We start from the raw sequence: 72,089 nt of genomic DNA, 5'->3' as shown, positions 1-72,089 counted from the left end.
GTGAAGGTGGTCCAGGTGGGCCCCTTAGAATTTCTAAAGGTTCATCTTCTTTTGATATTTTAGGTATTGGCCCCTTGTTTGGAAGCGTAATGGGAGACTTTGGGGTGTTGACCCCTTGTTTGGAAGATGATCCCTTCTCGTTGATCTGGATCACATCAAATTCTGAAACGTCGTCCGCATCATATTGAACCCACTTAGGTGGATCATTAAGGTTTTGGGGTGAAGGGCTTCTTTTTAGCACTTGTTCATTTGCCCCCTCATGAATTATTGTCCGAGAATTAAGGTTTCTCTTGTCGTCATGGGCTTGGGAGTTCATAGCTTCAAAACCTTGGTTGATCTTATGCTCAAGTTCATATTCTTCTTACGAGTTTGATTTGTTGTTGCATACATATGAACCATTTATTGTGTTAACTTGGAAGTACGGGTTGAAGGATTCATATGCCCTAGTGTGACTCTTGATGACGGGGGTTTCTTGTGTCACGTTTTGGAGTGTATCTTGGAGTGGAATTTCATATACGATACCCCTTTCTTTTCCCCTTTCTTCAGTTGTGGGCTTGGAGCAAAGACCATCCTCACGGCTTTGATCTTGAGTATCACTAATCATGAACTCCTGGGTGAGGTTATGCTCTCTTTGTTCTTGATCTACTGGACCTTTCAGTTGATTTCTTCTTATGCTCCAAGGCCTTGTAGATGTTCTTTGGGTTTGGGCACAGCTTGTGATTCTCCTGAGTTAATCAGGTTAACATCAGTATTCTTTGTCGAGACATCTAGAGATTCTAATTCCTCTTTACCGTCAACATCTTCCTTTTAGACACTTATCATGCCGTTATCGATGAGATCTTGAACTCTATATCTGAAAACTAGACATTCCTTCGTGTTATAGGCATAATTTTGATGCCAATCGCACCATTGAGACGTATCACCTCCATGGAAAGGAGGAATCTTGACTGCTATCGGCAATTCTATGAGCCTTGCCTTAAGCAACTTCTTCATGACATCGGTCATAGGCTTATCAATGGGAGTGAACTCCCTTGGAGTAGAAGTCTGCATTCTCCACATGGAGGAATGAATTCTAGTCTTTCCTTGTGAATGGTTTGCAGAAGGGATGCTTTTCTTGATCATGTTCACCTCTCCTTCTTGAGAGGGTTTTTTGTCTGCAGCTTTATCTTCATATCGTGATATTCTTTCAAGCATAACATCAAATGAGTAAGGGACTACCCCTGCACTAAAGAACGTGACATATTCTGGAGTCATGTTCTCTAATGCTATGCTTACCTTCGCGGATTTAGAGAGTGGAGTTTCAATGACTCGCATAGCGGCCTCTCTGAATCTAGTCATAAACAGGGAAGAAGACTCACCCGACTTCTGTTTAGTGGAAGTTAACTCACCAAGGGAGACGGGTCTTCGCCTTCCTCCACTATAGCGAGAGGAAAATTGCCTGAACATTTCATCAGGAGTTTCTTGAGGGTCCCCCTTCATGAATCTTCAGTGCCACATCAAGGGTGCTTCTTTTAAGTTATGCGAGAACATGACTATAAGTTGGTTGGGTCGGTCTCGCAGTATGTGGACCATCAATAAGTAGGCGTTGATGTGTGGATCCTCTTTCCCTGAAAATCTATTTCTAATTGTGGCATCACAAACCCCACTGGTAGATATTCTAGGTTTCCTAGAATTTCTTGTAAATAAGCCTCAAGAGTTGAGAAATTTCATTTCTCATTTTCTCTATAGAGTCTTGGAGGTGTTTCATACGAGCTAATTGAGTCGTCGTTATAGCTGTGATCTGGCTCGATTGTATGGTCTGTTGAACCTGATTTTGGGGTATGTGACTCGTATGAACTGGATGTTGGGCCCATGTAGCGGGTTGCCCCAATGACTGAGCCTGAGGAATGTGTTGAACTTGGTGTGCCGGTGTTGATTTGTAGACTTACCCAAGTTGAATTGGGTCAAAGCATACCCATCACTCAGAGGTTGCACAACTTGGCCATGCAAGGAGGCCTGCAAGATAGGATCACCACTTAATTGGGATGGGCGACTCAAGCTGCTATGACAGCTAGACCTCTGACCTTGGGCAGTTAGGTCTACCTGGACCTTGGTTAGATGATCTATCCTTAGGGTTAGGGCATTCTCTTTCTCCAACACTGGACTGAAAGAGTGAAGGAATGTCATGGCTACTGCCAGATGGAGTCTTCCCTTGAGGTAGATTTGGGTTGGAGTGATGATTAAAACTAGACCCCTGGCTCGTAGTGGGTTTCATTGGGAGACTAACAGCCCTATGATTATCCTGGTTTGAGCCAAAATGTTGGACTTGGCCTACGGCTTGAATTTCTGACCTAACTTTCCTAAACTGAGTGTGTTAGATGGTGTATCCTCTATTGAGCAGGAATTTAAAGTAAACATGCACTTTAGGATTGTCTTTATATCGAGTTGGGTCAAAACTCTGACCTTTACTGGTAATGGGTTGCTCGAGTAGGCTTTCCCTAGTTGTGTGTGAACCTACTTACCCACTAACTGGCTAATTGCCAAGACTGGAATGTTGGGCTGCTATATGACCATCAGGGTTCATACGGCTAACTCAGAGATTTGGGTTGCAGCCTTATTCTTGTCATGCCGACTGGATTTGAGGTTAACCCCTATGTCTTGAAGGATTGCCCCCGGTCTGACCCCTTGACTATTTAGGGTATGACGAACCCTATTAACATGTTGGCTCGTGACTTCTAAAGGGTGGCCTTGAAGGTGACATGGACGGCTAGGTTTGGTTCCATGTTGTTCGAGTGTCAGCTCACTGACACAAGTGCTATGAATGATTTGTGAGGGAGCATTGTGACGGTGCCTCTCGGACTGACTAGGTTCTCTAGATCTAGACTGAGCTGGGGCCATAGGGTTGGACCTTGCTCTGCTATGATCCTAGGTCATGATTCCTAGACTTGGAGAGATCTAAACTCGACGTCTAAAGGTGGACCTAATCTGACTCTAGGGGAAAAATCTTAACTGAGACCTAAGTTAAGACTAGACTAGAAGAAACTTGCTAGACTTAATGGGTCTTGGTTTAGACCCTAAACTAGGGTAAGCCTAGTCTAGCTCTAGAGACAACTCTATGCTTAGACTTATACTATAACCTAGACTAAGATCTAGACTAAATGGGTATGAGTCTCGGCTCGGACCAAGAGTGAGTCTGGGTTGGACTGAGCTAGATGCAAGCCTAGACTTGGACTTAGAGGGTTATGAAACTCAGACTGGGTGTGGACCCGGACTGGATCAAAGTGGGTTTAGGCACAAGCCCTAGGCGTGGATCAAGAGGTGGCCTAGGTTCAGACTTGGGTGTGAACTTGGTTCGGACCTGGGCTAAGCTGAGTACAAGCCCAGACTTTGACCCTGAGAGTTTTGATGGTCAGCCCTGATACGGCCCCGGACTGAATTAATGATGAACTAGGAACGAGCCTTCGGCTCGAACCAAGAGGGGACCTAAGTTCGGACTAAGGAGAAACCTAGTTCGGACCTAGGCTAAGCTAGGTACAAGCTTGAACTTGGACCAGCTTGGACCAAAAGCGGGTCCGGACTGAGATCTAAGATTAACCAGCCATAAATAAGTAAGCAAGCACACAAAAACTTTTGACCTAGTATTATAGGTAGACTTGGTTTGAGAGTTGGTTCCTAACTATTGAAATGTCGCTAAGCTGATATAGGTCCCCACATAGGTCCTGGCCTCCTGTTATAGGATGTTCACTATGTCCTACTATAAACGGAGTTGCTTTGAGGCAAAGGATTACAGAGGGGCGCTCACAGTTAAAGTTACGCGAATCCCAACAGCCTCGACTCTTAAAGCGAGGTTCCCCTCACACCGTTAACGTGGATTTTGGGGGTTTTCGAAATATTTGTTTGTTGGTTTCCCGAGAACTCCCGATCCGGTGTGTGTTAGAGTGTGTAAAGAAGCACACAATTAAAATAAAATCAAGCATACAATGCACACAAAACGAGAAAGGAAATAAATGAGGGCTCAGCACTGATCGTGCCTAGCGAAGCACGCTTTAAGGCAGAACTCGCTCGAACCACAGTATAAATGGAGGGGTAAGCAACCCTTAAGAAGCTAAAGTCAGAATAATGTGACTAGGCACAGTCCATGCTAAGTCGAGCGTGGCCCGAGTCGAGGGTGACTTGAATAGGACACGGTTCAGGAAGGCTGCAAGCAACCCTCGATATATATATATATATATATATATATATATATATATTATCTTTTTAAATTTGATGAAACACAGTTAAACTAAGCATGGTGAAAGTAGAGAAAACATGGTTTCAGTCAAAATTAACAAACTAAAAATAAAATAAAAAAAGTCAGAAACAACACAGACCTATCTAAAGCAAAATAACTTTTTTTTATTTTTAAAAAAAATTATTTTAAATCAAAACTTTGTCAACATGAAGCCAAAGTCCCAGGAATAGGCCTATAGGGTCCAAGAATTTTTCTGGGACACTTGCAATTGGGCGACACGGGTGGTGTCGCCCGGGTGGCACTACTGGGGTCGCCCGGGTGGCACTATTGGTGTCGCCCTTGCAAGGTGGGTGACACTGCTAGTGTCGTCAAAAAAACAATTATTATTTTTTATTCTTTTCTTGTTAATCATGATGAATAATACTACTTTAAACATGGAAGAAGCAAGAAAAAAAATATATTTATGATGAAATAAATTAAAACAGAGTAAACAGGAAAAAGCAGATAGAAAAGATTTGTATCAAGTAAAATATTTTTTTGGTATTTTTAAAAATATTATTTTGCTCTGAAATTTATTGAGCAGTCATAAGAGAGTCCCAGGACCCAGCCTACAAATTTTCAAAAAAATTTGACTTGGGCACAGGGGGCACCAGAGGGCATGTAGCTCTGGACCTGGGAGGCATGGCCCGTGTCGCCTGGGCGGCACGCCTCACGTCGCCCAGGTGGCACGCCTCATTTCGCACAAGGAAAATAGGGTTTTAGAGCACTGAAACCCTAGGTCCTTGTCACAGCTGGGTTTTGGACTAAAAACAGTGAAAAATAGTGAACAAAAATCGTAATTTGGCACTTGGATCAAGCTCGAAATGCCCCACCGTGGGCGCCAAACTGTTTATGATGAAAAATCTGACAAATCTAAAAATAAAGATCTCTCGGATCTGACATCTTAAAACTAATGAAAAATGAAGGAAATGCATAGGTAAAGAAAGTGGGACATATCGAATTCAGATCTAAGGCCAGATCGACCTGGAAGAGAGCACATCTGCACTCAGATCTATGGCAGGGCCAGCATGATCCAAAATATATATCCAAAATATGATTGTTAAGAAAATTAACTAAAACGGAGCAAAATAAAATTAAATTAATGAAATAAGAATTAAATAAAGGAATAAAATGATACCGAACCGAGCCAAATGGCCCAGGACGCTCGAGCCCTTTGGGGTTCGCCCGTATCCGAACTGGTCCTTCAGTATAGGGTGGTTGTGCCCTATAGATGGTTTTAGGCTCTCTCTCAGGCTTAAGGGTTGAAGTTCCAGGAGGCTAGCTTTAGGGTTTCTAATCTCTCTGAAGCTCTAGGGTTTCAATCTCTATCTCTCTAGCTTTTTCTCTCTCTATCTCTAATCGTTTTCTCTGTCCCCCACCAAATCACCACAAAAAGAGGCCAAAGCTAGTTAGGAAGGATATGCACTCAAATCCCTAGATCAAAGATGCAAATTTTGGGAAGGTGTTTTGGGCGGCGTGTGTCATGTCGCCTGGGCGGCACACGTCGTGTCGCTTGTGCGACATGCCCAGGTCGCCTGAGCGGCACGTCCCGTGTCGCACATACCAATTTTGATTCAAATTGAGATTTTTCACTTCTGATGGGTTCATCGACCTCTTATGAAGCTCTCAGAGAAACATTGGATCAAAACAGATTTTTTTTACTATTTTTAATGATTTTTTTAGTAAAACAAGGCAATTGCAAGATGACTTGGGCGAGTCGCCTGGGGAGCATGCCTCGTGTCGCCCAAACCAAAAATTGTCCAAATTGATTTTGTTTTTTCAATTTATATGTCTTCCTTAGCCTCTTGTGAAGCTCTCAGAGAAGATTTGGGTCAAAACCAAGATTTTTACTATTTTTAATGATTTGTTTGGTAAAACAGGGCATTTACATAAATCTGGGTCAAAACAGGGTTTCTACAAGGTTCGGGTAGGCAAACTGGTTCTAGGTCATAGGATAGGCTGTGTGAAGTATGGATTTGGGTTTACTAAGTTAAGTGTGATCCTAAGGGTTTAGAAAACCACAGAATTTGTCAGATTTAAAATGGAGTGTCTACATGGTTGCTCCGCCATGGGAAGACCATGGAAGCTGGTTCTGCAACTTGCGGTAATTCTTCAACTATTTCAGCAACATATCTTCGTTCTTATCTCAATTTTGAGCATTTTGATGCCCTTTAATTGTGTTGTGCTGGCCTTTTCCCCCAAGGTGAAAGCCCGGCTAGTTTTACGAACTTTGTTTGCCAATGCATCTCCGAGCTGCGTCGTTTTAGCTCTTGGCTCTGCTTGCAAGTCAGAGAAGAGGTTGTTGCAGTCCTTTTGCACCAAGTTTGAGATGATTCGGTATTGATTTGTACATTTTCCTAATTTGGAAGGTTGCCAAAGGGAGGGATTCCAGCAACTGGCTAGATTTGCTTCTTTGGCGACCTGGGGACTTGCATTCATCGAACCATGGATTGAATGCAAGAGTTGTACTAGAATGTAGCTCTTTGCGAGGAGATTCTATTGAACTCCTCCCCGCATTAATCCAAGGCTTGAACATTGAGCTATACTTCACCAAATTCGAAGCTTGTTAAACCGTTTTTTTTTATTTTTTCCTTGGTTTCTTCAGTCACTTTCTTCTTTAGAGTAATGAGGGTTCTCGGTCACGCCACAGTGTGTCCCATAGGTCAAAATGACGGGGCTGGCATGATCTGGAACATGTCAATGTTTGAGCTCCATCTGGTTTCAGAGAAAGGCGTATGATGTCGGTGGGGTCTTGGTTTCCCTCTGCGCTGGGGTGAGGAAACCTTCTCTCGAACAACCGTGGAGGTCCGGCGCATGGTGACCACACTGGCCCTCTTACTTGCGAATAGGAAGCTGATGGTGAGAGAGATTTTTGCGAGTGGAGTGCGAATCACTCTTATGCCGCTTGGGGGTTCGGGGACATGCCCTGGCAGATGGCCCTCTTAGAACAATTATGAAGCCCTCCGGCTGCTCGTCAGCACGGTTTGGATGGGAGCCCTCCCCAAGTTCTCAATCTCTCTCTTTTCACAAAATAGAGATCTGACAACATAAAGATGCTTAGCTAGCCCAAGTCACCCTAGAGGATTCAAAGGTCACAGGATGGATGGGTCAAACCCGCTTAAACTACACCTAAGAAAAGCCCTCTTTCTAACAAAATAAATAACAAAAGCATCAAAAACAATAAGAAAATGCTAAATGAATAAAATAAAAAGAAAGGTGATAGGCTCACCACAATCCGGTGCTCGAGAGGGACTCGCGATGGACCTGGGTAGTTGAAATGCTCACTAAACTCTCAAGGCTTTCTATTTCTTTCTCTAAAGGGGTCACACTTCTTTCACTCTCTAGAAAGTTAGAAAATGAGGAAGAGTGGTGAAAATGAGAGCCCTCACCCCTTTGTATACATCGGCAAGGAGTAAAAACGGGTTCTTCCATAATTTATCACAATAACATTATTCCCATCAAGTTCATGTGAAAAGAAGGGTCATTTGGAAGAAGATTAAGGGCATTGAAGTCAAAGGCAAGAAGCAAAAAGGCTACCCCTGCCTTGCATAAGGCATACCTGCTAAAAATTCCACATGGGCATTATCGTCCAAACGACCTTTTGAGAGCCCAAACAATGTCTAAATGATTGCGAAGATATGGCTTGACCTACTTGAAAATGCCTTACACGAAATCGAAAGAAGCCTCGGGGCTAAGGGTGCCAAGCCTGGAAAAGGGGGGGCATACCCCTCATTTCTTCTTTTCTCCCTCTCTCCCTCTTCCCCTTCCCTTCTCCATCTCCCTCACAAGGCCACTGGTTTACTGTCCCCCCCCCCTCTCCTCTCTCTTCCTTCTCTCTCTCCCCCACTCTCACTAGACCAATCGCTAGGCCACCTGTCTCCCTTCTTTCCCCTCTCTTCTTTCCATCATGGTTGTTAGGTCGCCAGCTTCCTCTCCACCCTCTCCAATCTCAACTTCCTCCACTCAAATCTCTCACCCTCATTTCTCCATCTCTTTCCACTCAATCTCATCACCTCTCTCATGAATTCACACTCCACCATTAACATAACCATGGATGCCGAGTCTCCATCACCATCCATCTCATGCATCATCCAAAGTTCCATGGGCACTTTCTCTTCATGACTCTCATGAGACCCCCTCTCCACAGTTGAGTCGCACCCCGTCACAACTCTCTTAAGCCCCCACCTCTGATTCAAAACATGTAACCCTGCAAACCCACCTCAAATCCACTCGTTCATCCCTATCACCAACAAGGGAACCTCCCCAATATTCATCACTCATTTCCCCATGAACCATCAAAAAAAATGAGAAAATGAAGACAGATGTGGCCATGAAGTCCTGGGCAAAAGATCCCAAAAAGAAAAAAATTGGGCTTAGTGAAAACCCAAAAGGGCACCACAAGTAAAAAAAAAAAATAGAGGCAGACGTAGCCATGAATTCATAGGTAAAAGTGCTCAAAAAGAGAAACTGGACATGATGCAAGTTTTATAAAGACCATCATAAGCAAAATTGGTTAAAGGCAGACATGATGATGAAGTCATAGGTAAAAGAACCAAATAAAGAGGGAGTTGGTGAAAATCATTCTACGGCACCACTTCCATCAAGTTTAGGTGAAAACCTAAAAGGGAACTTAGGCAAATAAGTAGGTTGATGCACCGCTTGCCATGATAAGCGGCTTCAACCAACTCAACATGAAAATCTCAATAGCTCGAAAAATGATGTCCCTCAAAAGGCACCCTACTATTGAAAGAAAAAATAGCTGAAAAGCTTCAAGAATCTGGGTTGGCCCCCAAAGGGCTCCTGATTGTCAAATAGAACAACAAGATGGCAAATCGGATCGATAACCTTAAGAAAGGTTTTCCCCCAATAAGTCAACAAAAACAAAATCATTTTAATAAATTGAGTACATTGTAGGGTATTTTTGACAGTCTTGTATCCCCGATGTAAATAATGGAGAACCCAGTGGCAACTTAGACCTGTAGGTACCAAAGACGTCTATGGACTATGGAAGCCTGTACCAATAATCTTAGTTTCTTAGCAATTTTGAAAAGGTGTCGTCTCAGCCCCAAAACATATGAGAAGATGTCAGTTACTATTCTAAGAATTCCTGCCAGGTTTCGTCCCAAGCCGATAAAGATAAAGTAGATTAAGATGAACATTACATTTGGTTGTGCCACTATCTAACATGCTGAAAAGTACCTCAAAACTGGAGCTATATTTTCAAGGTTACAAATGAGCACCAGATCACCACCATTGGATTCAAAAAGCCTAAAAACCCCCAAATACCATTTTTTAACTCATATGGACACTTCTAAACTATTCTAGGCCCATCTTACTCAAAACGAGTAGGTTTTATGCTATTCTTATGTAGCTTTGGTGAACCACTTTCCATTTATGGAAATTGTGTTTCTTAAAAACAAAAATTATTTGGGAGGTCATAAATACTTCGTCGTGATGCCAATCAAGCTCAAATTTCAGTATGATGTGTGTCTCATCAAGATGCACGTTTTGGCGTCTATTAACTATTATGATGGGTAAATGATCCATATGGTCTAGGAATAAATATGCTCTGGGGTACTCTACCTTGAATTGTCAATTGCTTTCTCAAACCGACACAGCATTACCCATGACCCACAATCCATGCAAGGGATCATTAATGGGTTACCAAATTCTAGCCAATAGGCAAGGGGTAACAGCCTCAGTCTATGGATTTCAGGTTCCCCATGGAGATAAAACCAAGTTCACCCTGACCTGATGCAATCTTTTACTCGATGGCGCACATGGGTTATCTCTCATACATGCATACGCTTCACCCTGAAAGGTGGTTCGCTTTCTTAAAAATGGCTATCAATGTGCATGTCGTGTGACGGTATACGGATGAGGCTTTAGCCCCGTTTCTGAAAGCCTCCATCACATACAATGGTCACACAGTCCCCCGGCTCACTCTTCCGGGTATAATCCAACCTCATAAAGGGTTGACCATCTAACCCTTATCGGTTTGTTTTTCTATGCCCAGGTAACATGGGTTTTTCCGAACTAGACTGGCTTAGCACGTTGAACACAGTCCCGTATCAGCAAACATAGTTTGCTTAATATGGTACACACGGGGCAATACTCCCACTGAGTTCATATTTCACTATATCAGTAAGTTCATGTACAAGCATTCATAAGGCCCTTGATGGCCACACACACCTAACATGCACCTCATTGAGTGCATATGTAAAAACTAAAAAATAATTCGAGTAAAATAAAATGATCAAAATATCCCTTAAAATTCCAAAGTGTTTTGATCTTCTTCTTTTCTATAATACTATTTACATTTTTTGCAGGTGCTTGAGGCCTAAATGGACACCTTAAATTTCCAAGTGGAGCTCACAGACAATGCTAAGTTTGACTTCTTGGTGTCTCGAAATCATAAAATCTTGAGCAATAAGAATATTATGTAAAATACATAAATCCTCCACAAATGTTGATTGGGGAACTGAGATTACCTAAGATGATACATCCCTGATCATGGTGGCAAGCACCTTGGCTACTATCTTGTAGAAGCAGCTTAATAGGCTAATTGGGTGAATATTGTCAAGGGATGAACCCAATTAGTTAGGTGGAAGGATCGAAAAGGGTAAGGGGTAGGCTTAAAAGGACGTGGCTGGAAGTAGTACGAAAAGATATAAGAACTTATGACCTCATTGAGGATATAGCCTTTAATATAGCAGAATGGCTGACCAGTATTCGTATAATCGACCCCAATGAATTGGAAAAAGCCTATGATGAAGTACTACGAAAAGATATAAGAACTTATGGCCTCATTGAGGGTATGGTCTTTAATAGAGAAAAGTAATCGACCCCAATTAATTGGAAAAAGGCTATGATGATTGTCAAGGGATGAAACCCTTTCTTTCTTTTTTTTTTTTTTTTTTTTTTGACAAGATGGATGAAACCCTTGAAATCCTCTTTAAGCACATCCCAAAACTACTAAAAGAAAGCCAAAAAAACAGGTGAGATCATTGTTTGCAAAATCGAACCAAGACAGTTAACTGGATATGGGGCCGAACGCGGTTTAACCCACCTAACCAGTAAACTGCTCGATTCAACCGTTCTAACCGGGCAAGTCCCGGGCGGTGAAAAAAGTGTTGAAAAAAAATAAAAAATATACAAAAAAAAATCTACTAAAATATGAAAATCATATAAAGAATGATTAAAACAAAACACATTCAAATGAAGTTGAAAATTAATGAAAAAAATGGATTTAAAGAATCGATTTGTGCCTAGGGGTATTTTTAATGACCAAAAAAATTTTAATCTTTACCATATTATAAAGAATATTAAAAAATATATTACAAACCAAATTATTTATTTTTTAGAATTTATATACATTTTTTAATTTTTTTAATATTGGCAGGTCACCAAAACCGTCCAAAACTGAAACCAGCATGTGCGGCAATCACCAGTTAGATCACCTGGTTTTCCCAACAATCCTGGAAAGGCCATTTGAACCACTATGATCACTTGAGAACCTTGAAAGGTATGGAGTTGATTGAATTCGAAGCAGATGATTGCTTTTTCAAGTTCTACCATGTTATCCTTGTCAACCCCTAGGATCTTTTTTCTTTTGACAATATTATGTACTTTTATTGCATGGTTGCTTGGAAATCATCAATTACATAGTTGGAATCAAAGCATCAAAAGTCGATAACGATAGAGAAACTTCATATTTAGCTAGCCGATCCGTTATATCATTGCCTTTGCGAAAGACATGAGAGAGAGAAAAGCGAAGCCCAGGAGAGCAGCAAAGATCCGTGGTTTTCAACCAAAAGATATGGACAGTCCAAGGTATACGTTGCTCCATCAAACACCACTTAATCACATTTAGTAAATCGCCTCCAATAAAAATAGCTCCCAAAATGCCTTTGCTTACTATAATTTCCAACCCATGGAGTAGAGAGGCTAACTCAGCTTGGTTAACCGTAGTTGAACCACAAGGTCCAACATAAGAGAAGAAAATAGACCCATGATGATCTCTGAGAATACCACCTACTCCCTAATGAGCTGGCATCAAAATTCAATTTAAAACATGCCTCAGGAGGAGGCATCCAAAATGTGACCAGCCAATTGGTGGGCACAAAGGAGAAGACAAGCTGCTTTAAGTTAACAAAAATGTCCACTCTTGACACTCCACGACCTTCTTTTGTGACAGATAACCAATCCCAAATTCTTTGTATAAAATCTTTAATGTTGGGGAGATCTAGGGAGATCCCATGAAAAGTTCTTCTATTTCTTTCTAGCCAAATTTGCCAAATAATAGCACTTCTAAAAATCTTCCAAATAAGGAAGCCTTTATAAGGTAAGGAAGGTAGGTAAAGATTAATCATAGAAATTAAATTGACAGGAAGCGAAAGAGAAAAGCCAAGCAACTGAAAAGCCCACTTCCAGATAACATCAGCAAAGGAGTAGTGTAAAAATGGATGACAACCCATTTCTTATGCATTCCTACACATAAGGCAAACATTAGTCAAAATTTTACCCCTCATGCGAAGATTGTCAATTGTAAGACACTTATTTTCAAGGATCACCCAAAGGAAATATTGAACTTTCATCGGGATAAGCCATTTCCAAATAACATGTATGCCTTCAAGAGACCATCTAGCTCAATCATGGAAAAGAAGCCAGTAAGCTGATTTGACTGAGAAAGAACCATCATTTTCACTTTCCCATATCACCCGGTCTTCTCTATATAGCGAGATATTAGCATTTCCTATCATACTTAAAAGTCTTTGAAGTTGCAATATCACACAATCCGGCAACACCCAATGTTCCAAATAGGAGCTCCATATTGATTGTGTGAAAATAAATATGCAATCTTAGCAGCTAAAGAAGTAAATCTTGAAAATAAATATGGATGTGGAATTGAGAGGGAACTATTTCCATGCCATCTGTTAAACCAGAAGAAAGTATCCTCACCATTACCAATCAGCCACCTAATAGAACCACATTCTTGCAACTGTAAATATCTTTCCAAACCTATGATGAAAATTCCCCCCCCCCCCCCCCCCCCCCCCTGCCCCTGATAGAACCACATTCTTGCAACTGTAAATATCTTTCCAAACCTATGATAAAAATTCCCCCCCCCTGCCCTCCTTTTTGACCAAATCAAAACCATACTTATACTTAGCCCCTAAGACTTATATCCAAAGGTGATTAGGGCCTTGTACGATTCGCCACCACCACTTGAAAAGTACCGCCCAATTCATACATTTAAGTATCTGAATGCCCAGTCCACCCATTTTAATCGGAGTGCATATTTTATCCCAGTCAACCCAGTGAAATTTCTTGTGATCATTATCATTAGAGCCCCAAATAAAATTCCGCATAAACTTCTCAATAATTTTAATAACATCACTAGGCATTTTAAGAACAGATATCAAATATCATATTTGCATAGTTGACTTTACAAGAGTTTTTTATTTCCAAAGGTCCAGCTTAACTTGGTACCTTTAAATTAAAAGGTCCCAAACTGCCCGAGACAGTCTAGAGTCTGAAATAGAAAACCCCCAAATACTTAAGAGGGAACTTATCAATTCTGCATTTTAGGATAGAAGCCAAAGATTAAGAAGACCCAACTCACAGGATACACAAACCATGGATGTTTGGCAGTAGAGAATGAAATTATTGAGGTTCTTGACCATAACAAGATTAGCATCACAAAAAAAATAATGTGTCACCTGCATATTGCAGATGGGAAACAGTTGGCCCACGGTGACCCACTTGGAAGCCCATCAATTCAAACAATATTCCTAAACATCATACTGAATCCTTCTGCAACCAAAGTGAATAAGAATGGAGAAAGAGGGTCACCTTGTCTAATACCTCTAATAGCCTTGAAGAAACCTTTTGGCTACCATTTATATGAATAGAAAAGAGCGTTGAAGATAGACATCCCAAAATCCAAAAGACCATTTGGTGCCAAAACCCATACATCTCATAATCTCCAATAAAAATTGTCATTTAACTCTATCAAAAGCCTTTTCTGTATTCGATTTAATAACAACCCCAGGCTTCCCTTCCATAGATCTTGAATGTCGGCATTCTTGAGCAATGATGATACTATCTGTAATCATTCTTTCCCAAATGAAAGCAGATTGTTCACTAGAAATAAGGAGGGGGAGGACCACCTTAAGCCTCTCAAAAAGCACTTTTGCAATGATTTTATATAAACTAGACGAGAGGTTAATTGGGCGAATATCACCAAGTTTTGCAATAATATCCTTATTAGGAATAGTGCAATGTAAGTGGAGTTGATACTTTTAAGGATATGACCAGAACACATAAATTCCTTGACCATAAGAATGAGATCTGGTTTCAGTGGTTCCCAAAATCTCTGAAAGAAAATAAGAGGGATTCCATCTGGGCCTGGGGCCTTGTCACCAGGAAGACTAAACACGACCCTTTTAGCCTCTTCTTCAGAAACATCTTTTTCCAAGTCCTCAACCAGAGAAGGTGGCAAAGTCTTAAAAGGCACTCCCTTCAGATTTACATTAAAAAATATGCTCACTAGAAAAGGGTTTTAAGAAATGGGTAATGATGGCATTATCCTTTCCATTGAGGTCCCCATCTGCAACTCCAGACCTTCTCAAAGCTGAGATATCATTTTGCCTTCTAGGGGCATTGGTAATGGTATAAAAAAACTTAGTATTTCTATCACCCTCCTTCAGCCATTTAACCCGCGATCTCTGTCACCAATAAATTTCCTCTAGCCTAAGATTGTCATGCAAACTATTAAGCAAGCAATTTTTATTGTTCAAAAGGTTCTCAGAGATTTGTTGTTGCTCTTGAATATGGTTTTCAATCAACTGGAGGTCCATAATAGTAGTTTCAATTTTCCCCTTGAGATGATACTGGGTGGCTTGCTTCCAGGCTATAATTTTGTGGTTCAGGGCAATGAGTTTTTTATGCAACTGAAAGCCTGCACTACTAGGAGCAACATTGTTTTCCAAAGAATGTCTAATAAGGTCAATAACATCTAGCCCATTAAGCCAACCGATATCAAATCGGAAAGGCTGCGGTCCAACAAAAGCATCATCAGTACACAAGCAAATGGGTAAATGGTCTGATGAGAGTTTGGTTAAGACAAGAACTTTAACAAGAGGAAAAGCAATTTCCCAAGTAGTAGAGATAAGGAATCTATCAAGCTTAGATAAATAAGCTGATTGATAATGTTATTTGACCAGGTAAAATGAGCCTCAGAAACTGGGAGATCAAGAAGATTGTCTCATGATAAAGTCATTGAACAAGTGCATACTCGAATTAAAGCGACAAGGAGAAGAAATTGCATCTAGGTGCCTATCAAGTTAAAGTCTCCCACAATGTAAACAAGAAGCCCAGTGGAGACGGAAATATTAAAGACATCATTTAAGAAATCAGCTTTAAGAGCAAGGGAATTGGGTCCATAACATTAACAAGAACCCAACGAAAATCCATCATAGGCCCTTCAAAAGTTATAGCAAGGCATCCATCCATTTTCAAAACATTGCAATAACAAAGAACTGTTAGGTCCCAGAGAACCTATTGTCCACCCGAACTGCCCAAAGCATCTATCCCCTCAAAACAAACTGGTATATTTCCCCAAATTTCCTTAACATCCAAATAACAAGGGCAGCTACGTTTAGTTTCTTGCATAATAAAAGCAAAAGGCTGAAACTTATTAACAAGGAAAAAAACCTCCTTTCTACAGCGCTCTTTTCCAAGACCACGGACATTCCAGCTAATTATCTTCATAAAAAGAGGAGGTGTCACCTGACCCGTCGAAGCCACCATCTTCGCCGGAGCTAGCTGATGTATAATTGCTAGAATCTCCATAGGCAGATTGTAACTGCTCATGCCATTAATGGATATACCACCAGATGAAGGACGAGGAAAACGTGCAGCAAGACGAGCCGAGGAGCGAGTTGTCGAGCAAGGAACTTTAGATTTCCCTTAGTGCTAGAGGGTACTGAAGAAACTAGAGCAAGAGCAAGATCCACAGTCTCAGCATGAAGTCCGTCAGACATGGTGGCTGATGTTAGACCATAAGATGTAGTCTTAGCACTGGCAGCCACAGTTGTGGAGGTGGGTGCAATCTCAGCCGAACGGGCTAAGGAATCCATTGTCAACAAAATCACAGATACAGGTGCCTTGAAGGAAACACCCATATCCCCAAACATGTATAAGTAGGCCTGGTGCTCTAGAGTGAATTTAATTGGCGAGTTGGAAGCATCCGCCACGGCTGTAACAGCGGAAGTTGGCAAAGTGCAAGGTTCACCAAGAATCTCTTTCTCAGGAGCTTGAGCATCAACCAGGTGCTTGTCGAGTCTCTTACTCGGGAGCTTGAGCTGTAGCAGGCAATTGTTCTTCAAGCTCCTCATGAGAATCAGCCAAAGGTGCGTCCAATTGGGTAAGGCCATGAGGCTGAGCAAATTCCTAATGAAGGTTCATTCCAGGGGCAGAAACTACGTGGTTTGCAAAAAATGGCATCATTGGCTTGGGGGGTAGGCAGCATAGGGAGCTTCACGTGCCTAGCATAACCTTCCAAGGTAATGGCAGTAGGAGAAATTGCTGCCAAGGGCACGCTCCGATCATCCAGAGCAGGAAAAATGTCTTCTCCATCCGAACCTTCTGAGTCTTCAGCAAGCACCACCAAGGCTTAATCCATGTGATGTTGTGAATCCTCCTTGCATTGGCAATAGAGTGGAAGAACTTTGTATTTCAGTCTCTCTTCTTTAATTTCTTCACTCTCTTATTCTCTGATTAGATTGCTTAAAATATCTTTTTCCTAGAAATGCAAGTCCCCTCTCTCTCTCAAAATTTTTCTCTCTAAAATTTCATATGGTTTTTTTTCTAAAATTTTAATACACTCTCATTCAAAAACTTAAAATTTGAGATAGTTTCTTATTTAAAAAAAATTTAGATATTTTCTCTCTAAAATTTGATATAGTTTATCCCTAAATTTTTGAGATACTTTCCCTCTCTAAAATTTAAAATTTGCGATGGTTTCTCTCTATAAAAATTTGTAGATAGTTTCTCTCTCTAAACAATTTCATGTAGTTTCTCTCTTTAAAATATGATATAGTTCCTCTTTCTAAAAATTTTAGTTACTTTTTCCATCTAAAACTTAAATTTTGATAATTTTTTCTAAAAATTTTGAGATAGTTTCTCTCTCTAAGAAATTTTAAGTACTTTTTCATTCTAAAATTTGATGCTTTTTACTCTCTCTAAAATTATAAGATGTTTTTTCCCTCTAAAACTTTAATTTTGAGTTAGTTTCTCTCTCTAAAATTTGTAAGTAGTTTTTTCCTTTAAAATTATACTATACTTTCTCTCTCTAAAACTTAAAATTTGAAATATTATAGTTCTCGCTCTACATTTTTAAGACATTTTCTCTCTCTAAAATTTTAGATACGGTCTCTCTCTAAAATTTGATTAGTTTCTCTCTCTAAAACTTAAAATTTGAGATAGTAAGATAGTTTCTCTCTCTAAATAATTTCATGTAGTTTCTCTCTAAAATATGATATAGTTTCCCTCTCAAAAATTTAAGGTATTTTTTCTATCTAAAACTTAACATTTGATAATTTCTTTCTAAAAATTTTGAGATAGTTTCTCTCTAAGAAATTTTAGATACTTTCTCACTCTAAAATATTATATAGTTTCTCTCTCAAATTTTAAGATGCATTCCCTCTCAAAAATTTTAATTTTGAGTTAGTTTATCTCTCTAAAATTTTTAGGCACTTTTGTTCTCTAAATTTTTACAATACTTTCTCTTTCTAAAACTTAAAATTTGATATAATTCTCTATCTAAAAGTTTTGAAATAGTTTTTCTCTCTAAAAATTTCAGGTACTTTCTCTAGCTAAAATTTGATATAGTTTCTTTCTCTAAAGTTTTAAGATATTCTCTTTTTCTAAAACTTAAAATTTGAAATAGTTTCTCTCTCTAAAAAATTTCAGGTAGTTTCTCTATCTAAAATTTGAAATTGTTTCTAATCTTTAAAAATTTAATATACTCTCTCTCTCTTAAACTTAAAATCTGATATAGTTTCTCTCTCTAAATGTTTTGAGATATTTCTCTCTAAAAAATTTTATGTGGTTCCTCTCTCTAAAATTTAATGTAGTTCTGCTCTTTAAAATTTTAAAATACTCTTTCTGTCTAAAACTTAATATTTGAAATAGTTTTTCACTAAAATTTGAAAATGCTCTTTCTAAACGTCAAATATGGGATAGTTTCTCTCTCTAAAAATTTGAGATAGTTTCTCTATCTAAAAAATTCATTTATTTTATCTCTCGAAAAGGTTTCATATAGTTTCTCTCTCTATAATTTGATATAGTTTCCTTCTCTAAAATTTTAATATTTTCTCTCTCTAAAATTCGTTATAGTTTCTCTCTCTAAAAGTTTTATTATATTTTTGTTTTTCAATAGCAAAATGGGGCGTTTCCATGAAATGTCAATCCCACCTATCTTGGTAGAATTGAGATTTCTAAAATTTAAACTTAAAATGAGTATTTAGGAAGGGGAGAGAACAGGTAAGATCGGGGCTCTATCTGACCAGATCCGGATTCGGATCTGAATAGTATATGTTGGATCCATTGCATTTGGATCTGATCCAAATTTTAATTCAGATCTAATTTTTTGATCCAGATCTGATTTTTGGATCAAAATTTTAGGTCTAAACCCAAATTCAAATAGGATTCAAAATCCGAGTTTCGGATCTGGATTGGGTCAATTCTCACCCCTACACTCAGGAATCCCATGGCAATCTCAATTCCAACAAAAATGTCAATTTTAAGTGAACCAAATACGATTGCCTGACTTTTTCAGAAAAAGCGACTCTTAGAAATCTGAATCCATTTATTTTTTGTACAATAGACAACCCCTTAGGGGTTGCTTTATTTGCCCCACATGGTCTGGGTGATTTGTATCAGAGATCAAGTTCCCCATTTTCTTGTGAAAACTACCAAAGATATCCCCTTCTCTAGTTCTCCAATTTTTACAATCAAAATGCATATGGGTGATGAAATGTTTAACACTACTCAATTCCAACTATTCAAACTCAAGAACATGTTGTACCAGTGTGATTGAATTGATACAAAGTTCAAAAAAAAAGTTCTTGAACTTCATGATTCACATCAAGCCATCCAATTTGACATGTAATGAGTGAGAACGATTGTGACCTCTATGTACAAAAAATAAATGGTCTCTTTGTAGACAACCCCTACTATGAGACCATTTACTTCTGAAATAAGGAGGTCACAATGTTTTTTAACTATTGGATGTAAAATCTAATATATTGAAATATGTCATACCATTTGAGAAATTTTGCTTTGGACTTTGTACAAAATCAATAGCACAGTCAAATAATAATTGTGACATTATATCAAAAATAAATAGTCAATAATAACTATGACCTTCTTATATAAAAAATTAATAATCAATAATAATTATGACCTCCTTATATTAAAAAATAGTCTCATTGTATATATATTTCCAATTAAAATTTTGAAATTGAACTAAAAACCTAGATTAGATCAAAACAGCATGGTGGTTTCAAGTTCGTTCTTCCTTGAGGCTAAAACAATACTTTGGAATTCCACCTTAAGTGATCTAGAGAGAAACCTTGAACTGAAACAATCTCATTAACATGCTCCCTCGAGCACCACACTTCACAATCGCTGAACTTGGATACGACAAAAATGCGTAGTTCAAATAAAATGGCAAAAAAAAAAAATTTAATGTTCATGTTAACCTTGTAGAAGTATAGGAAGTAAAGTTGTAATTTTCTAAATGGTCTAGTATAGATTAATGGCGTAAATATGTATATAAACCAATGGTTTAAAAATCGTCGAGTTAAAACGGACTCAAGCGATTCGACAAGAGAATCGGTCACCCCATGTTGATTCCAATGAAAAATACAATATCGCCCGGTTCTAGAGAATAACTGACGATTTTTTACAGTGAACCACCCGATTCACTGTTCAAGACTAATGAACAGTATAAAGCATGAAAATCATCACATTTTGGATTATTTTGATCAATTATTAGAACAAAATCGATTCTTGCAAGCTTTGAATCTAACTTTACAGCCTTATTGAGCATTATAATCGAGCTCAAAGGTCGAATTTAGATAAAAAAAATTCACAGTTTTGTAAAGAACACATGACTGTTTAGGTTTTCTACCATTTCATTGCAGATGAAATAGGGCACTATTTTTTATCAAATCTTATTCGTAATAGCGTTTTTTTTTTTTTCGACCAGATCCATGATTTGCAACCCAAGAGAACGGAGCTCCCATGGAACCTGCTGTTCTTTTTTGCACCACTTAATCACATTCAAATAATCCCCTTCAACCCAAACATTCATTATCATATTCTTCTCAAACAAAATTTTCAGCCCACATAAAAGAGCACTTAATTCAGCATAATTTATTATTTTGACCCCAATCGGATCAGCAAAGGAGAGAATTATGGAACCCAAGGAATCATGCATTACACCACCAATTCCAACAATACTTGGGTTTTCCAAAGAGCTCCCATCAAAGTTAAGCATAATACTTTCAGTAGAAGGTGCAGTCCAAAAATATCGTAGTCTACTACGAGCACACCCAAGGAGAAAGAGGCTGCTAAGGTTTGCCATCACATCAACTTTTGAAATCCCCCACCCTTCTTTTGTCACGGACAACCATAACCAAATTGAGTCCTTGATGTTCGTTAAAAGTTTCTCAAAGGGTAGGGAGTTACCTTCAAAGGTTCTTCTATTCCTCTCCATCCAGGTTTCCCAACGGATGACACCGTTAGAGATTTTCCAAATTGATTTACCTATCACAGGCAAATAGGCAATAGAGAATTGAGAAACAATCCCTTCAACCAATTGAGGAAGCACCATATGAACCCCAAGAGTGTCAAACAACCAGTTCCAAATTTGTGTTGTAAAGGAACAGTGAATAAGCAAGTGTGCACTTGACTCCCCATCAGCTTTACACAGTAAACAAACATTGGGCAAGATTTTCTCCCTTTTTATTAAGTTGTCAATGGTTAAAATCTTGTTCAGATATGCAAGCCAAATAAAACCTTGCACCTTATGCGGGATAGGCCACTTCCAAATTTGTGCTACTTTTGGATTAGAACATCCCAGCCTATCGTGAAACAGGAGGTTGTAACCCGATTTAACAGAGAACATCCCATCACTTTCGGTCTCCCAAATAATTTCATCATCTGCATTGACTGCAACATAAGCTTTATCCAAAGCTTTCATTAAAGCGCACCATTGGGAAAGAAGGGCATTGCTCAGCCGACCATAAGATAGAGAAATATTCCAAGAATTTTGCATACCCCTTCTTTCTCGAGCATCACTAACTATCAAATTGGGCTGGGTAACCAATCCATAAGGTCAGGAATTGCTACTTTCAAAAGGTAATCCCTTATCCATTTATGGTGCCATAAAAGTACTTGACTGCCACAACCAATATTCCACCTTGAATATCCGAAACAATCGGCCTACATCTGTAGATAACCTTCCAAACCTGTGACGCCTCCCTCCCATGTCCATTACCCAACCACATTCGGAATCTATCTATCCCATATTTAGCCAAAATTACTTCAGACGAAATATGCTTTTTGAACTGTAAACTTCGCCATTTACATAAAAGTGCTTGGTTAAACACCCTTATCCTTCTTATACTCAAACCTCCTTCTTTCTTCGGCGTACAAACTCTATCCCACCTCAACAAGTGAAACTTCTTTACATCAATACTAGAACCCCACAGGAAGTCTCGCATCATTTTCTGTAATTTTCGTGCAACCTAGGCAAGCATATTTATCAAAGACATTTGATAGACTGGGAGATTGGCTAGACAGGATCTCAGCAATGTGACCCTTTCACCAAACGAGAGGTATTTGTGTTTCCAAAGATCCAATTTAAATTGCACTCTTTCAAGCACAATATCCCAGACTGCAATAGAAAGTATCGAATCCGAGATAGGAAGACCAAGATAAGTAATAGGAAAGGTTCCTACCTTACAACCCATCAAATTTGCTAACTCCTCTGTCACTTCTTCGGAACAGTTAATCCCAGCCATGGAAGACTTATGGAAATTAACTTTAAGTCCCAAAGTAACTTCACAAATTTACAAGAATCTGACAATATTTGAAACTTGTGATGACTCCGCCTCACAGAAAATAAAGTTATCATCTGCATATTGAAGATGGGAGATTTGAATATCAGAGTTAGAAATCTGAAATCCAGTAAAATGACCCAAAGTTTCCACCCTATTTAGCATTAAACTAAAACATTCAGCATAGATTGTAAAGAGAAAAGGAGAGAGAGGATCTCCTATCGCAACCCTCTAGAGGCATTGAAGAAATCAATGGGACTACCTTTAAAAAGGACTGAGAAATGTGCAGAAGAAAGGCACCCAAAAATCCATGACCTCCATCTCTCACCAAGGCCCATTGCCCTCAGAATTTTTAATAAGACTCCCCATTCGACCAGGTCATAAGATTTTTCCATATCCAACTAAAAAAAAATACCCGACTTCTTACTAATAACTCTAGAATGAATGCATTCTTGGGCCACCAATACACTGTCCGTAATTTGATGATCCTGGATAAAAGCTGACTGGGTACTAGACATGAGAAGACTCAGAACCACTTTCAACCTCTCTGTCAATACTTTTGCAACAATCTTATACAAACTAGTCAATAGACTGATTGGCCTGATATCTGAGAGATTTGAGATCATCGTCTTCTTCGGTACCAGTGCCAAAAAGGTAGAGTTTACCCCTTTAAAAATTTGCCCCCGAATCATAAAGCTTTTAAATAATTCTAGGACTTCCCCTCTAACCACATTCCAGAATTTATGAAAAAGCATAGGGAAGCCATCAAGTCTTGGCGCCTTGACTCTAGGTAAAGCAAATACTGCCTTCTGTAACTCCTCTCTTGTAACCTCCCTTTCGAACTCATATTTCAATTATAAAGACAAACTTTTGAATGGGACTCTATTCAAAGAAGGGGCAACTTTTACTTATTTAGTGAAAGCCTTTTTAAAATGATTTATCACTGCATTTTCAACTGCACTTTCATTCTCTGAATCAATACCAGAAATCGATAAACCTGAGATATCATTTTGCCTCCTTCTCGCTCTAGTAATTGCATGAAAAAAATTAGTATTATGTCCCCTTCTTTAAGCCATTTAGTTCTAGACCTTTGCCTCCAATAAATCTCCTTAGATTTACGAAGCTCCTCCAATTCTATACTTTTCAAGTTGCACTCCAAAAGAGACTGTTCATATAGTACCCTAGCAACCTGGGTACTCAGATCTAAAGCTCCAAATTTGTTATCTCGTTTCCATCTAATCAATTTGTGCTTGATATTTAAAGCTTACTATGCAACTGAAAATCCATAGTACCTTCCACCACTGTATTCACCCAAGTACTTCTAATAAGGTCAACCACCTCTTTCTCTTGCAGCCAACTCAAATCCAACCTGAATGGTTTAGGACCCCCATTTAACAATCCAATATGAAGAAGTATAGGACAATGATCCGAGAAAAGTCTCAGAAGAGCCCTAATAGAAGATAAGGGATACTCTTCCAGCCATTCCATAGCTATCAGAAATATATCTAGCTTAGACATGGCTAAGTTAAACAAACTATTATTGGACCAGGTGAATCTAGCACCAATAATAGGGGGGTCCATAAAAGAATGATTCTCTATAAACCTATTAAACCATCTCATTGAAGTATTAATAGGATTTGCCAACAAACACTCATCAGGCCATTGAATTAAATTAAAATCCCCTCCCACAATTATAGGAAACTCAAAAGGTTGAATAATAAAACTTAAATCAGAGAGAAAACCTTCTTTCAGAGCCAACAAAAAGGGTCCATACACATTCACAAAGCCCCATTTAAACCCCACTTTCAGACCACAAAACCCAATAGCAAAAAGAAATCCTTGCTAATTGTGGCAAAATTATGAATAACTGTGGGATCCCATAATACTCACAAGCAACCAGATGCTCCACAAGCATCAATACCAACAAAAGCTACTGTACTAGGGCCCCAAATCTCCCTAACCACTGAAACATCAGGGCTAGGGAGCTTTGTCTCTAGAAGTATCAAAACCACAATGATTCTCTATAAACCTATTAAACCATCTCATTGAAGTATTAATAGGATTTGCCGACAAACACTCATCAGGCCACTAAATTAAATTAAAATTCCCACCCACAATCATTGGGAACCTTATGATCCCCCATCGAAGACTGAGCATGACCATTCTCCAAAAGAAGGGGGGACTGGACTTGTACCCCTTGGGGAACCTCCTCTAAAGGGACCGCTTCCACCAAGTCAAAGGCAACTAAAACTCCACCAAGAGATTGAACACTCAAACATTGTTCACATGGCAGTACAGAAGGAGAGTCTGGCATGGGATCTTCTTAAAGGACAACAATAGCGATGGGGTCAATCAGCAAAGGGTCAAAACGGGATCTGGACTTCTTTCCCAATCCTTTAGCGGCAGCTAGGTGAGAGAGCAGGGGATGCATCTTCTGTTTCAATAGTATAGCTAGGAATAATGCAGAAGCTTTCTGTTTCACACCCCACCTCGAATTCTTCGCTGCGCAAGAAGACACAGCAAGCCAACAAAGACCGTAAGGGTTATAAACAGGTGGTGTTTGAGCTCTTCCTCCTTCCAAAGATGTACCAGAGAGAATGGGCTTTTTGCCGTTGCAAGATTGAAATCTCAAGAAGGTGTACATGCCACGTTAAAGCATAGGATATCCTAGATATCTACCCCGTCCTCTTCGGTACCTCCTCATGTCGCCCAATCTATCTTTTCGGAAACATTTCCAATATGGATATTTGCTGCACCTGCCAGACCAACAAAAGAACGTGGTGAACCTTCTTTAATGTGGCGGTTACCCAAAACTGCCTCCCCACAATACTCGTATATGTTATCCATATCTTTAAAACTCATTTCTGGCTGATTACAGAACTGCACTAAGAAACCTTCGACAAATCCGGAAACCTACCAACTGGAATCCAACGCTTACTAATCTTGGGTTTTTCAAAAATTTGAAATTTGAAATTCCCTTGTTTTCGGATTTTCCGCAACCCTTCTCTGCGTCGAGGGATACCGGAAGAATTTCCAATCATCTTTTCCGGCTGACTGAGACTACCATAATTCCCACCTCCAGCTCGCAAGTTCTCCTCGACACACACATAGAAAGGAGAATTATCATCATCAGTAATTGACATTTAAAAAAGTCATCATTGATATAGATCATGATAGTTCCCAGTATATGCATCTTCAAACCGAACTCCATTTTCACAAGTACAAAACGACAGCATGGACTAAGAAATGAGTTCCAACCCAAATCCCGATAAATGCCAAAACAACCTGTTATTTTGCTAATAATAGCTAGATTCCATGCTGATAATGGAAGACCCCAAAGCTTAATCCAAATAGACCTCTTCGCATAAAAGGAAACATGATCTGAGGCCTTCCATAGGCCCAACTAAAGCAGACTGCCTCTGACTCTGCAGAACCTATTAGATAGTGCCCTACCAATTTTCTCTTGGGACCGAAGCTTGAAAACTACTTTGTTGGGACCAGTGATCTTAACATTTGGCCGATAAGATAACTCTCACCCTCGCTGGGCCCATTCAGATATGCCAAAAAAGTCTTTAATATGGGGGTAAAAGGAGCCCGAGACAAAGAACTCAATTCTAAGAACTCAATTTTAATCTCAAGCAACTCCCATTCCATATGATTAACAGAAATCACCTGGGGAAGAATTTTCACAGCTCCAAGACCCTTCACCACTTCCTCCTTTTTCTTTACAACAGCTAATTTCCAATCAATTGAGTTTTCTCCTCTCATTTACCTATAGATAATTTGATAAATTGAAACCCTAAACGATTTCAATGGGATGGCCCATGTCCAATGATCCAATCACTGAGGTACCACTCCTTGCAAGTTTCTCTCTCTAAGGATTATCTGAGCCATTATCTCTCACTAATTCCAAAGGAGCTTTATAGTTTCCCTATTTTCTCTCTCTAATCCCCCATAGTGAGCCAACGATTTATGGTCTCCTCTAATGGCTTTTTGATGACCAAAGTTTAATTGAGAAGATTGCAAAGGCATGTCATCTATAAGTATTATATGGTATCAGACATCTATTAAAATCCAAAAAAATCTTCTCCACTTTTTTCCGCTACTTCACCTCTTCCACCCCCCTCTCTCTCAACCTCCCTTGAACCCTCGTAACTCTTAACTTAGGTCTAGGGCTTAGCTGGAGATCAGAGCTTCCTCACTTGCTGCTTCATTCTCTGTTGCATTGTTCGTTGCAAAAGCCCAAGCTCTACACCTACAGATGCATCCGTATGCAAATTGCACCCTTTACTTATTGAGTAAATGAACCACTGAGCAGAAATTGTACACCATTTTCGCTTAGGGGCCGTTTGGATACTTGGAAATATATTGTTTGTGAAATATATTTCGAGCGTAATACATTATCTGCAAATGGATTGTCATTATTTGGGTAGTATTTAGATGCAACTTGGGAAATACATTGCTACTGTTTGACTATGTCTTGAAGAAATATGAGAAATACATTACCATCCAAATATGAAAAATATGGCTATGTATGGCTAACATGATTAGACTTTGGTTTCAACATGATAAGTCATTGAAATAATATGATTGAAAGAACATGATTTTATTGTGATAAGCCTTTCAAATGCCTCTCTATATATAATTTCAAATAAGCAATAAATTTATGATACCAAATCAAAATCTTTATTAGTAAACTTGAAGGTTTGGTACTTGCAATAGAAAATTTTGAAGCATCGGAGGAGACTAAAGAGGTATCTTATTTCAATTCACCTTTTACTAATCTCTTATGAGGATTATGTTGTGTGAAATTTTTTATTATGATTGTGTTGTGTAATTTCTCATCGGTTACCAATTATTATTTTTATTATTTTTGTTTTTATACAAGAACTGATGGTAAGCTACAACCCAAATTGGGGATAGAGGGAATTAGAAAAAATTTTATTATGATTGCAGTAGAAAATTGTCCCTCATCAAGGTCTACAATTGTTTAAATCAATTTAGATTTCCCCTTACTTTCACCTACCAATTATTAAAAAAATTGTTTTTATATAAGAGCTAGATGAGGGCTACAATCCAAATTGGGGATAGAGGGATAAAATTTGTTTTTATATAAGAGTCAGATAAGCGCTACAATCCAAATTGTGGATAGAGGGATGTAGAAATCTTTTATTGTGATTGCAGTAGAAAATTATCCTCGTAGACCTGTTCAAATCAATTTAGATGCCCCTTTTCATATCCCTTACTTTCACTTTCTACTCACCTTAATAATTATACAAAGAGAGGGAAATGTTTTTTTAAGCGGGGATAGGGCAGATAGACGCACGTGAAATATTTCCAAATATTACCCGTCAACCTCGTAATAGATTTTTCACCTCTCATCGGGAGTAATGGATTTCGTGATTTCTCGGGTAGCGTAATCTCTTTCCATTTCCTTACTATTAAAGTGTACTCGTGTAAATATCATATTTCCTTGTAATCTATTGTCACGTAATAGATTTTCACGTACCCAAACGGCCTTTTATTTTAATCAATTACAAGTCAATTTTGGATTTGAAGTCAGTTTCTAAAGAACAAGTAAGCGTTTCTTTTTTTACACCATTTAATTAATTCCAATCGATTTTAGCAAATATTTTCTTCATATCATAAGGTTTTGATTCTTTATAATGTTATTAACCATAAATTGTAGCCTATTTTCTCTTTTTTGGTTGATTTGTGCTGGATTTTTTATTTTGAGTCACGGTTTTCTCAAGAACAATTAGGGTTTTTTTTTTTTCTCCAAACTATAAATTTTAGACGAATTAAAGCACCATTATGAATTATTTCAGATGGTTTTTTAATGTAATATTTTTTTTCATATGATTTTGGGTGTAATTTGTAGGATTAACCAATTTTTATTGCTCAATTTTTAGAAAGAATTCAAAAATCCACTAAACTAAAATTTTCAGCCGAATTAGGACATCATTTTGAATGATTTCAGATGGGTGTTGAGGATAACAATGGTATTCATACGATTATTAGTGTTATTTGTGTGATTAAACAAATTTTGGTGATCCATTTTTTAAAAAATCATGATTGTTCATGGTTTTCAATTTTTTTTGAAAAATCGTGACCAAGTTTTGATTATCATGATAAATTAACTTGTATTTTTCATTTTTATTGTTAGATTTTTAATACAATAAAATATATGTTGATATATAAAATGTATGTATGTTCTTGATACATATTTTATAATTATATTATCTTGATAAATGTAATGGGATTATAAATGACTTTATCATTATAAATATTATTTGTGGCAAGTCTACATGTCGTGGTATTGTGAATGACTATATCATCGTAAAAAAAAAAAATTTATTAATATTATATCAATGTAAATTTTTTTTTTTTCTTGATTCTAAGTTTAGCTTATACATACTCTTTTTACCTATAATGTTGCATAAATAAAAAAAAATTACCAGTAGGAACTAATTCATGCTCATCAAAATGAAGGTTTATAATGAGTCTGCATGTAGTAGTATTGTGAATGACTATATCATTGTAATTTTTTTTATTATTGATATTATATCATTGTAAACTGTTTTTTATTGATATTATATCATTGTAACTTTTTTTTTAATGAATTGTCATACGAATTCAATCAATGCCACCCATGTGACCAAGATAAAAAACGATCATCTTTCATTTTGATATTAGATCGTATTTTACGAATTATATGCTTTATTATAATCCATGTATAATGATATACTGCATCCATGATAATTCCATGTTTCTTCTTTTGTGTGATGTAAATTTAATGGTTAACAATAGCTCATGCAGAGAACAAACATCTCAATATTCACATATTGATGCAAAAAATTGAAAGTTCTTAATGGAATACTTGCATTTCTTATTGAATTCCTATAAAACATTTATAATAAATTTTTAAAAAAATTTAAGACTACATCCAATCGATTCCCAATTCAAATTGCCGATTCACCGATCTGAATGGGTTTTTTGAGTGCTCGATCCGAAACACCGATCCATTTTTTAAACCATTTATCTAAACACATCTTTTAAAACAGTGTCAAATCTAAATTGGATGAAATACATTACTACAATATTACTTCTATAAAGTCACTACAATCATTTAAATGGGACTATATACCGAACTTGCTCCCTCGAATAAAAAAACTTTGACTGTATTTTCTCAAAATAAAATTGATCTACTTTAGAATCAACACGGGCACTTCCTAAAAAAAAAGAAAAAGGAATTTTGAATTTCAAAACACTCGCATCCATCTTTGTTGAATTTATGAATGTATTTGGTTCAAGCACATAGAATTTTATTTTATTTTTTTAAAGGCGTCTCGTTGAGGAGGTTACATCACCGAAATACGGGGTCATAAAAATACTCCTGGATGGTTTTTTTTACCAAAAAAAGGGAGCACATAATCTTTTGACCTCTTTTTAGTTCCAAAAAAGAACCACCTCACAAAAAGCATAATCTTGTGCAAGTTTACCTTTATCTTTAAAAGTTGGCCAAAATTCATATCACTACCAAAACTCTCACAAGGGCTTTTTACTTTTTAGACCAACAAAAGTGACTGACCAAAACTCTCACTAGGGCTTTTTACTTTTTAGACCAACAAAAGTGACTGATGCACTCAGGCATGCCCCAGCATATGCCGATACTTCAAAAATGAGCAGCAAGCACTGGACTCGCATATAAAACCCTGCTGATAATCCCTGCTCCAAAGCAGATCATTGAATCCTCGAGAGTTTCACAGAGGTTTGGCCTAAAGCGATGAGAATACTGCAGTAATACATAGTGTTTCTCCTGGACATTCAAACGAGTTTCAAGCAAGATTAAACAATACAATACAATAGAAATCTCTCTCCCGCCCCCAACAAAAAAAAATACTACACAAACCTCAGAACCAAAAACTCATGACAAAGGATTCCAGAAACCAGTACTTGTAACAAGAGGGCATCTACTTCCTCCTCCTGTAAGGCGTCGTCAATGTTGGAAACTTTAGAGGAGCAGGTAGTGTTACAATCGATCCCGTCTTTGCAGTGGAAAGTTTGCACCCCAACTCTAAATAACTCTTTCTCAGGGTAGGCAATTTCATCTTCAAGTCCTTGCAAATGTCAGATGGATCAGTTGTAAACCCATCCGCAAAAAGCGTAAGCACCAAAATGTAACTGATAACCATATCATTTTTCTCTTTAGTGAACTTTTCCTTCCGATCAGCAAAGAAAGTATTCAAGAAATTCACTAGAACTATGCCAGGAATCCTGAAACCCGCCCCAAAAATTTTCTTGCCCTCTTCTCCCAGATCATAAATTGCCTGGCTTTGGGCCTTCAAAAGGCACCTTAACAATTCATTTTCAGTTTGCAGGGCAAGGAACTCTAGAAGGTGGGTAATGTATGAGAATATGCAAGCAAGTTTCTTCTTTTCCTCTATATCCTGAAAACAATTTCCCATTTGAATCCAAAGGAAAAAACATTAGGGAAAGTGATCCAAGTAATCACAAGATTAGACAAGAAGCTAGTCTCACAAATTAGACAAGAAGCTAAGTCTCACAAATTTGCACATGTGCATAGAGATAAGAGAAAGCTCACGAATTTGCACATGCATATAGATGAGAGACCATGAATTTGTGCCAGTGCATGTAGATTAGAGATTAGAGAGGGATGAACAAAACACCATTATGGGAAAATGCTTCAAAGCTGTAATTTCAGATTCTTGCGAATACATTAAATCTAAAGTGGAAAATAGAGAGCTCAAAACCCCAGCACAAAAATAAAAAGCTTGTAAGAACCTAATTTTCTGAACCCATGAGTAGATTAGATCTACACCCACGTGCATGCACACATGCACAAACATAGCAAAATTCCATCACATAAAAGTTCCAAGTTTAAGGTTGTAGTTTCAGGATTTATAATTAAGAATTTAACAATAGCATAGTGATATCCATAAGCTTAGATAACTTACATGAACCTTCTTAATGTTCCCTACACGGTTGCGGACGAAGCACGGATAATAATCATTTTGCATCTTAAACTTTAAAGCTGAAGCACCACAACTTCCAACCTCCACGAGCTCCATTACATCGGAGAGTTCAGCCCACTCATTTGGGGAAATAATCTTATCCAATAGATAAGCCTTATCGGGTGTTGTAGCTTCAGTGTCATAAGGTGGGATATTACGAACAACTTGCTTTGTGGCTTGATAAAGGGCCTCAGTTTTAGTCATGACACTTGTACTCTTACCGACTTCACTCACATATGCCTCTAACCCTTCTTGAGTTCCAAGGTCTTCTTCTTTCATGAAAGCAGCAGCTCTCTTCATAGACTGCAACAAATTTTACATCAAATGTCATATCCATAAAATAACTTGTTTAATTTAAAGAAAATGTAAAAAGAGATATTTATAGTGAAAGAGGAAATAATATAAGCATTGCATTTGAAGCATTAAACTGTCACATTGCTGCAAAATCATGTCATGAACATGTGGATCTTGTGCTCACCATCCCATTAGCACTTGAAACCAATGAAGGATAATTAATGTTTGATATATCAAGAAATACCATGGGACAAATAACTGTTACATATCATAAATACTAAATAAAGTAAAGCTGGGAAATACTCCCACCTTCCAAGCTCATTTTAAATGGCTCTTGTAGCCATTGACAATAGGAACCCATTTACTTGATCAAACATAGCACTCCCAACGCCCCAAAATGCATTTACTCTAAGAGTCTAGAGTCTCTAAACAAAAGGATGGGCACTGAGTATTGTCGGATTGACATGGTGGTCAACTCCGAAACCAAACTTGTTCAAGGATTTAATTTTTAAGGCACTTTAATTTCTTTCATTAAAAAATTCCATTCATCAATAAGAACCAAAAAAATTACATCATTTATATGTGGACACAAGCCGACCCCAAATAAATGGGATAAGGCTTAGATGATGATAATGATGATTTATATTTCGACACAGCCACATTAATTTGTCATAACAATGGGACCAGGGCAAAGGGAAGGGGTCCTCCAACATAATGCACACAAATTAAAGGCAACCTCCCACAATGTTGAGATCAAGAATCTCATCCACATGATCAATAATTCTTCAAGGACATACAGTCTTCTCTTGAGCCCAGAGATTGAAAATGATCAAGTTGTTGTTTATTACAAATGGCCAAAAGAAAAAATGATTGCATAACATAAAACCCATGAGGATGTTGTTTATTCTATCCACGCTGTTGCGTGTCAAAGCCAACTGGACAACAATTAAGTAACCTTCAGGATTCTATTTCACTATCCATAATCCAAAGGACCTACGAGTCCCTCAATAACTATCATTATATTTAAGCCCAATGTTCTTTCTGGAAAGCAACCCAAAAACACCAGACCTCATGCTGGACTAGATGTCACTATCTTCCACTCTCTAATCAAGGGTTCTAGTCTCATCCCTTGAAATCTTTTTGAGTCTAATAGCACAAGAAATAACTGATCTTTGTAGATATTTCTTCACATATTCCAATGTTGAGCTCCTTCTAAACATCCCAAAAGATCATTAGATGGCATAGCTTCCAGAGAAAACAATGCATCAGGCATTCCCCAGCTACCTGTAAAGAGATCTACCAAGAAGCACTACACTTCCCTAGTGAACAAGCAGTGAAATAGGGTTCATGTTCTCAAATAGAATCCCTTGGTCTCCTGCAAGAATATTGCTGCTGATAGCAAGCAGACAGACTCCTATACATAACTTTTGCAGGATTTAACACATACAGTAAATTGTGCTAGTACATGTCCAATCCCCTGTACCAGAGAGAGTTTGAAGCAAAAGTTTGGAAACTACAATCCCATGTATTGGGAAATTGAAAGGGTCTCAACAAGGTTCTTGTAGTTGACAGCAGGAACAATTCAATACGTAACTTTTATATCACATTAAATATGTTGTGAATCATTCAGTGTATAAGTGATCTAGAAAACCACTGATGGTAGTGAAGCAAATGTTTCAAAAAGCAGCATGACAGTTCGATATTTAGAGGATCAATCAACAAGCATTTGGTTTGTCTCCAATCAAAAAGAAATTGTTTCTTGGTGGATGGCCTCACAAGCAGGAGCAAGAATAGTTATTTCTTGATGTAATGTCAAAAAAGAATATAAGCTAACCCACAGGCCTTGACAGGCAGTTGATAGTTGTGGAAGACACAAAATCCCTCTACATTATTAGATGGACTTGCCGAGGGTCCGATCAATGAGTTTGGAAGAGGTTTCCCAAGCCTCTCATACAAGTAGCGGACCTCTCAATGTTCTTGGCGATGGACGAAGAACAAAGAAATCTAGTTGGCAAAAGAAGTGGGGGATGCTAGCCTCTTTGTTGGGACTCCTCTCTGTCTCGATTCTTATGCCGTCTATTTTTTGGGTTTCTTCTTTTCTAATCTTCCAGCATTTCAATGTTGCCTCATCTCCTAAAAACCATCCATCTTTTGATATCTACAGAATCTACATGAATGAAGAATTAACTATAATAAAGATTTACACAACTTTTGAATATGGCGCATGGCATCTCTCAGCTTATCATGATAATAAGGAGGCTACTTATCTATCCTCAATTCCAATATCTCATGACTAGTCAAAGAATGTTCAAATTGATCATCAGCTCATGGTGGAGGTGAAATCAAGATACGATCGTTATACATATCAGCTAAGGAGAAACCAACAAATATCTTTAACAAAAGTTTATGATGAGAGACATGTCTATCATGTTGCCAACCATACCTGACTCAATCACTATGCAACTGAAACCATAGTTTCAAAAAGCACTAGGCGAGGCGAGCGCCAAGAACCTGAGAGACCCAGTTGAAAAAAACAAAAAAAACAAAAAAAAAGACAGTATGATTCTAATAATCCATAAGAATTTTGATAATCCATAATACCATAATCCATAAGATCATAATCCCAGTTGAAAAAAAAAGACAGAAGTCGAGAAGAGAATTTTGATAATCCATAAATAAGGCCATAATCCATATTTTCACACAATGCTAAAACAATAAACTCATACAAGCATACACTGATAGTCTAATACACTGTAGATTGTACACACAAAAGTTAAATAGTAGAACTCGAAACTATAAACTAGAAACTAGAAACTAAAAATAAAAATAAAAATAAAATATACAGAAATTCTGAAAGTATACTGTATAAGACACAATAGTCAACATTCAACACCAATAGTCTTCAGTCATCATCATCATCATCAGAAGTTATGGGGTAAGCCTCATCACATGCATTAGATTCGAGACCATCATCATCAGAGTCATTTCCCTCTTCAATATAACGCTCATCCTCCTCTGTTTCTTTTGAATCTGCATCATTCTCCTCCTCTTCTTTTACCTCCCTCTTACTAGTATGTGCAGATGAGGCCCTAGAAGTATTGGCTGCTCTACCCTTTTCTATCTTTTTGTACTTCCATGAACTCAAATATTGTATAATCTCCTCCCTGGTAGCCTCAAGAACATTTTTACATGAGGCAACATCCCCCTTAATACCGGCAAGGTGTTTTTTAAACCGGTAAATGCCCCCATTAGTATCCTTTACACAACAATTACATTTAATTCGATGTGATTCGGGGTTATAATCATACTTCCAACCCGGATCACCATTTCTAAAAGAACCTGTAGAAGATATTTCCATAGAACAAGGCTCATTTCCATCATTTTCTGGTTCTTTTAAATTTAGAAATTGTTTAATCTCATCCCGAATAGCTTCAGGAACCTTTTTACAAAGAAGAACATTCCCTTTAATATGCTTGAATTGGTTAATACCCTCATTGGTATCTTTTTCACAAAAATTACACCTTATACAATTTTTATCGTCTGGTTTTAGGTTATAACCATACTTCCACCCGGATCACTTCTTTTAGAAGAAGCAGAAATAGATCTATTCAAATGACAAGCATTTTGTTCCAGTTTTTGTTTTACAAAACTCATATATTGCTTAATCTCCTCACTCATAGCTTCAAGAACATTTTTACAAGGGGCAACATCCCCCTTAATACCGACAAGATGTTTCTTAAACCGGTTATAACCATATTTCCAACGCGAATCTCCAATTTTTGTCATTTGGATTCGGGTTATAACCATATTTCCAACGCGAATCTCCAATTTTTGTCATTTGGATTCGGGTTATAACCATATTTCCAACCCGGATCTCCACTTCGATTAGAATCTGAAGAAGACATCTCAAAATAAAACAAGCAATTTAAAAAATAAAGGTTTGCATTTACTTTGATTGCTTGAACTCCAAACTCCCAACTCTGAGATGTTTTCAAGTGCTAAAACAATCAAAAACACCCTATAATAGAATTATAAAACTCCAAAACTAAATCTAATATACTTAGGTGATGTTTGGATGCGTTTTTCGTAACTTTGAGAAACACTTTGATCCAATAAAAATCACAAAATTTAGTTTCTTTGAAGTTTCTCTCTCTCTAAAATGGGTTCTTGTGGGTTTAGGTTTCAAATGAACCTAAAACCCATCCTTAAAAACCTTTATGTTTCAAAAAAAGCAATAGAACAAAAAAAATATATTCTGCCCCTAGGCCGGGCGCAGGCCTGGACGCTGGACGCCCGCCTAAGCGGTCGCCTAGGCAGGTTCCGTACCGCCTAGGGGGCCGCCGAGGGACTGCCGCCCAGTTTGACCACCTAGGCGCTGGACGATCCGCTTTTTTGAACACTGACTAAAACATTCCCTTTGTTTAGTACTTTAGAATTCCAAAGGTATGGAGATCAATGGCTCTAGACATTTAGTTCAATTCCGATGCTCGTCGAAGGGTCCATTAGTGAAAACATCACTAAAACCCAAGCATATAAGTACACAAATAGAACAAATCATTTTGGCCAATCTTTCTTGCAAATATTTCCTAGCATGCCCACCCAATGAGCGCTTCCAATTACAACAGATGGTCATCCAAATGCGTCAAAAGCAAATAATAATAATAACTAGCTGGATTACGTGCGTTGCACGTAGGAATGTCGATTGTCATTTTAACATAGGAATATGTAGAAAAAGGACGTCACTTTATGTATAAACACATGCTTAGAATTATTTGGGTAATGCATACGACAAATACATAATCAGTCACCCACTTACAAACCTTTCCTTATCATGGGAATGAAATTCACGATAGAAGTTACACCTCTCTCTCTCTCTCTCTCTGTTCGTTTGCAAGATACAACAATTACATACAATGAATTGTACAGAGAAATTAGTAGAACATTATTACATTAATTAAAATACAAACACCTATATAATTCGTATAAATATTTACCATCAAATAATTTCAGTTTTGAACCAAATAATTCGATATAGAGGACCAAAAGATGGTTTCATAATAGGGAACATGCAATGAATTGTAGACGGATATTAGTAGAGCATTAACCAAAATACAAGCACCTAAATAATTCATATAAATATGTACCATCAAATAATTTCAGATTTGAACAAAATAATTCAATATAGAAGATCAAAGATGGTTTCATATTAGGAACTAATTGAAATTCCATACCAAAGAAAGAGGAAAAACTATGCAGCAAAGAGAGAGAGAGTTGAGATACCTGGTTCTTGCAAAAAAGTAGAGCGAAGAATACCTAAGCAAGAGAGAAAAATAGAAAGAATGCTTATCTGATGCAACCCTGAACTTATTTATAAGCCTTTTCCTGCTCCCCCATAAGTTTGATTTTATCCCCTAGGTGGTTTAAGTTTCTTACTAAAACTTGATTTAAATGGGATTTCTACGTGTTTATCTATATTTCTTAAAAAAGAGAAATAAATATCACAAACTAAACTTCCTAAAAACATTCTCTCTCACATTAGGACAATCTCTATCCACTACCTAAAAAAGAGAAATAAATAGCACAAACTAAACTTCCGAAAAACATTCTCACTCATTAGGATAATCTCTATCCACACATGTCTCTCCCCCCTCTCTTTGTTAAAAATATGTATATAAAAAAATTCTCTTATATATATGCTTATTATAATAAAATCCATATATATATATATGCTTATTATATATGCTTCTTCTATTCATATATACTTCTTCTATTTTCCTTTTATCATTTCTATAAAATAAAATCCTACTAAAATCTTAGTTTCCTAAAATCTTGTATTAGGAGATTCTCTCTTTCTCTACTCTTAAAAAGTTTCCATAGAAATCTCATTCCCTCTCTTGTCAGTACTCTCTCTCTCTCCTCAAATATTTCTTAAAATCCCCCATTCTCCATATCTCTCTTGTGCGCTCGCCCTCGTTCTCAATCAAGATATGGCAACAATCTTTGTGTCTCTACACTTTACAAAATGTGGAGATATAAAAATAATGTTGACATCTCTCTGTTGTGTACTCATACTCTCTCAAATTTAGTTATCCTAAAATAAATGTCTACTCCAGGGTTTGAAAAAACAGCGAGTCGAACCGGACTCGCCCAGTTCGACTCGGGAATCGGCAGTACCCGTGCCAGTTCCACCACAAAACCGGTAATCGCCCGTGTCCAGAGAGAACCGAGCGATTCCCAATAGTGAATCGCCGAGTCACACCATTGACTCGCCCAAGAACACGGGCTGCACAGTGTTCTTCACGGATTTCATCTTTTTTTGTCATTTTCTTATCATTTTTCATCTTTTTCAGCCTTATAATCGAATCTTGTAGGCTTTAATTCAAATTTTTCAGTCATTTCAGTCAATAAAAAATAGTAAAAATCACCAATTTTTATCAAAAAAATTTGGATCGAAGAGTAAGTTTTAGGGTTTCCGTCATTTCACTGATTTCAAGTGAAAGAGGGCATCATTTTTTGTAAAATTTCAGGGTGATTGATCGTAAGAGTGTTGTTCAGAAGTTTTGCTCATAATTTGTGATTATTTTGGAGGAATACATATCAATTTTGAATTTGAAGGCACGGGTGCACGAAAAACAGGTAAGAACTGTGTTTTTTTTTTTTTCCGCCATTCTATCAAATTTGCTCAATATTTTGCAAATTATGTGCTAAATTTATAGGGTTTTGATTCGTTATTGTGTTGTTTATCATCACATATATTCAATTTGATTTTATTTATTCAATTCGAGCTTGATTTTTGAGAAAAAAAGAGTGATGTCTGTGAAGAAAAATTGGACTACTGTTTTTTTTTTTTTTTTTCCCGCCATTCTATCAATTTTACTCAATATTTTGCAAAGAATGTGTTAAATTTGATCTGATTTATTCAATTTCAGCTTGATTTTTGAGATCGAATGACTGATGTCTGTGAAGAACTGCGTTTTTTTTTTTTCCTCAATTCAATCGATTTTATTTAATTTTTTAATAATAATGTGTTAATATTATAGGGCATTGATTCCTTATAGTGTTGTTCATCAAAACATGTATTCAATTTGATGTAATTTATTCGATTTGAGGCGGATTTTTTAGTTGGAATGACTGATGTTAGGTGGGTCTGTGAAGAACTGCCTTTTTTTTTTTTTTTAATTCACGATCAATTTTTTTGAAAAATCATGATTTTCCTAAAAATTGTGAAAATCGTGACCAGGTTTTGATTATCATGAGGAATTAAACAATAATTTTAATTTTTATTGTTAAATTTTTAGTTCAAAAAATTGCATGTTGATAGATTATTTATGCAAAAAAATACATGTTATTATATTTTTAATGCAAAACTGTATTTTTTAATTTGTTGTTAATGCAAAAAAATACATTAACAAATACATGTTGTTAAACTGTATTATATTTTTAATGCAATTTTGCATTAAAAATGTATTTTTAATTTTTAATGCAAAAAATACATGTTGTTAAACTGTATTATCATGAGGAATTAAAGTGAATATCATTGTAAAAAAATCGTGGCATGTATGATAATTATATTATCTTGCATTTTTCAATTTTATTATTAAATTTTTAATGCAAAAAATATATGTTCTTGATAATTGAGTTGTAGCCATGTTTGGAGCTTGCATTTTTTATTATATTATCTTGCATATTTGTAATTGAAATGTACGAGTATTTGTGATCAATTCAATCGAGTTGGGATTGTGCCCACTATATCATTGTAAATTTTATTTGTGGCATTGTGAATGACCATGTCATTGTAAATGTTTTTTGTGTCAAATATACGTGTAGTGGCATTAAGGCTGACTTTATTAATGTAATTTTGTTCTTGATTCTAAGTGTGACTTATACAGACTTTTTTTTATCTATAATGTTGCATAAATATTTTTTTTTCTCAGTAGGAACTAATTCATGTTTGTCGAAATGAAGATTTGTGACAAGTCCATATGTACTGGCATTGTGAATTACTATACCATTGTAAATATATTTTTTATTGATACTATATCAATGTAAATTTTTTGTTCTATATGTAGTGGCTGATAGAGGCTACTTTTATCTATAATGTTGCATAAATAAAATATTTTTCCCAATAGGAACTAAAATATTTTTGTCAATAGAAGTATTTTGCATTAACAACAAATATAACTTCATGAACTACCCCTACATATTATCACTACACGTGGTGATTATTTTTAATGTTGAACTGTCAGGTTAATTTTTAACCTTTTACATATTAAAGTTGAACCATGGCAAGATCTACGGAAGACCCTGCATAGCAACATGGGGTCAAACTTGATCCCAACAAAAAAGACAAAATTATTTGTAATTACTGCCAAAGAGTGATAAGTAGTGCGGTACATAGGTTCAAGCAACACTTGGCAGGGGTTAAGGGAGATGCTTCTACGTGTAATAGTGTCCCTAATAATGTAAGAAAGCATATGGCAGCATTTCTCAAGGCTACCAAAAGTAAAAAATTGCAAAGCAAAGGATGGATGAGGAGATAGCTAGTTTATATACGCCATCAAGCGGGAATGATCCAAAAGAGCAATATAATAATAACTTGGAGATGGTCACAAGAATGAGTTTAAGGGAAACATACCAAAAGGAACGCGGGTTTAGAATGCCTGGTGGTTATGACATGGGCATGCATGGTGGGCCTAGCGCAGACATGCATGGCGGGCCTAGCTTTGACAAATAAGAAGACAAATAAGAAGGAAGCTTGAAGACTATGGGCCGATAGACTTTGACACAATATTTGTCACCAACACAGCAGAACAATGGGTAGTAGAAGAAGAGGAGCCAGTGTTGCACAAGAGAGCGTTCCTTGAGACTATCGGTGAGGAAGATCTTGAAGAAGGTGATGAGCAGCATGAAAGAGGAAGCAGCCCGCCAACATATCCACAATTCGTCGGAGATGTCGGTGATATTACACTTAATGAGGGAGAGTGGAAATGGGATCTACGAAAAAATGAGAGAGATGATAATTCTGAGGCCACCCAATTCCAACCAAATTATTCACATATCAAGTCCCAACAACAAGAGGGTAGGAATGAGCATGAAATATGGACAAGCTTCGCGGATTTTGGATTAGAACCACAACAAAACACTAACACTAAGGGATTTGGGTACAGTTAGGTGCCCACTAATTTGGATGATTCGTTTTTAGATCGAGTCAATAAATTGTCACGCGAATTCAATCAATGGCACCAGCGTGACCAAGATGAAGAACGACGTCGTCTGTCATTTTATTTTTAGATCGTATGTTACGAATTATATGCTTTATTATAGTCCATGTATGATGATATACTTAATCCATGATAATTCTATGTTTATCCTTTTGTGTGATGAAAAATTAAAATGGTAAATAGTAGTTCATGCAGGGAAAGAACATATCAATATTCGCATATTCATGCAAAGAAATGAAATTCTTAATGGAGTACCCTCATTTTTTATTGAATTCCTAAAAAATAACATTTATAATGAATTTTAATAATTTTTTTGGATTTTTTTTTAGGTTTAATCTGACCGATTCAGCCGATTCTCGATCCGGATCGCCGATTCGTCGATCCAGATGGGTTTTTGAGATGCCCGATCCGGGTCACCGATCCGCTTTTTAAACCACTGGTCTATTAAATCTCTCCCCTCCTAAAGATAGGAATGTGTCTTACTATAGAATTAGGGCCCCTTCTTATTTTCGCCACACGTGTCCACCCCTTAACTCTGGCTTAATAAATTAATTTTCTATTTAAACTAATAAAAGAAAAGTAAAAAATTAATAAATAAAAATATTAAACAAAAATCTCATTACAAATATAAATTTAAAATAAAAATTCTCATTATATAAAACAGTAAAAATTAAATATTAAAAGAGGCAATAGAAAATTATATTGAGGATCAAACAAATTGTCTATAATCTAAGTCTCCAACCGTAGCAAATCCCACAATTTAAAACAATAGAAAATTTATTTTTAAAAAAATCAGAAGTCAACAATAAACAAATATTGAGGAATAATGTATATAAAGTTAGAAAATATTGTCAATTTTATAGAGTTATTAATAATAAAAAGTAAAGTCGCTAAATTACAACTATTAGTGACATATGTAGCATGGGATCCCAGCACATCAAAAAGAATGAGAATGTCAGATACATGAAATATAAAATATCACTAAAAAATATATTATATTTGGAAAATATGCAATATAAAATATCATTAGAAGATGTGTTATATTTAGATAAGGATATAATATGGTAAGTTGGGAGATTTCTCGCTCTTGTTCCCCCTAAAATTTATGTGTACTCTCTCTCTCTCTTCCCTTTCTTCATCAAAAGTACAGGTACTCTCTCTCTTCCCTCTCTCTTTCCTATTTTAGAAGATTGAGCTCTTTCTCTCTCTCTTCCCCCCTCTCTCTCTTTCCCTCTCTCACTCTTCCCTCTCTCTCTTCCTACGATTACATATTGCATATTTCAATCCTCCTTTTCTTAATGTAGAAGATTGAGCTCTTTCTCTCTCTTCCCCCCTCTCTCTCACTCTTCCCACAATTACATATTGCATATTTACATCCTCCTCCTTAACAACATGGACAAACTCAAATCACCAGAATCCTTCATGACTGCATAAAAATCACCAGAAATCCTACACAACTGCATTGCTCATCCCAAACATTTTTTTTCAAATACTTCCATATTTATTTCACATATTTTTTATCTCTTGAAAAGATAAGTAGCACTAAAAAAAAGCCAAATAATCGATTTAGAGTGATCGAGAGAGGAGGTCCATGAAACTCTTCAATGCATACCTTACAATCACAAATATCAATCACGAAAAGCCAAAACTATATGTCCTTGTACCAAGACTGTGCATGGGTCATGAAAGATGAAAGCTTTCATTATTCCATCTTCCCACACATATAAAGATAATTCCAATTGAAGTAAATTGATATTAATCTTTTCAAAAACGAAAAGTAACCTAAATTAGATATCTACCAACCCAAATTCAAACATTTAGAATCTTATTTGATTTGAAAACTACTAACTACTCCGAATTCAAATTATGAATTTCCTAACATTCCAATGTGTCTCTTTTGCCCAAGGGATCGTTCCTTTTATGAGACGAAGAGTTATAATTTTTAAGGTTGTCCAAAGTTCCAAACTACTCCTATTGTTTTTCTTTGCATGAGAAAATAAATAAATTTGGACACGTCCAAATACACTTAATTATCAAATTACCTCTTCTCTCTCACACGTAATTTCCTCATTCTCTCTCCCTAAAGATCAAGATCTATTTCCCTCTACCCTATCTTAAATCATTAATCTATATCCTAAAATCCCTACTCTTTTACAATTTGAATTATACATGACGTAGGACATCAAATCTCTCTCTAACGTGAATCTTCTCATCTTCCACTTTCTAGCTCTCACCTCCTAAAATCTCTAATCTATATCCTCAAAATCCCTATTTTCTTCCATCTTCTATCTATCACTTTCTAAAATCTCTAATCTATATCCTCAAAAACCCTATTTTTTCCTACTTGAATTATACATGACATAAAAAATTACATCCCTCTCTCCATCGTGAATCTCTCTAATTTTTTTTAAGGTCGCCTACCTTAAATCATCTCTAGGGATAGGGTCCCCTTTTATTCTTTCAACACATGTCCACCCCTTAACTCTTGCTTAATAATGTAGCATAATTAATTATTATTATAATTATAATCATAACAATAATAATAATAGTAATAATAATAATAATAATTTCAAACATTTTAATGTCCCCAGAATTACAATATTTAAAAAATATTGAATTCAAAGATACAATAGAACATTGCGCCATCACCCTACCTAAGATGCTAGTGAATTTCAAAAATTCTAGTTGATGCAAATGGAGAATTACGAGAACCTGTATGTCAACATTAGCTATGGGTTTTTAAGGCAAAATGAATGGTGATGTAATGAATGCTACCTAGGCATTCAAAGTTCGATGCTCGCACTAACCAACTAAGGATTATCTGGCATCTGTTAAACAAGCAATAATGCAGATTTGTCGAAGAAAAAAATTAGGTAGATTCCAATGGCATAATATAACTAAAGTCTGCCCATTAATGAGATTTTAGTGATGTTAATATCCAAAAAGAAAAAGAAAAAAGATAGATTCATACAGAGTGTTTAGCTTGTCGTGTTCCAAAGTTTAGGGTCAGATTCCGGATCTTGTCCGACCTCTTAATTTGCGGGGTGTTCTCCACTTCCTTTGGCTCTTCATATACTGCATCTTCATATTGTAGCCCTCTAACTCTTGGTTCCATTCTAAAAACCTGCAAATAAAGAAATTTGCACATAGTATGTCACTAACAAAAGAATAGAAACCACAAGAAAACTTTTTAAAGACAGGAATAACTCATTTCACCAAAAACCAGAAACAGATAAAACTGGAACAATAGCATGAATGTTTAGAAATGCATGTGTGATCCAAATCAGCATGAATGCTTCTAGAGACATGAGGTTTCGAGACGCACATATGATCCAAGTTAGCAAGAACAACGGCAATAAAAACAAATTCTCCATGAAAAAACAATAACAAAAACATCATAATTTCCATTGAACCCTCACCTTGTCTCCAGCAATGGGAACAACAGTTAGGATTTGTTTCTCTTTGTCAAGAACACCTAAGGCATAGCTGCAGGATTGGGAAACAGCTGCTTCACCTGTATAATTCGTGCCGACAAAGTCCACATTGGAGCCTTCGGGGCTCACAACAACTTGCATGCACCAGGACTTGTAATTGGGTACGGCCCGATATGCCTTAATTTTCAGCTCACCGTCATTTTTGTTGTGCCTTAAAGGATCAAAACCAGAGGGAAAGTACCCCACACAGGGCGCGATGTAAGAATCCAAAGCCTCTGCAACGTCGAGTTCTACCTTGAGTTTCTTGCGCTTGCGCTCGCACACTGTCTGAGCATGGCTATCTTCTCCCATGGGGATCTGGAAAGGGATTGCAGGTTTAGGGTGCGTTTGATAACTTTCTCTGCAATTTCCCTAGGATTCTCCCTGCTGCTGACTTTCTGGAATCTGGGAAAAAGTGAAAATTGGTAGACTGAAAGCTGAGAACCCTATTTAATAAAGCATGGTGCTGTTATTTTTGCCTCTTTGGTAATGTTGATGCTGGGAAAGCACAAAACATCATGTTTTAGCCGTTCATTATGAATTTCCAAGATTTGATGCATGTAATGTATATTTTCGAATAGGATTTTCTTACTACTACCTATCTAATGCATTTCTTACAATGTATGGTTAAGATTGAAATTTAATCTCGCATCTATGTAAATTAAGAAATAGCCTCAATGAAATTGCAACAAGTATAAGGAACCAGAGAGGTGGAGTTAATCACCCAGAATTCTTAAGCAAAGTGAAACTAAAAGAAAGTTCCCTATCACGATACCTCTACAATTATTATGAATCAACAAGCAAGATACATGAAAAAATAATATAGAGACTAAAAGAACTAAATTGCCTATGAATATTACAAAGAAAGAAAAATAACAGTTATATGAACCGAGAGGGTTAAAATTAGAGAAGTGTCACAAATAATTTTACTAAAAGAACAACATCAATAAATAGTATAGATAAATATACTAATCTCAAAACTCTGAATACTTGGTATACAAGCATAACACAGTATTGTGTGCACCGCATAATATGTATTAATAAAGAGCAAATTTCAAAACCAGAACGTGAGAAATCAACACGCCACAACATCTAAAGCAGAAACTAAACTACAACAAACCAAAGCAGGTAAAATAGTTCAAACTTACAACTTCCAAACTGAATTATATGGCAAACATCCCAATTCAATCTAGAATGAACTTGTCACATACATAATGAAGTAAAAACAATTAAAATTTTCAATTTCACGGCTTTCTATTACCCAGTTAAAAATTATACCATTTCAACAACAGCATAACAAAACTAACCCCAGACCTTGGCAAAAGTAACCAGAAAAACCCAAGAATATATCATTCTGCAAAGGATATTCCACCATAAATTTCAACCCAATGAGTACAAAAACCAAATAACAGAAAACCCCATAAATTATATAAGCAAATGACAATAGAATAGAACCCAGTTTTATAAATATCAAATCCTACTGCATAATACAACCTCCTAAATAAGCTTTCATCAATAAATAAAAATAAAAAGAATAAAAGGCCATTTAGATTATTAACTCATAAAACCAAATGAAAATTAGTATAATGACACAACACAAAAACATCAACAACAATGATAGTAACAATGATCAATTAATAAAACATTTAAAACCCAAAAAACATTACATAATAGACACAAAATCAAATTAATCAAACTCCCGAGCCCCAAATACTACTTCTCAATAAACAGAAAGCCCACATCAAATTTTATGTGACAAACTAGAAAATTAAAACATAAATAATACATACATAAACTCTGTGAATATGTATTAATCTTGTCTGGGTTTGATCGAAACAAAAAATCAAATAAAAAAGCTCTCAGTAGACTTGGGGTTAATCTTGTTTGAGGTTAATCAAAGAAAAAAAAAAAAAACCTAAATCAAAAATAAAATCTCATTTAGATCTGTGATTATCTTTTTTGAGCTCTAAACAATAAAACATGACTCACTGTAGCTTTCTATGAGCTCTTAGCTTGCGGCAATGGGGGCAATAAGGGGAATAAACCTGAGGCAAGGAGGACAGGAGTTACTGCAGATTGAGCTTCGTTGGGGCGAGTGGCAATGGATGGTTGACTTGGTAGGGTTCTGAGCGAAAGGGTTAGAGACTTGCAAATTAGGTTAAAGGCTTGGAGGTTCAGAGTTTTGAGGTTAAATGCTCAGAGGTTTGGAGTTTTGCCTACTGTTATAAAACCCGGTGATTCTAACTGGCTGATTAGGACGAGGAATCAAATAGAAATTTAGGACTGATTTGGTTTTGGCATTTCTCTGGCGCATGAGGTTCGAGTGAAAATGTTTTCTAGAAAGGGTGTGATTTCTATAAGGTCGACCTCAAACCCTAAACCTCTATTTCTTTAACAACAAAACCATTTCAAATCCAAAGCAGTGTGGTGGTCTGTGGATCAATCACCCTATAAATCTGGGTCGAAATAGTCGATCGACACTCGAATTAATCAGGATTAGTCAAAACCAATAATCTAAAAAATATAAAAAAAATTAAAAAAAATATTTATGAGGTGGGGATTATAAAATGGGTATGGTTTGTATAAGGCTGAGGCCCTAAATAATCAAAGCAAGGCTCACCTTCAAATAGTGTTGAAAGTTGTTTCATCACTAGAAATCTTTGTAATCGCCTAAAATTTTGTTTTATATCTAATTATAAAATTTAAAGCTTCAAAAATAGTGCAGATCGAGTAGATCTGTGGATATTTAAAAATCATGAAAATTGACAATCAAAAATTGCATTACAAGATGCAATATTTCTAAGATTTGAAATCTATATTGTTTTTTATGTCCATACAGAGGTCGAGATGATTGATTTGAGGATTTTTGGGCATCGAAAAAACCTCCTCTAATATAAACTTTTTTAATATAAAATATTAAATAAACTTAAAAAAAAAAAGGTAGGAGGAAGTTTTAGAGAAGGAAAATTATTTCATATGTTGACATCCCGCATTTCTACATTTGCTCCTCAGCATTATAAAGCATTATAAAGCATTCATCTTAAAGATGGATGCAAATGGATGGTCCATCTAGAAACAATCAAAAACTAATGGTCCAAATGTTTTTTTCATAAAATTATTATTTTTATTTTTTAAAATTTATTTATTTTTTCATATTTATGATCTCCATGTTAGAGATTACATGCCCTTAAAAAATGTACAAAAATCTATCTCAAAAATAAATATTTAAGAATGGATTCATTTCTACGTGGACTCATAGAAAACGTGTCATTTATGGCAGGCACGTTTGGTTCCCATGAAATGTTTTCTAAAAAATATTTTCATATAAAAAAATTCTCTCATGGGTCAAGTTGGAGAATATTTTCATACCAATTGGTCTTAGTCCATGTTGGAAAAGCCAGGCGATCTTACCGGGTGGTTACCTGGTTTGATCAGAACCGGCCACTGACCGGTTCCAGTTTCAAGGGGTTTTAGCGATCGGCCGGTATTTAAAAAAAAAAAATCAAAAATTTTATATAAATCCCAACGATAGCAACAATGATCAATTAATCAAACACCTAAAACCCAAATGAATTTACATAATAGACACAAAATCAAAATAATCAAACTCTCGAGCCCCAAATATTACTTCTCAATAAAGAGAACGCCCACATCAAATTTTATGTGACAAACTAGAAAATTAAAACATAAATAATAAATAAATAAACTCTGTGAATATGCAACTAGGAAAATAAAAAAGGAAACAAAAAATCAAATAAAAAAGCTCTTTGTAGATTTGGGGTTAATCTTCTTTGGGTTTGATCAAAACAAAAAATAAATAAAAAACCTCTTTGTAGACTTGGGGTTAATCTTGTTTGAGTTTGATCAAAAAAAAAAAAAAAATCAAAAATAAAACCTCATTTAGATCTGTGATTATCTTTTTTGAGCTCTAAAAAAAAAAAAATGACTCATTGTAGCTTTCTATGAGCTCCTAGCTTGCAGCAATAGGGGGCGATGAGGGGAATAATCATGAGGCGACGAGGACATGAGCTGCTGGAGGGTTGAGCTTTGTTGGGGGGAGTGGCAATGCATGGTTGAGTTGCTAGGGTTTTGAGTGAGAAAGGGTTAGAGATATGGATGGCTCAATGCACAGACAAAAACTGAAGAGAGTTGCGAATTAGGTTGAAAGCTTGGAGGTTCAAAGTTTTGAGGTCAAATGCTCTAAGATTTGGGGTTTTGCCTAGAATCAAACCCAATGATTCTGGATCGCCGATTCGGAGAAGGCATCAAATAGAATTTTAAGACTAATCTGGCTTTGGCTTTTCTCTGGCACATTTGATTCTCATGAAAATGTTTTTCTAGAAAAGGTGTGGTTTCTATAACGTTGCAACCTTAAACAATCCAATTAGCATATCTTCTAAGGTCCAGATAGTCCTATCTGATTGCCCATCCGTTTGGGGGCGAAAAGCAATACTAAAGGAGAGTCTTGTCCCCATAGTCGCTTAGAGCTTAGCCCAAAATCTAGAAGTAAACCGAGTGTCTTTGTCCGATACAATACTGATCGGAACTCCGTGCAATCGCACTATTTCCTTGATGTACAACTGGGTTAGTCGATCTAAAGTGTCAGTCGTATGAATCGGTAGAAAGTGGGCAGCTTGGGTTAGCCGGTCCATAATAACCCAAATGTTATCATACCCTGAATTTGTTCTTCGTAAACCTGAGATAAAATCCATAGAAATGTGCTCCCATTTCCATTCTGGTATTGGTAAGGGTTGCAACAATCCAGCGGGCTTCTGATGTTCAGCTTTTACTTGCTGGCATGTTAGGCACTTGAAAACAAATAGTGCTACTTCCTTTTTCATATTATTCCACCAGAAGGTTTTCTTCAAGCCTTGGTACATCTTGGTACTCCCGGGATGAATGGTATAACGGGAGTGATGTGCTTCTTCCAATATAGCTTTCTTCACATTCTAATCATCTGGGACGTAGATCCAACCTCACTGCTTATGGGGAAATCATCTCTCTTTCGCAACTTCACTTCTTCTATAATTTTATAAGTTGAGGGTCCCCTTTTTGTGCTATCCGAATTCGTTGACCTAGTTGGGGTTCAGCCCTTATGTTGGCAACAATACCTACCCTACTATTAAGGGGCAGAGTCGGATGGCAAACCACTATTTCTTTTAACAATTTCATCTCTCGAATCATTAGATGAGCTAGCACTCCTACAGACTTCCTACTTAGAGCATCTGCCACAACATTGGCCTTTCCTGAATGATAATGGATTGTACAATCATAATCTTTTAGGAAATCCATCCATCTTACTTGTCGCACATTTAAATCTTTCTAGGAAAAGAGATATTTCTGACACTTATGATCTGTATATATTTCAAATTTCTCACCATACAGATAATGCCTCCAAATTTTCAAGGCAAATACTATTGTAGCCAACTCTAAGTCATGAATTGGATATTTCTTCTCATATTCTATTAACTGTCTGGATGCATATGCCACTACTTTCTCATATTGCATTAATAGACAGCCCAAGCCTTTATGTGAAGCGTCACTATAAATCACAAATCCTCCACTCCCCTCAAGATTAGTTAGGATAGGTGCTGAAGTCAATCGAGCATTTAGTCCTTGAAAACTCTCCTCACATTCCTTTGTCCATCCAAATTTGACATTTTTCTGTGTCAATCGAGTTAATGGGGTTGCAATTCAAGAGAATCCTTCTACAAATCTTCTGTAATATCCTATCAATCCCAAAAAAATTCGTACTTCAATCACATTACTTGGTTGTTTCCAATTAACAACGGTTTCAACCTTTGAAAGATCAACTGATAAACCTTCCTTTTATATTACATGTCCTAAAAATGTCACTTGCTCTAGCCAAAATTCACATTTAATTAGTTTGCCATACAACTTCTTTTCTCTTAGTAACAATACTATTCTTACATGTTGTTCATGTTCCTCCAGAACCTTGGAATGGACTAGAATATCATCGATGAATACCACAATAAACTTATCCAGAAAGGGTATAAAGACTCGATTCATCAAATCCATAAATGCAAACGATGTATTGGTTAATCCAAAAGGCATAACTAAGAATTTATAATGTCCATATCTTGTCTTAAAAGCTATAGTGGGAACATCATCACTTCTAATCTTAAGCTGATGGTACCCAGATCTGAGATCAATTTTTTAAAATACTTGTGATCCTTGTAATTGATCAAATAAATCATCAATTATAGGTAGCAGATACTTATTTTTCACTGTCACCTGATTTAGCTGTCTATAATCGATACACAACCTCATGGACCCATCCTTCTTTTTAACAAACAATACTGGAGCACCTCAATGTGACACACTGGGTCGGATTAAACCTTTATCTAATAATTCTTCCGGTTGTTGTTTAAGTTCCTTAAGTTCTGTTGGTGCCATTCGATAAGGGGCTGTGAAAATTGGGGCTGTCCCGGGAAGTAACTCAATGGAGAATTCGATTTCCTTGTCAGGGGGTAATCTTGACAATTCCTCAAGGAATATGTCAAGAAATTCTCGAGCAATCGGAATGGCATTCAAGTTTATTTTTTCCTTTTTATCTTCCTTAATATAGGCAAAAAAGCCTTGACACCCTTTTTGAAGGCAGCGATTAACCTGAATGGAGGAGACTAATTATGGTGGGGAGGCTCCTTTGATACCCTCTAAGTAAAATACTGGTTGATTGGGTATACAAAATGCAGCCCTTATCTGGTAACAATTAACACTTGCATGGTAGGCAGAGAGCCAATCCATGCCTAAGATTTCATCAAAATCTTGAATTTTTAAGAGTATTAAATCCCCCAAGAGTTCCTTTTCTTCTATCACAAGATTTGAATACTAAATTGGTATCAATTGAATCCCCCGTAGGTGTGGCTACCTCTAAAATGTATTCCAATTGTTCTGGTTCTACCTTTAAGTGGCAAGCAAAATGTGATGACACAAATGAATGAATAGATCCAGGATCAATCAGAAAATGAGCTAACGTTTGGAAGATAGTAAGAGTACCTTGGATCACCGAGTTTGAGGCCTGAGCATCTTTCTGGGTAATTGTGAATACTCTTCCCTTTGTCTGAGGTTTCTGGGCTGCTTCTTCAGGCTTCGTATGTTGTTGCATTTTTTAGAGTGGACAATCTTTCATCTTGTGTCCCAGCTTCCCACATTGAAAACAAGCTCTGGTTCCCCAGTAATAGTTTCTTTCCACATCTCTTACAAGGCTCTGGTGGGACTTGAAATGGTGTCGGCCTTGGTCTTTTTTTTGCCCTTTCAAATTGTTGTCAATTATTGACCACTCTAATTTTTCCTCTTTTGATAATCTTCTTTTCAACAATTTGAGCTCGATCCATTATTTCGATGTAAGTTCTTAATTTTAAGATTGATAATCTGATTCTAATGGCTGGTCTGAGGGCCCTTTCAAAATTTTTCACCTTTATTGCCTCATTGTTGACCATATGTGGGGCAAACCTAGCCAATTCAGTAAACTTGGCCTCATATTGTCCTACCGTCCTATTTCCTTGAACTACCTCCAGAAATTTCATTTCTTTTTTATCTCAAATAAAATATGGGAAGTACTTATCATTAAATGTCTCTCGAAATGCTTCCTAAGTTCAAGGATTTATTTTCTAGGACCAGTACTCTTTTTGCCATCCCGCACTAATGTTCAGCTTCACCTTCCAACATAAAGACTGCTAAGGTGACTCTCTTATCATCTGGACATGCTGTTTCTTCAAATATTTTTTTCCAATTGAATAATCCATCCTTTGGCTTCTAGTGGATCCGTAGCACCCTTAAAGGAAATTGGGTTTAATTTCTTAAATTGTTCGATACTACACCCACCATTTCCTACAACTGGCTGTCTAAGTGGATTGTTATTCTCCATTTGATGTTGCATAAGGGCAACCATATTTTCCAAAGCTCTATTAACTCCTTCCATGCTAGCTCTAGCCATACGAGAACTTGACATTGTAATTATTTGTTCATACAATAAGTATGATTTAGTGCATATTCCTATGCAAATTTCATAGGAACCCAAAACCTATTGCTCTGATACATAAATTGTCACACCCCAAGTTCACTAACATTCTTGAGGTGCGACAGGCTATTCTTATACTATCTATATATAGAACAAATTTAAAAGTCCTACTTGTATATTCGTATTGCATCAAATAGTGTAAATTTTATCTGTACAAAGTCTGCTCACTACTGGTATTAACATGAAGGCTAGATATTTTTTTCTATTTCTAAGTGTTTGTACAAAGTCTACTCAATACAAATAAACTGGAAGGTCCATACAGAAGTCTCCCAACTGTTCAAAGTACATTTTCAGCTTATGTCAACATGAAGATTTTACAATTTTGATAGAACAAATGTTATAAAAATATTTGATCTTGATTATCATTTCTCCCAAGTTATTCCTACTGCATGATAAGGCTGCCATTACTTTGAAAAGGATTCATAACAGTTTGATGAGCTTGACTACTCAATAAGTGATCATCATGGTCGTTAAAAATAATCATGGTTGGAAAATATAAATACTTTCAAAAGGGAGGTCTATTAAAAACAATGAGAGCAAAAGCGTTTATGGATAACAATTTCACTTTCACAATTACACAATTAAACATAATCCAAATGATTGAAATGCATATAAACATTTTAACATCAATGCAAGATTCCACAAATACCCTACTGGCGCCCCAAGTAGGTCACTTATATACTCCACCAGCGTCCTAGATGGGTCCAAATAATTCCTGCAAGTCCAATTATACCTCACCGGCATACCGGATGAGTTCAAATAGTCCCTACCGGCGTAACCGGATAGGTCCAAACAATCCTTGCAGGTCCGATCATACCTCAACGGCGTACCGGATGAGTCCAAATATCACACCAGTATTCGGGATGGGTCCAATTATACTTAAATTATCTCTGAAACTCTTTAAACATTAGAAAGCATCAATATCATCTATTTGAAATATCATTGAAATCCTTATCATGAATTCACTTGAGCCAATTAATAATAATCACTTTTATTGAAATATCTATAAGTAGCTTAGTCAAACATTTTAAGCAATAATTTCAAAAAGACAGCAGTCAGAAAATCCTTCTTGAAATGTAACATGATAAACAATCTATTATTAATGGAAGAATTCTCATGGAAATCCATAAGTAATTACGGAATTGTCAACTGTCTAATATCATTAACAAATATATTAGAAATCGTGTTATAGAAATACGTAAAATTTAAAGCACATAATTCCAAGTTTTTAATCAACTGTTTTTCATGAAAAGTAAAGCCACTTGCACATAATACTTACAATTTCAAAATTCATACTGGTAAACAAAAATACAGAAACAATAGTTTTTAAATAACTATTTTACAGGAAATTGTGATCGCTTACACATAAAACTTATAAAATAAAGATGATGGACGGAAATATCGCAATTGTATTAAAAACGAACTACTTTTCAGGAGAATGAGTTCATTTACTTTTATATGTCACGAGATGGCTATGTTGTTACTATTGCCAGAACAAGATTATTACTGACGTTCAGCTAAAGTATGAGAAAAGAGGTCAAATGAGTTCTCTTTTTATGGAGAGAAAATATGCTCAAAATATGGGAGGATGATGCGCGAGAGTATCATACTATAATTCGTGACAATACTAGTATGGAAATATTCTGAGAATGACAATGCTTACTATAACAGAATAATATTGTATATGAGGATGATATGAGAGTGAAATATTAGAATGTTATGAAATTAAGACTACTAATATAAGGAGGTAATATTTTATAATAATAAAAAATCATTATTATCATTATGAGAGAGAGATGATGAGGGAGAGATGAGAATGAAAATTATTAAAATATTGAGATGATAATAACAACCTAGCATGATGAGGAAGAGATGATAATGAAAATCATTAAAATAATGAGATGATTTGATGAAATCATTAAAACTGTTATGCTCATGATTGAAATTGACATAAAAAAGCAGGAGAGATGAACTTACGTGGAGAGAGAGAGGCTCTTATTTGAGAGGAGAGAGACAGAGGGAGAAGACCAATTGATGCCATGGTTAAGGGTTTAATGGGGTATTTATAAATAGTAGGGTTCGATATCCATAAGATACATGGCGTCCATGTGTCTTTTCCCTTATTTGAATACTAGCCTCCATGAGCCACCTCACATCAATTATGAGACACCTCATCCTTACTCATGAGACACCTCATTTCAATTATGAGACACCTCCCTCTTGAGACACCTAAACGTGAGACACCTCACCTAACCTCATTTTTCGTTTTCTCTTCTTTATTTATAACTTTTGTTGAAAAATCGTGGAGGTTTAGTGGTGGTCCCATGGAGTATTGAATTCTCATGGACCATCATTTTAAATTTATCATTTTACTCATTTAGTTATTTATTATTATTCATCTATTATTATTTTATTTTTATTATATATATTTATTATTAATATTATTATTTTATTTATTTTTATTTTATTTTTTTATTATTTTATTTTAGTTATAAATTTTTTTGTTTTTCTTTCTAAAATTTTGGGTCATCATATCCTTCTCCCCTTAAAGAAATTTAGTCCTCTAAATTTTTGTACCTGATTGTTGAAAAAGATCGGGGTATTTTTCCTTCATTTCGTCTTCTCTTTCCCAAGTTGACTCCTCCTTCGAATGGTATTGCCGCAATATACGGACCAGAGGAATTTCATTGTTGCGTAACACTTGTACCCTCCTATCTAGTATCAGAATTGGTCGTTCAATGAAGGTCAGGTCCTCTCTGATTGGTAAAGGTTCATATTTCAAGATATGGGATGGGTCAAGCTGATACTTTCGTAATAAGGATACATGGAAGACATTATCAATGTTTTCTCATTTGTGCAGTAAGGCCAGTCTATATGTCACGCTTCCGATTCTTTCCAGTATTTCAAAGGGTCCGAGGTAGCGTGAGCTTAGTTTTACTTTCTTGCCAAATCTCATAATGTCTTTCGTTGGCGATACCTTTAGGAAGACCCGATCACCTATCTCAAACTCAAGGTCTCGCCGTCTGTTATCAGCATAACTCTTTTGTTGACTTTGAGTTGTCCTGAGCCTTTTTCGAATGAATATTATTTTATCTGCGGTGTTATGTAACAAAGAAATTCCTCTGATCCGTATATTGTGGCAATACCATTCGAAGGAGGAGTCAACTTGGGAACGAGAAGACGAATTGAAAGAAAAATACCCTGATCTTTTTCAACAATCAAGTATGAAAATTTAGTGGACTAAATTTCTTTAAAGAGAGAAGGATGTGATGACCCCAAATTTTAGAAAGAAAAAAGATATATATATATATATATATATATATATATATATATATATATATATATATATATATATATATATATATATATATATATATGTGTGTGTGTGTGTGTGTGTGTGTGTGTGTGTGTATTATAACTAAAATAAAATAATAATAATAATAATATATATATATATATATATAATAAAAATAAAATAATAATAGATAAATAATAATAAATAACTAAATGAGTAAAAGGATAAATTTAAAATGATGGTCCATGAGAATTCAATACTCCATGGGACCACCACTAAACCTCCACGATTTTGCAACAAAACTTATAGATAAAGAAGAAAAACCGAAAAATGAGGTGAGGTGAGGTGAGTTGTCTCATAATTGAAGTGAGGTGTCTCATGAGTAAGGATGAGGTGTCTCATAATTGAGGTGAGGTGGCTCATGGAGGCTAGTATTCAAATAAGGGAAAAGACACATGGAAGCCATGTGTCCTATGTATATTGAACCCTACTCTTTATAAATGCCCCCATTGAACCCTTAAGCATGACATCAATTGGTCTTCTCCCTCTCTCTCTCCTCTAAACTAAGAGCCTTTCTCTCTCTCCACGTAAGTTCATCTCTCCCTCTTTTTCATGTCAATTTCAATCATGAGCATAATAGTTTCAATGATTTCATCAAATCATCTCATTATTTTGAGTCTCCTTCTCTTGGGCTAGAAGAACAAGCGATCCGCCATTGCAGCTAACTCCAATTTTTGACGAGATTCATTACATCTGCAAGGCTATGGACATCTTATGGCAGCATATGTGGAGGATGTCTAATGATACCGTAGACAGTTTGGCGAAAGAGGGAGCTAGAAGCCATAGTCAAGTCACTCAAGCCGGGTCCACATTCTTTTTTCTGCAAGACCAGTGGAACCTAACCAGTACCTGAACCTTTTGTGTTTAGATACCCTTTTTGGTTATTGGTCTTTTGTATCTTTACTGTAAATGGGCACTCTTTTAAGCCTTTTCTTCCTTTTCCTGCTACTTCCTTGTAAACTTTGTAAGGGGGCATTGTTCATATGCCCATTTTTTGTTACAGGGTCTATTTGACCTATTTTTTACCAAGAGTCCCATCTAGAGGGTACTCCATCTAGAGGGTACTCTTGGATCAATCCCTAACTGTAATCTTTCTCCATATAGCAATACAAAAGTCTAACTTTTCTAGAAAAAAATCATCTCATTATTTTAATGATTTTCATTATCATCTCCTCCTCATCATCCAAGGTTGTTATTATCATCTCATTATTTTAATAATTTTCATTCTCATCTTCTCCCTCATCATGCCTTCATTATCATCTCATTATTTTAATGATTTTCATTCTCATCTCTCTCTCATCATATCTCTTTCATAATGATAGTAATTATTTTTCATTATTACAAAATATTACCTCCTTATAATAATAGTCTTAATTTCATAACATTCTAATATTTCACTCTCATACCATCCTCATACACGATATTATTCTGTTATAGTAAGCACTGTCATTCTCAGAATATTTCCATAATAGTATTTTCACAAATTATAGTATGATACTCTCGCGCTTCATCCTCCCATATTTTGAGCATATTTTCTCTCCATAAAAAGAGAACTCATTTGACCTCTTTTCTCATACTTTAGCTGAACGTCAGTAATAATCTTTGCTGGCAATAGTAACAACATAGCCATCTCGTGACATATAAAAGTAAATGAACTCATTCTCCTGAAAAGTAGTTCGTTTTTAATACAATTGCGATATTTTCGTCCATCATCTTTATTTTATAAGTTTTATGTGTAAGCCATCACAATTTCTTGTAAAATAGTTATTTAAAAACTATTGTTTCTATATTTCTGTCTATCAGTATGAATTTTGAAATTGTAAGTATTATGTGCAAGTGTCGTTACTTTTCATGAAAAACAGTTGATTAAAATTTTGTAATTATGTGCTTTAAATTTTACGTATTTCTATAACACGATTTCTAATATATCTGTTAATGATACTAGACAATTGACAATTTTGTAATTACCTATGGATTTCCCTGAGAATTCTTCTATTAATAATAGATTGTTTATCATGTTACATTTCAAGAAGGTTTTTTTGACTGCTACCTTTTTCAAATTATTGCCTAAAATGTTTGACTAGCTACTTATAGAGATTTCAATAAAAGTGATTCTTATTAATTGGCTCAAATGAATTCATGATAAGAATTTCAATTATATTTCAAATAGATGATATTGATGCTTTCTAATATTTAAAGAGTTACAGAGATAATTTAAGTATAATTAGACCCATCCAGAATACTGGTGGGATATTTGGACTCATCCGATACGCCGGTGAGGTATGATTGGACCTGCGAGGATTATTTGGACCTATCCGATTATGCCGGTATGGATTATTTGGACTCATCCGATATGCCGGTGTCGTATGATTGGACCTGCAGGGATTGTTTGGACTTATTCGGTTATGCCAGTAGGGATTATTTGGACTCATCCGGTACGCCGGTGAGGTATTGTTGGACCTGCAGGGATTATTTTGACCCATCCAGGACGCTGGTGGGATATATAGGTAACCTATTTGGGATGCCAATAGGGTATTTTGTGGAATCTTTCGAATGATGCATTGATATTAAAATGTTTATATGCATTTCAATCATTTGGATTATGTTTACCCTTGTAATTGTGAAAGTGAAATTGTTATCCATAAACACTTGTGCTTGCATTGTTTTTAATAGACCTTCCTTTTGAAAGTATTAATATTTTCCAACCATGATTATTTTTTAGGACCATGATGATCACTTATTGAGTAATCAAGCTCATCAAACTGTTATGAATCCTTTTCAGAGTAATGGTAGACTTATCATGCATCAAGAGTAGCTTTGGAGAAATGATAATCAAGATCAAATATTTTTGTAACTTTTGTTCTATCAAAATTGTAAAATCTCTATGTTGACATAAGTTGAAAATGTACTTTGTACAGTTGGAAAACTTATATATGGACCTTTCTGTTAATATTTGTTATGAGTAAACTTTGTACAAACTCTTAGAAATAGAAAAAAATATCTAGCCTTCATGTTAATACCACTTGTGACCAGACTTTGTACAGATTAAAATTACACAATTTGATGCAATATGAATATACAAGTAGGAATTTTAAATTTGTTCTATATATAGATAGTATAAAATAGTCTGTCGCACCTCAAGAATGTTAGTGAACTTGGGGGCACACCTACAAATTTTATATTAGCATGTAATTTTGGTGTAAAAAATTATTAGGATTATCTCAAAATCTATTTTCATTCTAATTATAAAATTTCAAACTCCAAAAATGGCTAAAATCAAGTAGATCTATAAACATATGAAAATCTTGAAAACAGACGATTTTGATAATGTATTGCAAGATGCACTATTTCGGGGACTCAAAAAAAAAAATTTATTTCATATCATATATCTCGATGTCGAGATAATCAATTGGAGGGTTTATCAACATTAAAACAACCTTTTTTGATATATTTTTAGGCGCATCTGTAATTCTACATTTTAAGGTTACAACCTTATATCGGAATCATACATTCATAATAACAAGGAAACCTACAGCTTCCACCACAAAAAACCAACACCAAATCCTGGGTATCTCCACAAACAAACAAAATGGTAAGAAAAAATCATAAAAAATAACTCAAAATCACCGTAAAGCATAGATTTTCAACCAAATAAATTGAAAGGGGCTGATGCAAAACTACTAAACAAAATCCTTTAATCCAGACACCCTGTCTTTTTTTTTCTTTATCTAAAAACGAGATCATATACACAGTATTTCAAAAAGCGCTAGGCGGGTCATAAGAGGCTTGGGGGGTCCAGGTCGGCCAGTGCCTAGGTGGGCACCCATAACCTGGACGGCTCAGTTGAATCTAAAAAGATTCTACAGTTATATATTGTATGAAATATATGAATTAAGTATTTAGGGCACATCAGAATTCAAAGTATACTACACATTAGCACACACTCTATAAGCATAACTATAAGTCGGTCCATAATCCATATCCAATTAAAATTTAAAATTTACCATAAATGAAATTTATAACTAACTTTGCCTTCTTCACTGCACTTGATATCTCGGCTAAAGCGCCAAGAGCCTCAAGCATGAGATCTATACAATGTGCTGCACATGGCATCCAAAAGATCTAGGATAAGCTATGCGCAACAAATTAGCTGTGGCAACATTAGGAGCAGCATTGTCTGTGACAACCTGTACAACATGATGCTCCCCAACCTCCTTGATTCCCTTTTCTAAAACTTGGAATATGTAATGGGCAGCATGGATATGATCAGAGACTAGTGTTTCAAAACGCGTTAGGCGGCTCCTAGGCGATCGGGGGGGTCCAGGCTGCTCAGTGCTGAGGCAGGCACCTAGAACCTGAGCGGCCCAGTAAAAATATTTTTTTATGGGTTTTCTCTCTCTAAAATAGCCTCTAATGTTTAGGTTTCAAATGAACCTAAAACCCACAATAATGTTTAGGTTTCAAATGAACCTAAAACCCACAATTTTGCCTCTTTAGTGTTAAACAAATAACCCAAAACTACCCTCAAGGAGCCGCAGTGCCGCCCCTGAGTGGGGCGCAGACCCTAGGCGCCGCCTAAGCAGGTTCAAGCGGGCAGCCGGGGATATCCGCCTAGGTGGCCGCCCAGGCGCTGAGCGGTCCGTTTTTGGAAACTATGTCAAAGATCTCAATAGACCTAAAAAACAGTCCCTAAAGGACAATTCATAAGCAAATTCATCCAACTTCTCTTCCTATTACTCTAAGCATCAATCATAATAGAAACCCCATACTGAGCCCATGCATCCTTCTTAAGAATTCAAAAAATAACCCAAAAATACCCTCAAGGAGCCGCAGTTCTTCCCCTGGGTGGGGTGCAGACCCCGGGCGACTGCCTAAGCGGGTTCATGTGGGCGGCCGAGGATATCCGCCTAGGTGACCGCCCAGCCGCTTTTTGAAACTATGTCAGAGATATCAACAGACCTCAAAAAACCAGTCCCTAAAGGACAATTCACAAGCAAATTCATCTAACTTCTTCTCTTCCTATCACTCTAAGCATCAGTCATAATAGAAACCTCGTACTGAGCTCATGCAGCCTTCTTAACTTCTACAGCTTCCTTCGTGACATTCACCGTCTTTTTCAAAAGAGGCTCTGAAAGCTCATATGGAGTTGGGGGTTTCATCCCAGGCCCAAATTGGCCAATTGCCTCTATCGCAGCATAGAAGCTATTTAAGCGAGTGATATTGAAAGGAATGGTCGCCTCATAAAAACATGTAGCAAGATAATAAGCAGCTTTATCTCTCTCATCCTTCTATATTCTATTTTCAATGGTGGTTTGCTTCTTTGTTTCTCTCCTGCAACCTCAGGGTTAGGCCGAGGCAAAAACTATCCATAGGGCCTCTAACCCGAGGCTTCTTACAACCAGAACTAAAACCAGAAGCAATTACAACTCCCTTTCCCCTAATAATGAATTGTTTTACTTCTACCTCTTAATATCTCTCCCCAATCCCATCTTCATCACTATCATCATCATAATAACTGACCCAAACCCCAGACCTAATCTCTGCTTTGCAGGCAAATCTCTCATCTATTTTTATTTTTACCATATTAAAAAATTTGGTTATTTCCTCTATAACAGCATCAAGAGTCTTTTTAAATGGGGCAACACCCCCTTGATCCGGGTGGTAGCCATATTTTCAACCAGGATCACCACTTCTATTAGATCCTGAAAAAGATATCCCAAAATAATGTAATTTATACAAGCAAAAAAAAAATCACTTACTTTGAGTTTGATTGCTCAATCTCCAAACTTCCACCTCAAATATGCTTCTAATGACTCAAAATCTTCTAAAAAAAAACCCAATAGATTTATAAATATAAAAAATTAAATCTAATATCAATGGATGATGTTTTGATCAATTTCTCATAACTTCCCTTCGATCCTAAATAAATCACCAAAAAAATAGTTTTTTGAAGACTTTCTCTCTCTAAAATGGACTCCAATAAGTTTTAGGTTCCAAATAAACCTAAAACCCCATTTTTGGCCCTTTAATATCAAAAAAATGGAAAAAAAAGTGTTCCCACCAAAAACAATTTCCGCTCTCCAATAAGTTTTAGGTTTCAAATAAACCTAAAACCCCATTTTTGGCCCTTTAGTGCCAAAACAATGGACAAAAAATGCCCCCACCTAAAGCAATTTCTGCCTCTGGGCAGGGCGCTAGACCTGGACGGCCGCACAGAAGGTTTCCTAGCCGCATAGGTGGGCGCCCAAGAGCCACATCCTTTTTAGGGCACCTAGGCCTAGGAGATGCGCCCATGCCCCCAGATCCGCCTAGGCGGCCGCAGACGCTAGGCGATCCACTTTTTGAAACACTGCATATACAGAAAACAAGAATATTATATCGCAGCAGAAGTATAAAAAGGTTTGGTAGAAACAAATGACTAGAAGTGAAACCCTATATACAAACAAACACCAGTCCAATGAAATTTAGGGCTTTTGCCAAAATTCACAATTTACAATTGGGACTTCTACAAAAAGCAGGACCAGGGAGAAGGAACCCACAAAATCAAATGAATAACAAATAAACATAGAAACATAATAATGCACCAAAAAAAAAAAGGAAATATGAGCAACCTAGAATTTCTCCCACAGAAGGTAAACCAAATCAAGCATTTTTAGCGCTAAACAAATCGATAACAACCAATATCACAGGATCTTAGAAGATCTTCGCTAATTTTTCGAGCAAGAGAAATAGGTTTACAAAACTTTAGCAAGAGAAATAGGTTTATAGAAAGAAGAAAACCATACAAGGAGCTCTGATGCTAATGGCGAATGGGAGGTTGGTTACTCTCGAAAAAACCCAAGAACATTGGAGCTCCACCTACTGATGATTCCATTAACAATAGATTTTTCGAGCTATTGGTAAAAATGTGTGAGAGATGGCGGAGAGAGGGCTCTTTGTGTACTACTTCTCAACGTTGAAGGAGGGCTCTGCAAACAAAGAGAGATGAGGAATAAAATACAGTGAAAAAGGAGCAACAGGAGACGTGGTATTCGAGTAACATGGGAACTAGCAAAAACTGAAATAAAAGTAATCCTCCTATTTTGGGGTAAATCTTTATTCTGGTTTTGAGTCATTTTGGAGATATGGAAAACTCGTTTTGAACCTTTTTATTGAGCTAAACACTATTTTGAGTCAAAACTAGGTTTTGTAAAAACTCGTTTTGGGGTATACAGGGTTCCCTAATGACCCATTATGGGTCGTTTGGGAACCCTATATACCCCAAATCGAGTTTTTACTAATACCTATTTTTGTTGATTCTAGTACATATAAAAGCTGGTTTTGAGCACAATGTTGTTTGGCTGGCTGCAGGAAGAACCCATAATATATATAAGCTGGTACGTTACCCTAGTTTTTGGTTGTTTTCTGTTAGTGTAATTTAGCTATTGATTCTTAAAGTTGATGATTCTGTAGTACTACATGGCCAATTAAATTATTTTTTTGGAATAAGTTATCCATCATGTAAAAAATAAATTAGACAGTTCAGATATCAATTATTGTTAATGCACCACACTACAATTATCCCCAATATACTAATGAGGTGTCCACTACAACTAAGACTCGCTCATGTTAGAATACAAAAAAGATGACAACGATCATTAATTCTAACCTGCTCACTCGCCAGGAGTAGCAAACAGCAGTCTTTATCAGCAAATTCAAATTCCCATCCACCAGCTAAGCAACAACCATACAAACTTTGACCTAAGAGTGCCATTATCAACCACCATCGAATCAATAAACTCAAGTAAAGCATAGAAATACTTCACACCAACATATTGAACATTAATCCAATAAATAGAATCAATAATATTGATCGGCAAAACCAAGAAACACATCCATTAATAAACAAGAATGGAATGAGTAACAAAGCATGGAAAAGGTCAGACCAGATTAAAAAATTCTAATAGAAATTGTCAATAAAGAACACCGCATAGAAATCATATAGAGATCATCACTTGGAGTTGCCAAATGCCAATAATGTCGCTTTTACCATAAATTAATACCAGTTGAACTTAAACAAATTGTTCCATCCTCCAAGTATTAACATAAACCACAAGAAAGGTATTCACCAAAAAAGAATCACCAAATTGCAATATCAAGGTACAACATCACTAAAAGCAATTCATATACCACAAGAAGGAAACTAGCCAAATAAATAAAAGCTATCACTGATTCAGTAATGCAATATTCAGCTAATCGTAAGCCCATAGAACTACACAAATGATTAAAAACAGAAGATTAAAAAAAAAAAACCTTAAGAAACACCAAAATGCAATACCAAAAGCAATTCATATACCACAAAAAGGAAACTAGCCAAATAAATCAAAGTTAATAATGCAATATTCAGCTAATCTTAAGCCCATATAAATCAAAGCTAATAATGCAATATTCAGCTAATCTTAAGCCCATATAACAACACAAATAATTAAAAAACAGAAGATTAAAAAAAAAAAATTAAGAACCACCAAAATGCAATACCACCATATAAGGTGTGTGTGGTAACAGGAACTCACTCACTTCCCAGAACTTGGAAGCTCACTGTACATGTTTTATGTTTGATAAAAAAAAGGAAGTTAAATATGAGAACTTCATATTACTGAAGTTCTCCTCTTTACGTTTAAAAAAACTTCCGTCCTTTTGGACGAAACTTAAAACTAGAAGTTTGTCCTGAACTTTTTTGTCCTGATAAACTCGAGCCTCTCCACTTATGTGCGAAAGCGTATTGTAGAGAGAGAAAGTCCATTTTCAAGAGAGAGAGAGACAGCAACTCCCATCATTTCTGTAATTTATGGAACAAAAGCTCATTCAAAGTCTGCCATTTCTTCGAAGCTCCAAGCTAAGTTTTTTTCTTCATGGCCTTTGGTCCAAAGGTTACAGGTCAATTTCATATCCTGTTGGTTATGAAATTTATACCTTAAAACTTTCACTTTTGAAATTTGAGTGCAGTTGATCATTTTCAACATTATCAGTGAGATCAATGGGATGTTCGAGTAATATTTTTGTGTATTTTCCTATTGGGTGACTGATGAGAAGATCCAAATTCTCCCTGTTTGTTTGCTCTACAAATTAGTGGCACAAAGAAGAACTTTAGGCCTGGGTAATCAAAAGAAAAGAAAACTTTAAGTCCAATGACCCTGAGAATCAAGAGCTCCAATATGTTTAAAATCTTTCATTTGTTTGTTTGATCATGTGTTTCTTTCACAAACATGGGGTCTAGGTTGCGCATGACTCTGTACACAATTTCTAGGGTTTGGGATTACATGGGAATTGAGGAGCAGTGATTTTGATTGTTGTTAGTGCTTATGTAATGATTTTGTATTGTGCAAATCTCTTATATTTCTTTAGTTTTTGAAGTTTAGGTCTTATTCATTTCATTGGAAGAATCCAGAGGTTCATTTAGTTGTAGGATATGTTAGATTTTAACTGAAATTATTCGTGACAAGCAACAATTAAAAGCTGTGACAGACTATCTACTTCTTATTTGTCCATTGACACAAAAATTTGAAGCAATGAAAGTGAATTTTGATGTCCTCAGTTTATGGTTTTTTACCTTTTCTAAATTTGTGTTGCTTTTTAAAGTTGTTGGAATCTAGCCATATGGTTTTCCGCAGAGAGCATCCGTGGTTTCTTGTATGTGTATTACATTCTTTTGCAAACTATGTTTTATAAGGGATTAGATTTTATAAAAAATTGGCAGAGGTGGACTCAAAGAGAATAAATGATATACTTCCATCACTGCAATATCCATGTGTATGAGTGATTGAGGTATTCTGAGCAACTGTTCTTTGTAGTAGTAAGCCACTAGTGGCATTGTGTGTCTATGTATATTTTACCAATCTCATTGGGGCAATTAAGATCTTTATTATGGAATATAATGTCAAATGAAAGAGAAATATATATTTCAAACAAAAAGCATGAAAGAGACATGTCGAGAGATTTTCCTTGATAACAACAATATCCTTTTCTTTGTCTAGCTAGATCCCTAATGTGATATTGTGTATCCTTAGAAGCCATTTTTTCTCATATGTTAGAAGGCCATGACATAAACAAGTATGCTACAGGGACAATCTAGTGTACTTTGATTCATATACTCAAATGTTTGGAGGAAGCAACACAGAGAAGAGTTGTATCACTGAAGAATTGCATGTCTACCATGATTAGTAGTTCAGACATTTACCGCATGAATCAAAATCTAGTGATCTGATTCACTGTTGCACATTGATTAGCTCAAAGATAATACATCAATTAGCAGAAATATAGAATCATGCTAAAGCTATGGCAGTACTTCTAGTTTCCATTCACAACATGTTGCATTATCAAATGTATAACTGCAAAGTAAAATATTTCACTAACAAATAGCTAATTGTGATTTCGACTATATATTTCGGGGAAACAATCATAGACTTGCACTTGGGAATTTCCATGAGGATCTGATTCGAGTTGGAAGTTTTGGTCATTGAAGCAAGTAGTTTCTTGTCACTCTACATCAAATACAAGGGACCACTGCCAATGGGATGGTGGGGTCCTTTTCATGAGCGAAGTTTGGAATCAGGGAAAATGTGTAGGAGAATTGAATGATGAGAGCAAGCGTGCACAGAAACTATTGGCTTTTCGAATGACAGTTGGCCTTTCAAAAACTGAAAACTGTCATTTTCCTTTTTCAGTGGAGCATAAAATCGTTTGCCTTATATATTTACAGTGCATAATATTTATCTAGAATGCCTAAATTTTTACATTTTCCTTTTAATAATCATGACTTAAGAACTGAAGTTGGAGTTTCTAAAGGTGAAATCTTGGTATTCTGTTTTAATTTCACAAATTTCAATCTTAGACAAAAGTTATCATTGATGAAAAGGACAATAAAATCTTGATGTAAGTAATGAGGTTAGTTAGCCTTATGCTTTCTGTTGGGAGGTTTGCGCCCCATCTGCTTGTAGCAAAGGTAGGGCACTCTGGGGACACTGTTGTGTCTGCATGGGCTGATACCTTGGTATGTGGATATATGGTCACATCATTTGCATTTTACTTGTCCCAGGCTGCAAAAACATGGTCACACAAATGAAGTTAGGATACCCCTATCTCCTTTTCTTTGCTTTGGTGCGTATGGATTCCCGTTTGGGCTTGTGTTTCAACTAATATGTAATTTTGTTTCTAGGGATGTGACTCAAGCTAGTGACATTGGCTTGTGTTAAGGGATATGCAGTAGCGATGGTGATCTTCCCCTAAGCTCTTCAATAGATGTGCTCCTCCAAATTATCCATTCTAGTGTATCTTGCACGAGATGCTCATGAATTTTGCAAGATGATGAATTGGAGCTTTATATGACAATATGGATTAAATGGATAGGTTCATAATGCATTTGGGTTATTAATCCGACCCCCTTTATGTTGTTAATGCATAGTTGTCCCCTCCACCAAGAGACATGTCGATTGGATCAGTTATCAATGTTTCTTGCTAATTTTTCAGTAAGGTCTACTTTGGAAGTGCGTGAAAATTTTGTCACTATATTTCTACTGCTCATTACCATATAATTAGTTGGTTGTGGATTGGCCTTCTCATTATGTGCCAGCTTAGTACTGGTAGATTCTACTTTGTGTGGCACTCTCAATACAAACTGGTTGAGTCCCATGTTCTTGTTTCCTTGTGATTTCTTACTCATTCGTATTCTGGTTTTCTCCCTCCCTATTGCTTTGCATCTATTTTCTACATCGATTGAATTCTAAAAACATTTATAGGGTTAAATCTACTTTGTATAATTTCCTATGTTGAATGTAGTATTAAATTGGTTTAATAGTTTTCTATGTTGTAAATCGAGTTCTAAGGCAATGCAAAAGCTTTATTTCGTGATTTTTCTATGTTGTAAATCTAGATTCAGGGTTAACTGATTGTTTTGAGTGCTGGACATCAAGTTCCCTGACAATCTATCCGTATTAGAGTGCTTGTTGGTTGTGTGCATGATAAAATATTAGAGAGCTTGTTGGTTGTCTGCATGATAAGAATATGGATGCACAATCATTTGATAGTTTGGGTTCTTGTTGGAATCAGTATACTTCATTCCAGACTGCTGTAATTTGGATTAGCTTGATTCACTGTGAGATTACTACATTAGCATCACCCTAGTTCATGCAAACCTTAAAATTTGTTATATTGTTTTTATTATGGAAACAATCCCATAAAAAATTGAAAAAATTGAATTAGAGCTCCAAGAATGCTCAACCCTCCAACAAAATTTTGGACAAATGCCAAAGATTTAAATCTTTTGGAGCTCCAAATCGAATATTATTTAGAGAAGCCACTTCAAAAATAGTTTATTTGGAAAAGAGGATTAGAAAAAAAAAAAGACTTACTTGGTTCAGATTTTCAGATTAGCTTGGGTAATCCGTCAAAAAAGTAGTTTTGATTAGCTTGGGTAATTCATATTTTCCTGTATCTCGCTCCTTTACCTCTTCTCCTACTTGCTTGGTTCAAATCTCCACAAAAAACCATATTCTCTTCTCCTAAACTCATTCTCCAATTCAACTGCAGATTGTTTTAGTAATGGGGTAAGGCTGGATCTCCTTACTCTTCACCAATCTGGACCCTTTATGGACTTTGAACACCACCACTCCCAAACCTATCAGACTATGAGACCACCATCCCTAACTTCTTCGAGTTCTGTGATACCAAGCACAGGGACTATTGTCCATGCCATGACACCAAGAGAGAGAAGAAATTTGACACCCATATGCTATTTTTCGGAGACTATTTGCATCAAATGAGTGTTATTGGTTTTAGTTTTGTAGGACTTCTGTCAAGAAACTTTAGTTTCTGGGAATGATCATAGTCAAATTTGGAATTGGAAGGTGGTTTCGGGTTCATAATAAATGAGGATTTGGTTTCAGTGCTCTTCTTGAACACTGATTTCTGAAGTGATCAACTTTACTTTCATGGCTAATTAAAATGTTGTTTGTCATTTTTTCGATATTTCTGTTTAACGAATCCATGTCACATCCTTATTTGAGAAATTGCTTGGATGTCGTTTGGATGACAATTCAATTTATTCATTAACCTTTTCAATGCCCTTTAGAAAATTATTGCTGAGTTATTGAGAATATTATGCTCTCTTTTGTTATGCTTTATTTATGATTCAATAGTACAGGGTGGTTATATTTTTGGTTGAGCATGTACATTTCCAACATTGTCTTTTTTTGCATCCTTAGGAACCTTTTGTGTGCTAAATGCTAAACAGTTCAGCATGTTGAATTGGGGTCAATGCATTCTTATTCTGTTCACTGAATTGTGGTCAAATGCTAAATAGTTCTGCATTCTCGTTGTTGTAGAACTTGGTTACTGGATTGTACTTTGAGCTTCCAATGATTGCTAAAGTTCATTGTGGTACTTTGTTCACAATTATTGATTCTCTTCCATAGTTCTCTTTTGATTCTCATTAGTCACAATTCATGATTCTCATTAGTCACAATTCATGATTTTCTGAAAACCTGTGAAGTTTAGTTGCTATTGCTTACTAGCTTGCTTGTTTTCATTCCTGAATTTGTTCTTCACTCAATGGTTTCATTTGTTCCAAGTATTTATTGAAATTGCTTTGCTATTTTTTTTTTGAAATTGCTTTGATATACAACTATGATGTGGGTTCATGAAATTTGATATATTTTTCTATGATACACAGCTATGATGTGGGTTTGTGAATAAAATGCTGAATTTTATTGGAATTGAGAATAATCTTACTTACCTTTTTGTTATTTTTTATTTTTGGGTTTGTTCAGTTTTACTTAGCTCCAATTATGAATGCTGCAGCTACCATGTTCTTTTCGTCACTTTTCAATTTTTAATGAATAATGCTTATGGGTTCATGAATATAATTAGTTGGGACCAATGGTTAAAAAACCGGATCGGTGACCCGGATCGGGCTTTTCAAAAATCGATCTGGATCGGCGAATCGGCGATCCGGATCGGAATCGGTCAGAATAAAACTTCAAAAAAATCCGAAAAAATTATTAAAATTCATTATAAATATTGGTTTTTAGGAATTCAATAAAAAATGAGGGTACTCCATTAAGAATTTTCATGTTTTGAATGAATATGCGAATATTGATATGTTCTTTCCCTGCATGAACCGCCATTCAGCATTTAATTTACAGTATTTCGTGCTCATCCCTACACTGTTGCTGTTGGGACTCGATATGTGAATAATATGGCTGGGATAGGGTGGCTTCAGAATCATCATCTCTCTCGTTTTCTCTTTGAATAATATGGATTAAAAAAAAAAAAAAACAAATTTTCAAAAAAATCGATCATGGATTAAAAACAAAATCACAAATTTTCAAAAAATTCTATCATGGATTACAAAAAAAAATTCGATCATGGATTAAACAAAAAAAATCACAAATTTTCAAAAAATTCAATCATGGATTACATAAAATTCGATCATGGATTACATAAAATTTGATCATGGATTACATAAAATTCGATCATGGATTACATAAAATTCGATCATGGATTACAAAAAAAAACAAACAAAAAAAACAAAAAATTCAATCGTGGATTACAAAAAAAGAAAAAACTAGTTCGATCATGGATTACGAAAAATTCAATCATGGATTACAAAAAACTCTATCATGGGTTACAAAAAAAGCAAAAAACAAAAAATTCAATCATGGATTAAAAAAAAACAAACAAACATTTCGATCATGGATTACAAAAAAAAAACAAACATTTCGATCATATATTACAAAACATTCAATCATGGATTACAAAAAATTCTATCATGGGTTACAAAAAAAAAAAAAAAAACAAAAAAATCGATCATGGATTACAAGAAAAGAAAACAAACATTTCGATCATGGATTACAAAAAATTCTATTATGGGTTACAAAAAACCAAAAAATTCGATCATGGATTACAAAAAAATCTATCATGGATTACAAAAAAAAAAAAAAAAAAAAAAAAAAAAAAAAAAAAAAAAATTCCGTACGGAATCGTCGATTCACTGTTCGGACTCGCCGATTCCGTACAGTGAATCGGCGATTCACTGTACAGAATAGTCCGGTTCTCTCTAGAACCGGACGATTTCCGATTTTTGGGCGATCCGGTTCCTTTTTCACTATTTCCGAGTCGAACCGGGCGAGTCCGGTTCGACTCGACATTTTTTAAAACGCTGGTTGGGACCAAACAAGGAACTTTTTAACTTCCCAGGAGGTTATCAAACATATAAACCATAAACTTCTTAACTTCCTAGGGAGGTTACATAGAAACCAGGACCTTCTTAAGTAATTTCTAATTTACAGTTCTTAAGTAATTTCTAATTTACAATTCTTCAAGAACTTCCAATTTACAATTCATGAACTTGCTTTTAGTTATCAAACGTGGCCTAAAAGATGAACCTAAATTCGAAAGGGGTGTCTACATGATTGCTTTCACTTTAAAATTGGAACTTCGTTTTAGAACTTCACCCCCGAACCCTAGTTCTTCTTCTTCTCTTCTCTTTGTTCCCATCTTCCCATCTTCAGCCGCTAAGCACCCCTCTCTTCGCAGCACGACCCCGGTCTTCTATTCTTCGCATTCAGCTGCTGAGCCACCCCTCTCTTCGCAGCACGCCACTATCTCAGGCAGATTCCTCTCTTCACACGCAGCCCCTAGCTAGGGTTTACTCAACTTTTCGTGAGCTCTGATCATTGCTATTGATCTTGAGGTATGCTATTGACTCTTTTTCTCTCTGTGTTATTGATCTCTGGGTTTGTTTTTGAGCTCTTGAAGCAAAGAGCTCTTATTCTCTCTGTGTTTGTTCTTGAGCTCTTGAAGCAAAGAGCTCTTATTCTCTCTGTGTTGAGGTTATGCTATTGACTCTGATTTTCTTCATCTTTCTCTCTCTATCTCTTCTTTGAGCTCTGATCTGTGTTCTTCATCTTTCTTGAGGTATTTGCCCCCGATTGCCCTAACCACAACAAATAATATTGATGTGTTTTATTTAATAAAATCAGAGTTAATAGCATACCTTTTATTTCTGATTTTATAGATTTTTCACAACAGCCCAATAGATCAGAGCTCAGTTACAAAAAAATAGAGCTCAGTTACAAACTGATTATTCAAACAGTTTGTAATAAAATCTAAGTCATTTTTTTTTTGTTTATTTGGTGATTTTACACCAATAGATTAGAGCTCAGTTACAAAAAAAATAGAGCTCAGTTACAAACTTATTATTTAAACAGTTTGTAATAAAATCTGTGTATTTTTTTTTTTGTGTTTATT

The 72,089-nt window shown here is 36.1% G+C and overlaps 1 protein-coding gene and 1 long non-coding RNA gene across 4 annotated transcripts; one reads left to right on the top strand and one right to left on the bottom strand.

Annotated features, from left to right (window-relative positions):
* Positions 1 to 30,155: 30,155 nt before the first annotated feature.
* On the bottom strand, positions 30,156 to 46,832 carry LOC18421856 (DNA-directed RNA polymerase I subunit rpa49). Of its 3 annotated transcripts, none has more exons than XM_088854456.1 (5): positions 46,396 to 46,832; positions 44,353 to 44,904; positions 43,905 to 44,057; positions 31,362 to 31,721; positions 30,156 to 30,833 (listed from the first exon to the last, which is right to left on the bottom strand). In XM_088854456.1, the coding sequence occupies exons 2-5, from the start codon at positions 44,716 to 44,718 to the stop codon at positions 30,357 to 30,359; spliced, it is 1,356 nt and encodes a 451-aa protein (XP_088710582.1). In that variant the 5' UTR covers positions 44,719 to 44,904; positions 46,396 to 46,832; the 3' UTR covers positions 30,156 to 30,356. The 3 variants fall into 3 exon arrangements, with proteins under 3 accessions (XP_088710582.1, XP_088710583.1, XP_088710581.1); XM_088854457.1 differs by having other exon boundaries at positions 44,353 to 44,852; XM_088854455.1 differs by having other exon boundaries at positions 44,353 to 44,811.
* A 9,438-nt stretch (positions 46,833 to 56,270) lies between these two features.
* On the top strand, positions 56,271 to 56,830 carry LOC148779488 (uncharacterized). Its single transcript, XR_016045307.1, has 2 exons — positions 56,271 to 56,332; positions 56,442 to 56,830. It is a non-coding gene; the product is annotated as an uncharacterized LOC148779488 (long non-coding RNA).
* Positions 56,831 to 72,089: the final 15,259 nt, after the last annotated feature.

Source organism: Amborella trichopoda, chromosome 12 (genome assembly GCF_054954075.1).
Source record: "Amborella trichopoda isolate Santa Cruz 75 chromosome 12, AtrichopodaSantaCruz75HAP2 v2.0, whole genome shotgun sequence".
Lineage (NCBI taxonomy): Eukaryota > Viridiplantae > Streptophyta > Magnoliopsida > Amborellales > Amborellaceae > Amborella > Amborella trichopoda.
This window is presented reverse-complemented; position numbering and strand designations above follow the sequence as displayed.

Excerpts from the sequence above, each read along its gene's own strand:
- LOC18421856 (XM_088854456.1), bottom strand. The coding sequence starts at position 44,718 with ATGGGAGAAGATAGCCATGCTCAGACAGTGTGCGAGCGCAAGCGCAAG. Across the intron at positions 44,058-44,352 it reads TTCCCATTGCTGGAGACAAG|GTTTTTAGAATGGAACCAAG; the intron begins GTGAGGGTTCAA and ends CTTTATTTGCAG. Across the intron at positions 31,722-43,904 it reads CACGACAAGCTAAACACTCT|TCTATGAAGAGAGCTGCTGC; the intron begins GTATGAATCTAT and ends AATTTGTTGCAG.